Source organism: Solanum verrucosum, unplaced genomic scaffold, assembly GCF_900185275.1.
Source record: "Solanum verrucosum unplaced genomic scaffold, falcon-dt-bn FXZP01000280.1, whole genome shotgun sequence".
Taxonomy (NCBI): domain Eukaryota; kingdom Viridiplantae; phylum Streptophyta; class Magnoliopsida; order Solanales; family Solanaceae; genus Solanum; species Solanum verrucosum.
Genome location: NW_026019982.1, coordinates 3347421 through 3419509, shown reverse-complemented (window position 1 = coordinate 3419509; position 72089 = coordinate 3347421). Strand labels below are relative to the sequence as shown.

At 34.0% G+C, this 72089-nt stretch overlaps 2 protein-coding genes, 1 long non-coding RNA gene and 1 pseudogene across 4 annotated transcripts; all 4 read right to left on the bottom strand.

Moving 5' to 3' along the window:
• Positions 1-21536: 21536 nt before the first annotated feature.
• On the bottom strand, positions 21537-31969 carry LOC125817717 (glycine-rich cell wall structural protein 1-like). Its single transcript, XM_049497265.1, has 2 exons — positions 31570-31969; positions 21537-22153 (listed from the first exon to the last, which is right to left on the bottom strand). The coding sequence occupies exons 1-2, from the start codon at positions 31967-31969 to the stop codon at positions 21537-21539; spliced, it is 1017 nt and encodes a 338-aa protein (XP_049353222.1).
• Positions 31970-34331: 2362 nt separating this feature from the next.
• LOC125817344 (L-ascorbate oxidase homolog) lies at positions 34332-37266 on the bottom strand. The gene is made up of 8 exons (XM_049496871.1): positions 37001-37266; positions 36656-36765; positions 36140-36410; positions 35917-36019; positions 35477-35822; positions 34949-35314; positions 34780-34858; positions 34332-34683 (listed from the first exon to the last, which is right to left on the bottom strand). The coding sequence occupies exons 1-8, from the start codon at positions 37148-37150 to the stop codon at positions 34489-34491; spliced, it is 1620 nt and encodes a 539-aa protein (XP_049352828.1). The 5' UTR covers positions 37151-37266; the 3' UTR covers positions 34332-34488.
• A 956-nt stretch (positions 37267-38222) lies between these two features.
• LOC125817343 (L-ascorbate oxidase homolog) lies at positions 38223-41880 on the bottom strand (annotated as a pseudogene). The gene is made up of 8 exons (XR_007442289.1): positions 41570-41880; positions 41377-41486; positions 40135-40405; positions 39950-40052; positions 39508-39852; positions 39062-39427; positions 38739-38817; positions 38223-38663 (listed from the first exon to the last, which is right to left on the bottom strand). The product of XR_007442289.1 is annotated as an L-ascorbate oxidase homolog (transcript).
• A 10763-nt stretch (positions 41881-52643) lies between these two features.
• On the bottom strand, positions 52644-54203 carry LOC125817505 (uncharacterized). Its single transcript, XR_007442300.1, has 2 exons — positions 54062-54203; positions 52644-53114 (listed from the first exon to the last, which is right to left on the bottom strand). It is a non-coding gene; the product is annotated as an uncharacterized LOC125817505 (long non-coding RNA).
• Positions 54204-72089: the final 17886 nt, after the last annotated feature.

Sequence of the window (72089 nt, the reverse complement as noted above, 5' to 3'; positions counted from 1 at the left end):
TATAAAGTTCAAAAGTATACACATATTATTTAAAAATTATAAAAAGTGACAAACCATTTAAAACTAACTTGAAAAATATTTTGAATTTTATAAAGCCAATTATTTTAAATCATTTGAAAATTAAGAAACTCAGAAATTAATTATTATCGGGGAGGGTCAAAATTGGGTGTCAACAACTGTCCCTCATTTTACTTGAATTGATATAAGAAATTCGAGGAAAATGAATTTGACTAATCCAATTTTGACCGACCACATAATCATCTTTTTGAAAAAGGGGTTTTTGGTATGGTCTTTAGGAATTATGGCCGAACCCCAGAAGTGGGTTTCCTACATATCTCAGGCTATATGAGAATTCAGGCCACTTGTAGTTTGATACGCTCGATTTGACGCACGATTTTAAAAGAATTCAAAAGTCATTCCGATATCGAGTTATGAGGAGACCGGGATGCTCGGGAATAAGATTTAAGAGCGAGTGTTGGAATACAGTCGAGTTTCAACATCGATTCTGCCTACATATCCCTCAACTCAAGGAATCAGGCTGTTTGTAGTTCGACTCAATCGATTGAAAAGGAAATCCATTATGCTAAGATAACCTTCGGTTCTGGAAGAGTGACAAGTAAGTCGAGTATGAAAAAGAGGCTTGCAACCTCTTAGACATGAATGTGGTGCACTTCACATCCATAATTAAGAACTTACACGGACATAATTCCCAAAGCTCTTGGTGTATTGTCACTCGTATTGGAAAGTTGCTTCCGGTGAACCCAAAATTTTTCGGATGCAAAATAGGAACTGACAAATCTAAGAAAAACCCACATGCCTTCTGATAGGAGTGCGGTTTGATTGTGGTTAAAGTCGCTCCTCTGCTCGCGTCCTAAGAGTTTGACACTCCTCTTTGGACTATGTCCCAGTTCGCTGCTAAGAAAAGGTTCCACGTTGTGCTGCATCCTAATTGATGTCGTCCGCACCTGTGGTTTGTTTTGAGAATTCATCCTCTTGGATGCTCTCGACAAAGACTGAGATAAAATCATTAGCATAAAAATGTCATTCAAATGGAGGGATAGTATCTTTTACCGTGTCGACACTTAATTGTTCTCCTTGAGCATTTGACGTCGACTCCATCAGGTTTGACATAAAGCAAATAAAGCTTGTAGATTATATTTGCAATATAGTCTTCAGTGTAATCTTTTTTTGATGTCAAAGTAATAATATAGGCTGATATAATATGTTGATAGTTCTTTTGATGTCGTTTTCGCAAAGAAAAATGATGCGGTCGATATTGATCTTCTTGTGATGAGTAAATCTTTTTCTTGCGATGTATGAATCTCTTTTCGCGATGCATGAATCTTCTCTTGTAATGCATGAATCCTTATCCCGCAATGCATGAATCTTCTCTTGCAATGCATGAATTTTCCGCGATGTATGACTTCTTTTTCGCGATGCATGACTTTTCCGTGATGCATGACTTTTCTCTTGCAATGCATGACTTTTCCGCGATGCATGACTCTTTTTTCGCGATGCATGATTTTTCCGCGATGCATGACTTCTTTTTCGCGATGCATGATTTATTTCTCTTGCTATGCATGAGTCTTCTCTCTTGCAATGCATGACTTTTCCGCGAGCATGACTTTTTTTTCCGCGATGCATGATTTCTTTCTCTTGCTATGCATGGATTTCTTTTCTCGCAATGCATGAATCTTTTTCCCGCGATGCACGAATCTTTTTCCCGCGATGCATGAATCTTTTTCCCGCGATGCATGAATCTTTTCCCGCTATGCATGACTTCTTTCTCTTGCTATGCACGGTCTTCTTCTTGCTATGCATGATTCTTTCTCTTCTATCATGAGTCTTCTCTCTTGCTATGCATGAAGCTTTTCTCGCGATGCATGATTTCTTTTTAGGATGCCTCACTGATACCAAATGAAGATAATGTTTCACCGAGCAATCATATGTGATCTTCTGGGTATCTTTTGGGATGGCGGTATCGTCTGAATCGACAATATAATAAACATGACCCTCGGAGTAGTGGTATCATCTCATTTGACAACACGATATAAATGACTCTCCGGGTAGTGGTATCGTCTCATTCGATAATACGAATAAAAATGACCCTCGGAGTAGTGGTATCATCTCATTGACAATACGATATAAATGACTCTTCGGATAGTGATATCGTCTCAATTGACAATATAAATAAAAATGACTCTCGGAGTAGTGGTATCGTCTCATTTGACAATACGTATAAATGACTCTCCGGGTAGTGGTATCGTCTCATTCGGCAATACGATATAAAAACCTTCAGGGTAAGAATATTATCATATCTGATAATATAATGCAGATAAATATCCTCCAAGCATCTTTAGTTGCTGGAAAATAATAATATTTCTCTCTTCAAGGTTTTCATTTGTCCCATCTCCGAACTAATTGCATGTTATTATGAACCTTGCCTTGCTGAGAATTTGAATAAAGTAATGTTACTCATATTCCACTTCTTGGTATAAGAAGCATAAAATATTTCCTGCATCCACAGAAAAGTTGTCAATTTGGGGAGTTCTTCACCCTTTTGACTTCTCCATATTCATTGAATGGAAGAATATGCCGATCTTGAGGCACCCTGTAGACCTACATCCATAGAAAAATTTGTTAGTTTAAAAATGAACTGATCTGTGTTGATCTCTTCAGTTGTCTGCTCCTTATCTTGCTATCCTCGGTTGATTTCTCCGGTCTCCCACTTCTTGATAGATAAGACAAAATGTTTTTATGCAAAATAATTGAAACATGTAGGAAAGTTTTAAGAAAAAATAGATTTTCAAAAAGTAGCATTTGGAAAATGTCACTGCCAAGTGTCATGTCACGTCAAGCTTAATGAACGTCATTCGGAGTTGGTGTTTTGAGATCTGTCTGATCACATGTTGGGAAGTATTCAAAGTTGCTCTAAACTCTCGCTGAACCTTATTGAAATTTTTGAGGTCATCCTTAAAAATTTCTGTCCCAGTTAACTGTCTTGACTTATCTCGAACTGTCGGTGAGCAAATCACGAAATTTTTGAGATCTTCTCAAAAATTTTGTCCCAGTTGCAAATCTCAAAGTAACTTCAGTCTCAACTTTGTTGGAAAGATCTTATCCTTGAGAATTTTTAAGTCCCACTCAAAAAATTCTGTCCCAGTTTCTATTGTGTAGAGAAATAGAAATCCTTACAGGAAATATGACCGAGCCCTTGTGGCGCCTACGTATCCCGTTGAGGCAGGAATCAGGTCAAACGTAGTTCCCCCTCAAGTATTAACAAAATATGAATTTTACAAAGAAAGCGACCGAGGCCGACATAGGCCGCCTACGTATCTCATTCTTGAGAATTCAGGTCGAACGTAGTTCAAATACAAAAGGAAGCATTAAAAGGGGATAAAGGAGTGACCGAGGCCGACATAGGCCGCCTACGTATCTCATTCTTGAGAATTCAGGTCAGACGTAGTTCATTACATAGGGATAGATTTTAAACAAAACGATTACAAGCAAATAGAACGATTACAAGGAAATGACAGAAAATACAACTGAAACTTCACACATAATATCTTTTGACAGCATCTGAGTTGATCGGTTTCGGCCATTCGGTGCCATCCATCTCCGACAGGACCAAAGCACCTCCAGATAACACTTTGCGAACCATGTAGGGTCCTTGCCAATTTGGTGCAAATTTCCCTTTGTACTCATCCTGGTGAGGGAAAATACGTTTGAGAACTAACTGACCAACTTCAAACATCCTGGCTTTTACTTTCTTGTGGAAAGCACGAATCATTCTCTGCCGATACAGTTGACCATGACAAACGGCAACCATTCTTTTCTCGTCAATCAGTGTTAACTGATCAATCCGCTTGCGAACCCATTCAGCATCACCCAATTCAGCTTCTTGGATGATTCTCAACGAAGGTATTTCAACTTCTGCAGGTATAACTGCTTCTGTTCCATATACCAGCAGATATGGAGTAGCTCCAACTGATGTTCTGACAGTCGTTCGATAACCCAACAAAGCATATGGCAACATCTCGTGCCAACCTCTACGATTATCAACCATTTTCCTCAAAATCTTCTTTATGTTCTTGTTGGCAGCTTCTACGGCTCCATTCATTTGGGGACGATAGGCGGTTGAGTTCCGATGAGTAATCTTGAATTGTTCACATATCTCTCTCATCAGGTGACTGTTGAGGTTCGCTCCATTATCAGTAATGATGGATTCTGGAACTCCAAACCTACATATCAAATTGTTGCGAACAAAATCAGCTACAACTTTCTTGGTCACCGACTTGTACGAAGCTGCTTCCACCCACTTGGTGAAGTAGTCAATGGCAACCAAAATGAATCTGTGTCCGTTAGAGGCGGCTGGCTCTATTGGACCAATGACATCCATTCCCCAAGCTACAAAAGGCCAAGGTGAACTCATAGCATTAAGTTCGTGAGGCGGCACTCGAATCAAATCACCATGCACTTGACATTTATGACATTTCTGCACAAACTTGCAACAATCATGTTCCATAGTCATCCAAAAATAGCCGGCTCGAAGGATCTTCCTTGCCAAAGTGAGCCCATTCATGTGAGTACCACAAACTCCGGCATGTATCTGTTCAAGAAGTTTTGCAGCTTCACTAGCATCCACGCATCTGAGAAGACCTAAATCTGGAGTTCTCCTATAGAGGATTTCCCCACTTGCAAAGAAATTGAGGGCCATGCGGCGTATCGACTTCTTCTGGTTGAACGTTGCATTCTCAGGATAAGTCCCGTCCTCTAAATACTTCTTGATGTCAACATACCAAGGCAACCCATCTGGTTCTGCTTCAACATGTGAACAATGAACAGGCTGCTCTTTTACCTCTATATCCACTGGATCGATATAACTTGTATCTGGATGTTTAATCATTGAGGCGATGGTGGCAAGAGCATCGGCTAACTCGTTTTGTGTTCTGGGAGTGTGTCTGAACTCAATTTTACGGAATCTTTTGCACAACTTCTGTATATACTGCACGTATGGTGTGATCTTTGGATTCTTCACAGCCCATTCACCTTGAACTTGATGAATTAGCAAATCTGAATCTCCAATAACCAAAAGCTCATGAATGTTCATATCAATTGCCATCTTCAGACCGAGGATGCAAGCTTCATACTCAGCCATGTTGTTTGTGCAATTAAATCGGAGTTTAGCCGCCATAGGATAGTGCTGACCGGTTTCTGACACTAAGACCGCTCCGATTCCTTTCCCTTGATGATTCGCCGCTCCATCAAAGAACACTCTCCAACCCGGGTACGCTTCAGAAATATCCTCACCAACAAACGAAACTTCCTCATCGGGAAAATAAGTCTTGAGCGGTTCATATTCTTCATCAACTGGGTTCTCTGCAAGATGATCAGCCAAGGCTTGCGCCTTTATCGCCTTCTGAGTCACATACACAATGTCAAACTCACTCAAAAGCATTTGCCATTTAGCCAACTTCCCGGTCGGCATTGCTTTCTGGAAAATATACTTCAACGGGTCCATCCTAGAAATAAGGTATGTGGTATAAGAAGACAAGTAATGTCTTAATTTCTGAGCAATCCAGGTCAAAGCACAACATGTTCTCTCCAAAAGAGTGTAACGAGCCTCATATGGAGTGAACTTTTTGCTCAAGTAATAAATGGCTCGCTCTTTCTTTCCAGTTTCATCATGTTGACCAAGTACGCATCCCAATGCGTTATCTGAGACAGATAAATATAACAATAACGGACTCCCTTCTCGCGGAGGGACTAACACTGGTGGATTGGACAAATAGTTCTTGATGGTATTAAAAGCAGTTTGACATTCTCCAGTCCACTTGGTCGAAGCATCTTTTTTCAATAACTTAAAAATGGGCTCACACACCACGGTGGATTGAGCTATAAACCGACTGATGTAGTTCAACCTTCCTAAAAAGCTCATCACCTCTTTCTTAGTTTTTGGAGGAGGTAATTCTTGGATCGCCTTGATCTTAGAAGGGTCAAGCTCAATGCCCCTCCTGCTGACTATAAATCCCAACAATTTGCCAGCTGGCACTCCAAAAGCACATTTGGCGGGATTTAACTTCAGATTATATCGGCGTAGACGATCAAAGAATTTCTTCAAGTGAGTCAAGTGATCCGAACTCTCGCGGGACTTGATTATGACATCATCTACATACACCTCGATCTCCTTGTGAATCATATCGTGAAAAATGGTCGTCATAGCCCTCATGTAAGTAGCACCGGCATTTTTGAGACCAAAAGGCATCACCCGATAATGATATACACCCCAAGGCGTGATGAAAGCTGTTTTTTCTGCATCTTCTTCGTCCATCAGGATCTGGTGGTAACCCGCATAACAATCCACAAATGACTGCATCTCATGCTTAGCACAGTTATCAATGAGAATGTGAATATTTGGTAATGGAAAATTGTCTTTTGGGCTAGCTTTGTTGAGATCTCTATAATCGACACAAATTCTTATTTTTCCGTCTTTCTTGGCAACCGGAACAACATTAGCTAACCAAGTTGGATACTGTGTCACTTCCACTACTTGGGACTCGATCTGCTTTGTAATCTCCTCTTTGATCTTCAAACTCAACTCAGGCTTGAACTTCCGAGTCTTTTGTTTTACTGGACTGAAATCTGGATTGATCGGCAACTTGTGGGACACCATATTTGTGCTCAGCCCTGGCATGTCTTTATAAGACCAGGCAAATACATCAATGTACTCCCTAAGCAAGCGAACCAGGTCTCTTCTTTGAGTTTCCGTCAGTTGGACACTGATTCTTACTTCTTTAACACATTCCTCATCTCCGAGATTCACAGTTTCGGTTTCTTCCAAATTTGGCTTATGTGATTTTCGAATTGTCGAAACTCTTCAGCAACATGTTCGGGAACCTCATTTTCTTCTTCATATTCCTCACATTCATCATCACCTGCCTCATTTTGTTCACTCGGTTCATGACATGACATGACATTGGCAGGTTTTAGATTAATATTACTGAAATCATAAACAAACAAAGTTAGGAAAGTAAAATATAAACAGATAAGTAAACAAGCAAATTTGATAAAAGAGGCTTTTCATTTAAATTGAAAGACAAGCACAAACTTTAGCCATGGCCGAGGGCCAATTTGCCTTTTGAAACATCACAAGGGTATTTAAAAACTTCAAACAAATAAAATTGCATAAAGGGTGGGTCTCGGGCCTCTTCCGGACTACCACCGATTTTTAAAAAAAACAAAGACACATGTCTTTTCTACCCAGATGAGCGGGAAATCAGGAGTGGTGTGGAGGTCCAATCCTGCAATCGCTCCTCAGGCTCTGCATCACGGATGCCTGATGTCCCAGCCTCTTCCTCAATGACCGCATCAATCTCCTCAAAAAGGCCACAGATTCCTTCCCCGAGACCATCATCATTGACATATCCTCGCACCGGGAATGACTGGTACAGATGAGGAATTGGCCTGGCCAATGCTTGATCAACATTCTTGTTCTTCATCTCTGCTTCGTCATCTGTTGGGACATATCCCAAACCGAACTTTGCTCCTTTGGCGGGAATTTGGATAGGCTCGACGATTCCTTGGAAATGCTTCCCCAATCCAAAACCTGGTTCGAAACCATTCTGGAGCATAATAGTAGCAATCATCTTGTACACGGCAGGCATAGGAGGTTGTGGAGCCAAGTCATCACCGGTCGCATTTACCAGCTCCACCGTGTAGAAATCACAACCTCGAGAAACATCATCAACAATCGGTGCATACCCATTGGAATGACTCCCTTCACCGTAAATGACCAATTCTTTGTCCTTCCAAACAAACTTCATTAGTTGGTGAAGGGTAGAAGACACAGCCCCAGCCGTATGAATAAACGGTCTTCCCAGAAGCAAGTTGTAACTGGTGCTGATATCCAACACCTGGAACTCCACATTAAAATCCGCAGGACCCACCTGAATATCCAAGTTTACTGCACCCAATGTGTCTCTTTGCACTCCGTCAAAGGCCCTCACATTGACTTGGTTCTGGTGAAGCTTTCCAAGTCGAATTTCAGCTGCCTCAAAGTCGAAAGTGGGCAAATATTAAGACCAGATCCATCATCAACCAAGACGCGATTAATTATCTTGTCTCGACACATACAGGTGACGTGCAGAGCTTTGTTATGCATTCTCCCTTCAAAGGGTAGCTCTTCGTCGCAGAAACTGATTCGGTGTCCTCGGATGACCTGGTTTATCATGACCGCTAAATTGTCACTGTTAGTACCCACAGGCACATAAGTATCATCCAAAGCCTTCATCAACGCTTGCCTATGCAGTTGTGAGCTCATCAACAAAGCCCATACAGAAATCTGAGCTGGTGTCTTCTCCAAATGCTTCACAATTGAATAATCTTTCGGCTGCATCCTTCTCCAGAACTCCTCGGCTTCAGCTTCACTAATCGGCCTTTTAGTCTGGTCCTTCTTCTGCCCTCCTTGAGCTAACTCTTCCGGTGTGTAGCACCTGCCGGATCTGGTCATACCCTGGGTAACAGCCGTTTCGATCACAAACTTTGGTTGGGTAAGAGTTTCTCGCGGCACCAAGGCAACAGCCTTCTCGGGTGTCAGAATCACAAACTCTTTCTTCTCTCTGATGCTCAACGAAGCTACAGCCCTTTCCAGTTCATCAGGAGCAATCGAAACTATTGTCTTCGTCACGCACCAGTCGTCATCTGTCTCTATCATATTGATAGCGGCGCCTCCATGATTTGGCAAAGGATTACTATTGACATTGGGCGCGACTGTCTGAAGAGAGACCACATTCTGGTCAATCAGGTCTTGGATCTTATGCTTCAGGTTGATACAATCCTCGGTATCATGTCCAACACTGTTGGAGTGATACGCGCACCTCTGATCAGGTCTGTAAAACTTTGAGCTAGTGTCAACCGGCTTGGGACCCACTGGATGAATATATCCTGCCGCAGTTAATCGCTCGAACAGCTTTGTTCGGCTTTCAATAAGCGGAGTGAAAGTTCTAGCAGGCTTCTTCTCAAATCTAGGACGGGGGGGATCGTAATTGCCCTGTTGAGGAGGAGGCATTTGACGATAATTTGGAGTGTTTGGACGGGGGGCTTGATATCTGGGATATGAGTTGGTTTGGTAGTTTGGTTGTGGAGCTTGGTAGTTCGAGGGGGTATTTTGGTAAAGTGGAGCTGGGGTTTGGTACATTGGGGGAGGCATTTGGTAATTTGTCTGAATGTTGGCACAGTTGGGGGCGGTATTTCGGTAGTGATGAGATGGAGTTTGATAAACTGGAGGGGGAGTTTGGTAGGTAGTAGGGGGAGTTTGGTAGCTATGAGGGGGAGTATTTTGATAGCTGGGAGGAGGGGTATTTGGGTAACTGGGGGGATGGGTATTCTGGTAATCAGCCTGCACATAACAAGCCGGGTACAAACTCTGTGAAGGTCGAGAACGACCTTGGTATGATAAGGATTTCCTCGGGGTCTTCTTTCCCTCGTAAGAGATAGAGGACACATCCTCTCTTTTCTTCTTCAATAAGCCCGAAGATCCGGACGAGGCAGCAACACGGGCAATCTTCCCGGTTCTCAATCCATCTTCGATAGTCTCACCTACCTTGACTATCTCAGCAAATTTTGCTCAACGAGCAACATAATTCTGTCATAATATTCGGGCTCCTGCACCCGCACAAACACTTCAACAATTTCTTTTTCTGACATGGGAGGTCTAACTCTAGCCGCCTCCTTTCGCCATCTATATGCGAACTCTCTATAGCTTTCAGTCGGCTTCTGCTTCATCTTCTCCAAGGAGTAACGATCAGGAACGATCTCCACATTATAGGCGAATCGTTCGATGAAGTCCTTAGCCAGAGCGTTCCAGCTAGACCACTGTCTCGTTTCATGAGACGTAAACCATTCTAAAGCTTCTCCGCTCAGACTTCGGCTAAAAAGCCGCATTAACAAAGCTTCGTCTCTTCCAACTCCCACGAGTTGGTCACAGTAGGCCCTCAGGTGCGCTAAGGGGTTCCCTGTTCCTCCAAAGATGTCGAATTTTGGCACCTTGAACCCTTCCGGGAGGTCCAAATTCGGATGAATGCATAGGTCTTCGTAACTCAACCCGGCGACCTCAGGAATGCAGTTCAACTCCTTCATGGCTTTTCTGATTTCCTCCTTCATATCTATCTTGGCGGTCTCTTCCTTTGACCTCCACTCTCTCTCCCTCTCCTCATAGTGGTCGAGCTCTGAACCATGGACATCATGCTCGTTGGGGACGGGTATTTGGAAAACGGGTTTCTGCGGTAGCGGTGGAGCGATAGAGGGACTCTGGCCATTTAATGGGGCGTGATAGTTTTGGGGATAAGTCTGGGGGTTGGTGTACAGGTTTTGGTGAGGGAGGGAAGTGTGTGGGTTATTAACGTTTTGGCCATGGGGGGGCAGGCTAGTTTGGTGGTTTGCATTAGGGGGAAGGAGTGGTGCTTGGAGGTTGGTATTTTGAGGAGGGGGTGGTGTTTGATAAGAAGCTGAGGCGTAATGGGGGTTTTGAGTGGTAAGGTCGATGACGGAGGGATTATGAGCAGGGCTTGAAGATGGGTTTTGAGCCTGTTCCACGTTAGGAGGGGGAATTTGAGCTGGAGGTCTTCCGTCTGGTTGAGTGTTGACAGCAAAAATCGGAGGAGGCAAATCTTGTCTTTTCTGCATCTCGACCCTCATCTCAGCAATTTGTTGCATCAACTGCAGGATCAGTTCATTCTGATCAGCAAGGGCGGGCTGAGCCACCACGACATCAGTAAGGCCAGGTTCTTCGTTGTTGTCACTCATTGTTGTTTTTCCCTTTTGTGAATTTTGGCCGGGAAAGGAATCTGTAGGCCCTTTTGATCTGGTAAAATAGGGATGATCGGCCAGTGTATCAACACAGATCAGTTCTAACTACCTGTAGGGAAAAACAACTCAAAGGCAAATATGTCAGTATTAGTTCTGGATGAATAATGCAAGATATCACATAGAAAGCAGATAAACACATAAAAGTTGCTTTGTCTGAGGACACGTTAACCTACGAGTAATGGGGACTGATTTTTTGAACAAGCAGGAATTTGCTCGTTTTATTTTGGGTCTAGTGACTCAGAAAGGCTAAATTGCATTGAGCTAAGGTCTTCTTGTTGCATCTTCTGGCATTTGTTAATCTAAACTCAATGTTTCCTTGCAGAATGAAAGAGGGGGAAAAGAAAATTTGCTAAAGATAGGGGCCGGGCCTTGAAAGGCTGCCTACGTATCTCCGAAGGAGAATTCAGGCCCTACGTAGTTCGAATACAAAGGAAATTTTCATTTTCATTCATTCATTTCTGGTGATTACAAGGAAAGTGAAAAACAGATAAGAAAGCTCCTAAAAGATAGATGGTGCCTTCACCGAAGCTTCTTCCTCTGACTGCTGTATTAGCCACGGGGGCTAAACTCATATGTTTCGGGGGCGGTTTCCTCGTTCTCTTCTTTCCATCGTCCCTTGAAAGGAGGTCTATAGACAATTTCCTCTTCAAGTTCCTCTTCAACAGATTCAGGTCCAGTGCCTTCAGGACCACTGTTGGTGGCCTCTTGGTTGAAGAAAGGGCATTTTTCATGTAGTTTCTGAAGTCTCATAGTTATATCATTGTTGAAGTCGTCATGTTCTTTCCGCATAGCAACCGTCTCCTCGTTCATGACAGCATATCTTGCCATCTTAGCCGCTAACTCCGCGTCTAGTGTTGCACTTTTGGCTTGCGCAGCTGCGGTGGCTAATTCTACTTCTATTCTTCTTTCTCCCATCTCTCGAATCTCTTGTTTGAGTCGGCGCAGTTTCATCCTTAAACTCTCCTCAGTCGTTTTCACTTCGACATTCTTGCCCTTTTCCATCTTAGCAACAATTTCACCTTTCCTGAGATGATAGAGTAACGTTTTAGGATTTGGTAGTAGGATTTTATTTCTTGTTGAGAAACTCAAGACTCGTGGAATTTTGGTCGGACATTTTGGTAATGACTTGTATTTGCATTGGGGAAAATTTCAAAAAAAATTTCGGAAAGGAGTGGGCTAAAATGTCCTCATTCAAAGCAACAATACCACATAAACAGTTTAAAGCACACAAGCATATATCGCGTCCTAAACAGATATGTGACCCTTTTGTGCCCAGGGTAGGCCTAGCGAATTTGAAGGATGTATTGCGCCATTTAAAACAAATTGTTGCACCCCCCAAAAAGATTCATTAATAATTAGAGAATTCATTACAAAGTCAACGAAAAGGGTACATCTTTTAGGGAATGGATAAACTGCGCAATAAAATCAATCCCTCGCAGGGGAATAAGATAGCTAAAAGGCTGAATGTTCCGCTCCTCCTCTTGCTTTTTCCACTTCTTTGCGAATGAGGAACTTACTAGTCATCACATGGGGCTCGGCGAACACAGCTTTGGAAGCCATCGGTACGCCCTGGAGAGTGTTAAGTTGACCATCCAAATTCGAGTCCAAACGTACCAGGCAGGCTCTTGCGTTAGCTAACTCTTGTGTGACAAAGGCTAAGGCCCTTTGGCTTTCATATTCTCGATGTTGGAACTCTTGTTCCCTACGCAGGTATTCTTGCTCCCTACGTTGAAACTCTTGCTCTCTTCGATCCCATTCCTGCTGAAAGTGGTAGGCTTGGATTTGGAGCCTTACCTGGACATCTTCAATTTGTCGGCCCGTGCGTGGCGTCGGGTCAAGTGTGCCACGCAGATCATCATGTAACCATTTTTTGTACCCGTCAACATACCCAGCGTCATATCTGTCTTCAGTCATGCTTTCTTTTAGGTTAACCCGCCCGGCCCATTCATCGAGAATTTCCTTGGCATGAGGTATCTTGTCACACCCGTTGTAGTCAAAGACGTAGCGGCTAGCGTCTCCTTTGAAAGGTAGAATTTGTGTTCTGCCAAATTGCCGCATTACCCTGCTAGGGTTGTAAGGTCGCACACCTCTAATGCCAGGAAGAATTAGGAAAGGACACTTAGCCCCCTGAATGGCTATTTTCTCTGACATGAAATCTTGAAACATCCACTGTACATCTCTATCCTTTAAGTCGTGGAAGACTTTAGCCCATGCTTTCCTCGTGCTATGGATCTTGAATCTATTGATACTCAAGTGTAACTCGTAATGGTCGAAGTGACTTTCTTTTCGTGGTTCGGCTAATTTCTGTTTCTGGGTCTCGCATGTCTTCACTAGATGTTTAGACATCCACCATTGCAGCAGGATATTACACCCTTGAAAAAATGGAAACCCATTTTTGCATTGACCCAAAGATCGGTAGATATCAGCCACAATGATCGGGGACAGGTTGAAGTATTTCTTGACTTGTCCCTTTTTACCAACGCCTTCAAAGATAGCGTGAGTTACCATGACAATCCGAGTATCAATTTCATTCCCTCCGTCCTGGGGAAATACCATTGTCCCTAAGAGGCATACGACAAATGCTAGGGTTTGGGTTTGACTCCAACTACTGCGATTGAGAAACTCATTTGGAAAATTCTTGTAATAGTTTTCGTGTCCCCATCGTTCGTAGAACTTCATAAGCGGAATACTTGGGGTGTCTAGCCAGTCTGCATTTACCAGTAACAACATGTTCTTCAGTTCCTTACTGGTCGGCTTATCCGGTAGCAAAATGTGATGATCTGGATGATTTTTCCTTTTCTGGCACATTCCTACGTTGTCTAAGCAATCTCTGATTTCTTCAACAGTTGGTGTCATTTCGATATCTCCAAAGCGAAACACCATTCTCTCATCGTCCCAAAATCGAGTGACCACCTCAATGAACTCAGGCCATACTTTGAGATTCATTATCGACGGGAGGTGACCCAAGTGAATGGAAAGTTCTCTTTTCTGATACGCATTGAGATTGTACCACCACACACGGAGAAGGTTTGGCGTCTCAGTGACCATTTTGAAACTCAAGTGTTGCTTGGCCATCTACAAAAACATACAAAGAATTAGATACCCCCCAAACCCAAGACACAACAATTTGTCAAACAGCGCATACATCCTTCAAACACGTAAGTATGAACGTCCGTTCGGGCCGTGGGCCCTTTGGACTCAAGGTGGTCATTCTAATGGGCCCAACACGCCTTGGGTATTGGGTCATCTTAGGCCAATGCGCTAAATTTCGGGATTGAGTTTGGCTCTACGCTAGTCTTGACTAAGAGTGGGCTTTGTTTAAAGTGGATAGGTGACCCAAGCGGACAACTTGGGCTGAGACAGTTAACGACCGTTGACTATCCAGTAGCCAACTACATTCGTCAGGGTGCCTCGAGAACAATTTGGTTAACGAACGACTGCGGCCCGCATAATCGTCCTTTAAATGGAAATGTAAAATAACTGTCGTTTGACGAAATATGTCATGCCATGAATGCAACAGTTTAATATATACGATAAATAAAACAAGTAAACAGTTAAATCACATAGCCAAATAAATCAATCTTAAGGTTAGAACCATTCAAATCCCCAGCAGAGTCGTCATTCTGTTTTACTTAAGAAAAATATTATTTGACTGGTTTAAGAGTCGCCACTTAATTTTTAAGAAAAATCAAGAAAAACTATTGTTTTCAAAAGACTAAAACAGTAAATCTATTGAAAACTATAAAGGGGGTTCGAGGTTCCTATTAATATTCTAGGAAGGTTTTTAAAGCACCTAGAATATCCACTAATGCGGTTATCCGACAATTAATTTACTCGGCTAAAATGATTTTAACGTTAACTTAAATTGCAAAATTGAATTGTTTTGTAATTAGAACTATTTTAAAATGGAAAAGGGGAAATATTTAAATATTTATCTAAGTGAACTATTTTTGTAAAATTATTTATTTGTTTGTTTATTTTCTCAGTCAAGTAAAGACGAATAACTTAGTTAAGTGATTAATTCAAAATGGGTGTCTTTCGGGGATTTGAATATTTTCAACCTTAAGATTAACAACAAATATTAACAAGTAAATAAATATGATAAAGAATGAATAGGGAAAGAGACTTGGGCCCAAATCTGGTTTTCCTGTCCGCCTGGGCCAGTATTTGGACCCATTTTCGTTTTGGGCCTTTAGCCCAATTTTTTACCTGTCCTAAGTTCTAGCAAGATGATAGATAAGTGGGCTTAGGCCCAATAATAACAAAATACAATTTGCAAAATAATAGATGGGTCTTTTAAGCCTCCTTTTTCATTTTTTTTCCGTATACACCTAGTGTATAGAAATATGTATCAGCTTTAATCCCTGTTCGTCAATTTTTGAAGGACCTGTTCTTCGATTTAAATGGCCGGCTAACTCGAATAAAAAATTTGGGCCTCTGTGGCCCAAAAGGAAAATGCAAGGATAGAGCCCATGAGGACCCGGATAGATTTCACATGCAACAAACAAAGAAAGAGAAAGGGGGATTAATAAATGACTAAAAAAGAGAAACTAATTTAAATCACAACTATCAAGTAATTCGAACAAATGAAATTAGGGCAAGTTCCCACACCAATTACATGGCAAATAATGTTTACACTAAAAAAAGTAACATGGGTCATGCATTTGTTTATAATAATACAGTGATCTCAAATGAATCAATATTCAATGAAATATGGTAGTCAAAACTACTATCTTAAGAATGACATAAATGTCATATCGAAGGGACGTAATTACGAGCAAATTAGACAACCATAGACTTTAATACACTTGCCAGCATTTAGAAAACCACCTTTCTGGAGTCCAAACAAATGGAGAAAATTTAAACAATAATAATGAACTCTGCGCATTTAAAGACCGAATCTCTTATTATTATTATTTTGAACATGAAAAAAAAGAAAGTAATACGTCAACACCGGAAAGCTACTAGCTAGAACATGGAACAAAGATTCAGCTTCATAGTGAGGTACTTTATACCAAAACAGTGTATTCCATGACATGAATGAAGTCGTAATGATCAAATTCGAAATAACTAAGAGGACCATCTATAACCAAAAATAAAATAAAATAGTAAACATGATACAAAAATTCGCACATTGAGCAACATTAAGAGACCGAAAGGACGAATATGTCATACCCAACAGTGACCCAACAGTCATTAAGAGAAAAAATAGCAATAGAATCATACAATATTGAAAGAAGCTTAAGCATTCTACACGATGAAATAAAAAAAAACTGGCACTTAATACTAACAAAGTAAAAAAAATACATAATTATGAGCATAAGTGGGGCCGTGATTTTTACACTCACAACTTCCTAAGAAAAGATGGAGGGAATAAACATGCTTCAACATTCACCAAGACACCAAACTATCATCGAAACAAGAATACAAATGACCGAATAGAGGATGTTATTTCGAGATGGATTAAGCATGAAGGTTAAGAAGCAAACGTTTTCAGAGCTGATCTAAGAGAGCAATATGACAAGAGGCAACACAAGATGATGAACTAAATAGGCTGAAACGTTTTAACATTTAAAGAAACAACCGAAGAGAGGGGACAAAATACTAAATATGCATATCCGCGTTTTCAGCGAGCAAACAACAAGTAAAATTCCAACTCGACTAAAAGCATACAAACAAACAAACAAACGAAAAAAAAAAAAAAAAACATGGTTTGAAGTTAAACAGACAAGGTTAAGAAATGAGATTATTACCTCTTTTAAGGCAGCGAACGAGACAAGACGAGCAGGGAAGCAACAAGTTTACACCACCAAAGGATGACCTTGAATACAAGCTACGAACAGAGAACCTAGGCAGAAATTCAAGCGGTTCTCTCGAGTTCAAAGGAACTTGTGGAAGAGCGTTGGATGACACCGCAAAGAAAACGAAACAAAGATCCTAAGTGAGTCAATTTCTCTATTTTAGAGTGTGTTCAAACTACCCCTGTTTTTTTTTTATTGCTCTCTGTACCTTTTCCTAAAAAATTTCCAACTCTTTCTCTAATTTTCCTCTAACTCAAAATTTCCAACTCCAGAAAAAACCCCCCTCTACAAATGAACATAAGAGATGTTATATAGGGAGGAATTAGGGTAGATTTTGGGGGGAAGGAGATGGAAATTCGGATGGGATTGAGGCCCATTTCGAATTCAAATCGAAATTTTCTTTCACCAAATTGGGACAACACCTTTTCCTGAGATTTTTGCCCCCATTCCGAAAGAGGAAAGGGGAAAAACGCATGCTCTGTCTTGCTGTACGCCTTTGCTGGTAAAGTAAAAGAGGAAGACGATGAAAGAAGACAAAAATTCGTACTATACGCGTACCCCTACTGCCGTGTGCTCGCCGTGAAGTTGGCGCTTGAACTGATGTTGTCGTTCGATGTGTATTGTTGATGTCGTATTTGCTGAAAAGCTCACGCTGCTGGAACGATGTTAACACTATTGCTTCTATTAATATCACTGATGGCAGTGATGGGTTTAAAGGTTGGGAAAGTGAAGTGGGCCGGGTTGGGGAATCATTTGGTGGGTTGTGTTGGATTATTAATGGATGAATATAGTATTGTTTGGAATTGGTGGGCTGGAAAATAGGTGGATTTGGGCTGGGAATTACGGGAGAGGAATTGGAAAAGGAAAGGTTGGCTGAATGGAGGGATTTGGGCTGAAAAAATGGCCCAATATTTGGTACTTAGAAGAATTGGGAGGCTAGGATAGCAAGTGGCTAATTTTGTCATTGCCAAATTCGAAATTTAGCTAAGTTTAGCTAATGAATTAAAATTAATCAATCAACGGGCTTCTTAAATTCAACGAAATAAAATAATTAACTTGACTATAAACTAATTAATTTAACAATAAGCTATTATACAACTAAAAATGATTAACCAAATATTTAATTAAAATAAAATATTTTTGAGATGATTTTTGAATATTCATAGAATATACTAATTAGACACATAATTAACTTAATTATAAACTAATTAACTCGAAATATAAGTTACTAATTAATTTAAACCAAATAGCCAAATATTTAAATAAAACTAAATCGTTTTGAGATAATTTTTGAATATTTATAAAATATACTAATTTGACACATAATTATATAAAACATCATGTTCATTATTTTAAAATTTATAAGAAATGACAAAATTACTTAAAATGACTTGAAAATTATTTTGAATTTCATGAAGCTAATTATTTCAAATCGTTTAGATTTTAGGGAGCTCGATGATTAATTTATATTGGGGAGGGTCAAAATTGGGTGTCAACATATGAAACAACCTCCTGGATTTGAGCAAACGGATTCTGATGGACGACCATTGGTATGTAAACTTCACAAAGCACTTTATGGTCTTAAGCAAGCCCCTCGTGCATGGTTTGAAAAGCTCCGTGATTTTCTTATTGATAAATTGGGCTTCAAAGAATCTGTGGCTGACCCAGCTCTGTTCTACTTGAACTCTTCTTCCTATGTCACATATCTAGTGGTCTATGTTGATGACATCATAATCACAGGCAACAATGACTGCTTTATTGAAGAACTCATTGATCATCTTCATTTGAAGTTCTCACTTAAGGATCTAGGATTACTTTCTTTTTTTCTAGGAATCGAAATCCACAGAATTGGCAACCAACTTCTTCTAAATCAAAAGAAATATATCACTGAGATCCTACTCAAGGCAAACATGTTTGGGTCACACTCCACTTCTACACCAATGGTTAGACATCCACCACTGTCTCTTACTGATGGGGTTGCTCATGAGCACACGAAAGAATATCGAAGCATTGTTGGAGCTCTTCAGTATGTCGGTTTCACCCTACCAGATATTGCATTTAGTTTCAATAAGGTCAGTCAGTTCTTACAAAATCCTCTTGACAAACACTGAAAAGCTATTAAACGAATCTTACGCTACCTCAGAGGTACGTTGGACTACGGTTTACTCTATTCTCCAGCAGGACATCAAATATTAACAGGATTTTCAGATGCAGATTGGGGTAGCTCAATAGATAATCGCCGATCGACTACAGACTACTGTGTGTTTTTAGGAGGAAATCTGGTAGCGTGGAGCTCTAAGAAACAACATGTAGTATCAAGATCCACAACAGAGGCTAAATATCGCAATTTGACAGATGTCATTCAAGAAGTTCTCTAGATCAAAGGCTTAATCTCAGAACTTGGTGTCCAATCTCAGTTCAAACCAGTAATATGGTGTGATAACACGAGCACAATCGCATTAGCATCAAATCCAATCCTCAGATCGAAAACTAAGCACTTGGAGCTAGATCTTCATTTTACCAAAGAAAAAGTTGTTGCTGGTCAGGTCAATGTGAATTTTGTGCCTGCTTCCCAACAAATTGCTGATGGATTCACTAGGCCCATAACAAGAGATAAGTTCATCTTGTTTCGAAATCAATTAGGAGTGCTTCCGCAGAAACTATCTCCTCGTATTCACAACATCGAGGATGAAACAGAACATAAATCTTCAACATTAGACGAGCAGGGAGAATATTAGAGATAGTAGGTTAGTAGTTGTTTCTATTTCATAAAACGACATCGTTTTGTTTGTTCTTATCCATTATACTATACAGTTGTCATTGTATTTGCATTCTCCTCTCATGTTAAGACACGTGGCTACTCTAAGTGCTATATATAGCACCCACTGTAATACTCATAAATGAATAAGAAAGGATATTCTTCTGCTGCCATATTTATTTTTGTGTCCACTTTAATTAGACTAAAATTCCTAAAATAATTAATAGTCACTATACATTATTTGATATTTCATATTGTAGTCCTATAAATCGGCTTGTGAAAGTGAATGTCAACAAGAACTTAGAAGATTATACAAAGAATTCATAAATTTATTCTTTTAGTTTTTAACAATAAAGGTTATAGCAATGATTTTGTAAATACATCTTCCTTTTATATTAAAAATATTTAAGGACATAAATTAAACTATATTTTTCACTAGCTATTTCCCTTTTGGCTATTCCCAAGTTATTCTTAAAAGTAAAGATAGTCATTATTCAAAAGAGTACGGAAAAATGTAAAACCTTAGGGGAAGGACAAATATGGAAAAAATTTCAAACATTTATGTTGAACGTTGAACAATTTAATTAATTTAAACAATGAAAAAATGTCTAAAAATTCATTTTATATAAAATAGAAGGAATAATATTGATAAAATTATGTGTATTAATCTTTTATAACCGCGTGAAGCGCGAACAAGTTTACTAGTTACTGAAAAAAAGAAGGAAAGACATGTTTTTTTTTTCTCCTCATGATGAAGAGAATTTTGTAGATAGCGTGAGTTAATTAAACTGATCCCATGCATGTTCTATAGTAGTGTAAGCAAGTCTTATTTCATTTAGCAATAAGCTCTATATAATATACGTAACAATATATTATAAATGACTAGAAATTAACTAAAAATTACTGTAATCTTAAGGTAACAATAAAGAGAAAAGACATTGCCTAAATTTTTTAGGAAATAAATAGTTTAGAATTTGTTTGTCCTAGGAATAGATTTTATAATCCTAGTTTAATTTGATTTGTTAGCTAGTATTATTATAAATAAGAATGTGTTATTACATATATTTTCATATAGTGCACGAGTTCTTGCTTTATTAAATAAAATATGGGAGAAGAGTCGGCGAAGTTATTTGAATTGAGGTTAAAATGAATGAGGCAAGAAAAGCAAATCAATGTGCAATAGTAGTAGAGAAGAAAGAAACCGAAGCTGTAGCTACAGAGAGTAGAGGAATGTCCAAGTATGGAAAGGCACCAAAATCATCATGATGGTGAAGGAGCTCAAGGACATGGATGAGAAGCGCCAATCAGTTATACAGGCGGAGTTAGCAAAGGAAGAGAAAAACATTAACGAGCATTTCAATAATCTTTTGACACAATGTTTCTAAATTTATAAATTTTAAATGTGTACGTACCAAATAGTTTATTCCCAACTTCATCGATCAATCTATCAAATTCTACGAAAATCACTAAATGGTTAAGCGTGATCTATCAATTATAAGGAATCTTAGTAATTTACTTGATTAACTACTTGAAATTTCACCTTGCTGGCGAGAATTCAATTTTTCCCACTTCGTAATTCCTTCCCCATTTTCCAAAAACATTTATCCATCCACTAACTCAATTTTTATAATTAAATATTCTACCACAATCTCTAAACTGCTAGCTAACTTAATTAACCATTAAATATTGTGGAGAAATCTCTAAACTGCTAGTTAAAACAAAATTGAGCATACTTAAATGTAGCTCAGAGTAATTGAAAGTTTGAGGGGAAAACACTACATTTAAAGAATGAAAGGGAAAAGAAACACTTGTCACTGCATCGACAACACGAAGGTGTTGATTATTGTTCATTTAAACCATTTAGAAAGAAACATCCAAGGAATTAAGAAACAAAATGAGTAGTTTAACAAGATTCATATATATAGTTTTAGTTTCTTTTCATAATTGGAGAATGATACATTGGAAATTAAGGAAACTACAATTCATATAAAACCCAAATCATACAAATTAGTAGCTGTAGTTTAACAACTTTAACATTTAATGATCTAAAGCAACACTATGTATCTTGGCACTGCCGAAGTGTAGCTATTAGCTAGGCTACGAGAGATTTATCATCGGCCATTACCACCACCACCACCGCTACCTGACCCACTCCCTACTCCAACACCTTGGCCAGCTCCAGCACCAACACCAACTCCGATACCAATTCCAATTCCAACTCCGATTCCTCCACCATGTCCACCTCCTCCTCCTAGTCCTCCCCCGGCTCCACCACCTACACCTCCACCCGCACCAAAACCACCACCATGACCTGATCCTCCTCCTACTCCACCTCCATCACCGCCTCCAAATCCTCCTCCTCCTCCTACTCCTCCACCAGCTCCACCTCCAACTCCACCACCTGCACCAAATCCACCACCGTTGCCTGACCCTCCTCCAAGACCGCCACCTCCTCCTCCACCACCACCGCCTCCTCCTCCTCCACCTCCAGCACCTTCTCCAACGCCACCACCTACACCACCTCCCGCTCCAAATCCTCCACCATGTCCAGAACCACCTCCGATACCTCCTCCACCACCACTACCTCCACCTCCACCAGCTCCACCACCAAGCCCTCCTCCTGCACCACCTCCTACACCTCCTCCTGCTCCAAATCCACCACCATGACCTGACCCTCCACCTACACCTCCTCCTCCACCACCACCAAATCCACCACCTCCACCAACACCTCCTCCAGCACCACCACCAACGCCACCACCAGCTCCACCACCAACACCACCACCTGCTCCTCCCCCAAGACCTCCTCCGCCACCTCCTGCTCCTCCCCCAAGACCTCCTCCACCACCTGCTCCTCCCCCAAGACCTCCTCCACCACCTGCTCCTCCCCCAAGACCTCCTCCGCCACCTACTCCACCTCCTGCTCCTCCACCTAGTCCACCTCCACCTCCTGCTCCTCCTCCGAGACCTCCTCCACCTAGTCCACCTCCACCACCTGCTCCACCCCCGAGACCTCCTCCTCCACCTAGTCCACCTCCCGCTCCTCCCCCAAGACCTCCTCCTCCTCCTCCACCTAGTCCACCACCACCGCCTGCTCCTCCACCAAGACCTCCCCCACCACCTACTCCTCCCCCAAGACCTCCTCCACCACCAGCTCCGCCTCCAAAACCTCCTCCTGCACCTCCACCACGTCCACCACGCCCTCCCCATCCACCACGGCCTCCGCGTCCACCCCATCCTCCACGTCCACCACAACCTCTCCTACCAAATCGTCCACAACCATTATCATTACCCCACCTTGACTCTTCAAGCTTATCATCACCAAAAGTGATGGCACTCAATTCCAAGAAAATACTCAAGACAAGAAGTAACCCTACTACCCACTTTTGAGAAGAAGAACCCATGATTATGCTCACAAAGGTTCTAGAATATACTAGGTTACTTGTGCTCTTCCTCACTCAGATTTTATGAAGATATATATAGGCTTACTCGATCAGCCAAGTTGACAACTTTTTGATAGTATTATTAATCCCTCTTCGCTTGTCAGTTGAAGCCATTAATGTCTATAATGTGTAAAGCTGCATGCATGCTTATTTGACGCGTTTGAACCGTTGGGGAACTGGCGGGGACATTAAATGAACCAATGGAATTAGTCAAAAGTGGATTATATTGCTACTCCTCTCTCCTCATATATTTGGCATCGACTTTTTAATTTTAATCAAAAATTTATCCATAAAATCTTTATAATATATATATATATATATATATATATATAGTAAATTTACATATTTAAAAGTATGTTAGAATTACTTACTACTCCCTCTCTGTTTCAAAAAGAATGATTTGATTTAAAATGGAATTTAAGAAAATAAAAAAATATATAATCTTATAGTTCTAAATTAAAATGATGTCAAATGTACCAAAATGCCCTTTAATTTTATAGTCTTAAACATGTCACGTGAAAAGTTAAAGTGTTACCAAAAAAAGAAAATAATCATTTTTTTAAAACAAACTAAAAAGGAAACTAAATCATATTTTTTTAAACAGATGGAGTATAATATAAATCACAATATTTGATAATTCAAAATAATTACTATAAGACATATAAAAGATTGCACAAAGGAATACTCCCGGCATTTGGCAGTGAATTTTTTTTTATTCTTTTTTTAGATGAACTTTGGAACATGTCGATCATAAAATTTTCAAATTCAACTTTTAGTTAACTTTCTGAATTTTCAAGAATTTGAAAAACACCAACAAGTGTTTTCAATCCAAACTATTAACAAAAATTTAAAGAAAAAAAAACTCTAAATTTTAAATATCATTTTTTTTAAAAAAATAAAAATATCTTTTTCAATACTCACGATTTTTATGACCAATTATATCCGTAGAATTATAGACGACAATCTCTAAAGTATTTATTTCTTTAGATCGAAACTTTGTCAACTCTAGCTGATCCCACAGTACTACCGACACCAACCAATTATATTAATGTTGCCATTGCGTAATGGCATGGCAAATGGGCCATCCTCTTTACTACACTATACTTTATGTCTATTCTTTGCATAGAATGTTTGGATTATCAATCTTTTATGTATTTGTAAAAAATGTAAATATATTTAGACTAGATTAACTTCGAATGTTACTAATTAATTTTTCTTCAACAGGGCCTAGGAAGTTTCACGTATTTAAAATTACTCATTCCATCAAATTTGGTGTGTTCAATAGCCGCATTAAAAATAGGGATGGGCATAAATATTAGAAATTAAAAAATCAGATCAAATCAAACTAATTCGATTCTTTCATTTTGGTTTTTCTGTTTATTGTTTCAGTGTTAGTATTATTTTTTTAAAATTCGATTCTTCAGTTCGATGTTCGATTAAGAGTCTTAAAACTTCGGTGCATCATAGAGCTGAATTTTTATGGAGTAATTTTTTTCTAAGAAAAACTAAAAATTATATATATATATTTATGGACATTTTCTTAACTAAAAATAAAAGTCAACTAGCAATTAAATCATTCATGAACAAATCAAAGTAGTAACAAATTTACAATTTAAATAATTAACTTCAATTATTAATTTTCAAGAGAACTCAAATGTATTTTAATTTTATCAATGCCGACGTATCATGTCATGTAAAGGAACCTATAGTACGTTGTTGGAGGCACAATGTTCTCAGGGGCGTATCAGAAGGGGTACCCTGGGTTCACGTGAACCCATGCTCCCCTTTTTAGGTCATATATAGTAGTGTTATATTTTTTTAAAAATATTTAAATATAGATATGTGAACCCACATTCAAAGTATCATATAATAATACAATGATGATTAGGTGCACCTCCCTCTCTAAGTGATGATATAGATTTAAATCTTAATTATATCTATCCTGTCTTTTTGAGTAACACCTAGTGGTTATCGGTTACACTTTTGGCGTTTCAACTAATTTTTCTTTGTTTTTTTTCCTTTAATCTTTCAAAATGTTCAAGTGTGTTATATTGAAAATTCCTTAAAAAATTAGCACGGTAAAATTTTTATATAATTAAATCAAATGTGTATATTAAAATTTAAAATTAGTATTATAAATTTTGGACCTATAATTTTTAAAATTTAATGGTTCATATTAATAACCTAAAAGACAAACCGATCAAATTTATATTTAAGATGCATTTTTCATAATCGTGCACCCATCTTACTGAAAATCCTGGATACGCCTGTTCTTGACAAAGACAAATATGATCTTTTAAGCACAGTAAATGTTCTATGGTGAGACACATCATCACTTGACATTTAATTTTTTTAAGTGTCTTATACTTTAATTTTATCCTCATTTTATTTTTCATTCGCACCGAAAAAATGCTTTCAAAACATCAAATCAAATCGAATGAAGTACAAAAAATAAAACATAATCGAATTAGTTCGATTCAGTATTTGGTGCATACTTTTTCAAAATTGAACTAAAATTCGATAAAATCGAACCAAACGCCCACTCCTAATTAAAAGGTATATAAGTATTGATGCCAATTTTATTCTATTTTAATTTATATGTCTTATTTTTCTTATTTATCCACTAAACAATAATTTTATTTTTTATTAGTATACATGTGTTTCAATTTTTTTGGTTATTCAGAATATGTGAGTCATACTAACTAATGTTGGGTGTGAATTCGAACATAGAATTTGTAATCTTTTGAAATAAAAATTTATATATTTATAAACTATATAAAAACATACAATACACCACGATAGTTAAAAATTCAAAATGTTTAGAAGACATTTGAAAAAACTATGGTTAAAGAAAAAACTCTTGATTGTCCAAATAATTACTAAGACAAGCAAATTGAAACAGTGTAACTCTTTGGTTCAAATATCCTACAAGTCATTTTAAGATCACAAGATTTAAAAATAATCTAGTACATTATTACACTATAGATTAAAATCACAAAATCCAATAAACTCAATTATCAACTTAAACTTTATGTTCCATTAAAACTAAAACATATAAATTGAAACGATCAGTACATCGTTTAAATGTGAGTAAGTAAATAAAGTTGACCTGTTGAAAGAGTTGCATATTAATTGTTTTAGATAAAAGTAGGTCTCAACTCCTAAAGATACTTTTTTGATAATAAGATAGAGGAGAATTTATTGACTAGGGTACATAAAATATCCTTTCCAAGTAGTGTATTTAAGATGATCTATATTAGAAAGTAGTGACTATGGTCCATAACAAGCATTTTTGTGCTTTAATTACAAGAAGTGACGCCTCTTTAATTAATAACATCCATATGGCATCACATATATCCCAATCAATACATAGATTTCTATTTCTGTCGTACAAAAATCTTTAATTTATTATTTCTACGTTGTTAAAGAGTCAGCTAAGTCTTGTTTACGATAGTTTAAATAAACACGTTGATAATAAGAAAATGGAGCCCTTGGATTCAAATTGTTACCTTAGAGACTCTAAAGTACTTAATGATAAGACGAAAACAAGATCGATCGTAGAATCAAAATGAGTCGTTTAACAAGATTCATATATATAGTTTCTTTTCATAATTGCAGGATGATATATTGGAAATTAAGGAAAATACAATGCATATGAAAGTCAAATCTGAACTAATGCATATGAAAGTCAAATCATACAAGTTCATTTGTTTAATTGTAGTTGTAGCTTAACAACTTTAAAGTCTAAAACAACATTATGTATCTTGACACTGCCTAAGTGTAGTTATTAGGCTACGAGATATTTAAATCATCGGCCATTGCCACCGCTACCGGACCCACTCCCGACTCCAATACCTTTGCCAGCTCCAGTACCAACACCAACTCCGATACCAATTCCGATTCCAACTCCGATTCCTCCACCGTGTCCACCTCCTATTCCTTTTCCTCCTCCTAATCCTCCCCCTGCCCCACCACCTACGCCTCCACCTGCACCAAAACCACCACCGTGACCTGATCCTCCTCCTACTCCACCTCCACCACCACCTCCAAATCCGCCTCCTCCTCCTACTCCTCCACCAGCTCCGCCTCCAACTCCACCACCAGCACCAAATCCACCACCATGGCCTGAACCTCCTCCAAGACCACCACCACCTCCTCCACCACCACCGCCTCCTCCTCCACCTCCGCCTCCAGCACCTCCTCCAACGCCACCACCTACACCACCTCCGGCTCCAAAACCTCCACCATGTCCAGAACCACCTCCGATACCTCCACCACCACCACTACCTCCACCTCCACCAGCTCCACCACCAAGCCCTCCTCCTGCACCACCTCCTACACCTCCTCCTACTCCAAATCCACCACCATGACCTGACCCTCCACCTACACCTCCTCCTCCTCCACCACCAAAGCCACCCCCTCCACCAACATCTCCTCCAGTTCCTGCACCACCACCAACGCCGCCACCAGCTCCACCACCTGCTCCTCCCCCTAGTCCTCCTCCACCTCCACCACCTGTTCCTCCACCAAGACCTCCCCCACCACCTACTCCACCTCCTCCTCCTCCTCCAAGACCTCCTCCTCCACCAGCTCCACCTCCAAAACCTCCTCCTGCACCTCCACCACGTCCACCGCGCCCTCCCCATCCACCACGTCCTCCGCGTCCACCCCATCCTCCACGTCCACCACAACCTCTCCTACCAAATCTTCCGCAACCATTATCATTACCCCACCTTGACTCTTCAAGCTTATCATCACCAAAAGTGATGGCACTCAATTCCAAGAAAATGCTCAAGACAAGAAGTAACCCTACTACCCACTTTTGAGAAGAAGAACCCATGATTATGATCACAAAGGTTCTAGAATATATTAGGTTACTTGTGCTCTTTCTCACTCAGATTTTATGAAGATATATATAGGCTTACTCGATCAGCCAAGTTGACAACTTTTGCATATTATTATCAGTCCCAACTCACAAGTCTATTGAAGCCATTAATGTCTACAATGTGAATAGCTGCATGCATGCTTATTTGACGCGTTTGAACAGTTGGGGAACTGGCGGGAACATTAAATGAACCAATGGAATTAGTCAAAAATGGATTATATTGCTACTCCTCTCTCCTCATATATTTGGCATCGTACTTTTAAATTTTAATCAAAAATTTATCCATAAAATATTTATAATATATATATAGTAAATTTACATATTTAAAAGTATGTTAGAAGTACTTACTACTCCTTCTGTTTCAAAAAGAATATTATGGTTTAATTTGAAATAGAGTTTAAGAAAACAAAAAGAAAAAAATTAATCTTGTGGTTCTAAATTAAAGTTATGTCAAATGCACCAAAATATCATTCAGTCTTGTAGTCTTAAACATGTCACGTGGAAAGTTAAAGTTAAAATGATGCAAAAAAAAAAATCATTCTTTTTTAAACAGACTAAAAAAAAATTAAGTATAATATAAATCACAATATTTGATAATTCAAAATAATTACTATTAAGACATATAAAAGATTGCACAAAGGAATACTCTCGGCATTTGGCCGTGAATTTTTTTACCTTTTTTTTTTAGATAAACTTTGGAAAACATGTCCGATCATAAAATTTTCAAATTCAACTTTAAATTAAATATCTGAATTTTTAAGAATTTCAAAAAACACCAAAAATTGTTCACTCCAAATTACTAAAAAAAATTCAAAAGAAAAAACTCCAAATTTTAAATATCATTGTTTTAGAAAATAAAAATAACTTTTTTTTCAATACTCACGATTTTTATGGCAACTATATCCGTAGAATTATAGACGACAATCTCTAAAGTATTTATTTCTTTAGATCGAAACTTGGTCAACTCTAGCTGATCCCACAGTACTACCGACACCAACCAATTATATTAATGTTGCCATTGCGTAATGGCATGGCAAATGGGCATCCTCTTTACTACACTATACTTTATGTCTATTCTTTGCATAGAATGTTTGGATTATCAATCTTTTATGTATTTGTAAAAAATGTAAATATATTTAGACTAGATTAACTTCGAATGTTACTAATTAATTTTTCTTCAACAGGGCCTAGGAAGTTTCACGTATTTAAAATTACTCATTCCATCAAATTTGGTGTGTTCAATAGCCGCATTAAAAATAGGAATGAGCATAAATATCAGAAATTAAAAAATCAGATCAAATCAAACTAATTCGATTCTTTCATTTTGGTTTTTCTGTTTATTGTTTCAGTGTTAGTATTATTTTTTAAAATTCGATTCTTCAGTTCGATGTTCGATTAAGAGTCTTAAAACTTCGGTGCATCATAGAGCTGAACTTTTATTAATTTTTTTCTAAGAAAAAATAAAAATTATATATATTTATGGACATTTCCTTAACTAAAAAATAAAAGTCAACTAGAAATTAAATCATTCATGAACAAATTAAAGCAGCAACAAATTTATAATTTATATAATTAACTTCAATTATTAATTTTCAAGAGAATTCAAATGTATTTTAATTTTGTCGATGCCGACGGAACCTATAGTACGTAGTTGGAGGCACAATATTTTTGACAAAGACAAATATGATCTTTTAAGCACAGTAAATGTTCTATGGTGAGACACATCATCACTTAACATTTAAATTTTCAAGTGTCTTATACTTTAATTTATCCTGATCATTTTATTTTTAATTCGCAACTGAGAAAATATTTTCAAAACATCGAATCAAACTGAATCGGAGTAGAAAGAACTAAACAGAATCGAATTAATTTAGTTCGGTATTTGATGCACACTTTTTCAAAATTTGACAAAATCGAACCGAAGAACCGAACACCCATCCCCCAATTAAAAGTTATATAAGTATCGATGCCAATTATTCTATTTTAATTTATGTGTCTTTCTTTTCTTATTTATCCGTTAAACAATATTTTCATTTTTTATATTTAGTACTTCCGGTGTTTCAATTTATTTGGTTTGATTCGGAATATATGAGTTATATTAACTAATATTCTATGTGAATTCAAAAACAATATCTTTAATTTTTTGAAATGAAATTTATAAACTATAATAAAAACATATTAGCCCGAATAGTTAAAAATTCAAAATGTTTAGAAGACATTTGAAAAAGCTAGGTCAAAGAAAAAAATACTTTGACTGTCCAAATAATTACTAAGACAGACGCATCGAAATGGTGGAGTAACTCTGTACAAGTATTCTACATGTTATTTTAATACCACAAAATTCAAAATAATTTAGCAATTATTACACTTTAGATTAAAGTCATAAAATCCCAAAATCTCATTTATTTTTTAAAATTTTATGTCCAATGAAAACTGAAATACATAAATTGAAACGATTAGTAAAAGTTGACCTGTTGAAAGAGTTGCATATTAATTGTTTTAGAAAAAAGTAGGTCCTAACATACTTTTTTGACAATAAGATAAAGGAGAATTTATTGACAAGGGTCAAGGGTACATAAAATATCCTTTCGAAGTAGTGGATTTAAGATGATATATATATTATAGAAAAAGTAGTGACTATGGTCCATAACAAGCATTTTTGTGCTTTAATTACGAGAAGTGGCGCCTCTTTAATTTATAACATCCATATGGCATCACATATATCCCAATCAATCCATAGATTTTTATTTCTGTCGAACAAAAATCTTTAGTTTATTATTTCTATGTTGGAAAAGAATCAGCTAAGTCTTGTTTACGATAGTTTAAATAAGCACATTGATAATAAGGAAATGAAGCCCTTGGGTTCAAATTGCTACCTCAAACACTAAACTTAATGATAAGACGAAAAAAAAAATCTTAGAATCAAAGTGAGTAGTTTAACAAGATTCATATATATATAGTTTCTTTTCATAATGTGAGGATGATACATTGGAAATTAAGGAAAATACAATGCATATGAAAGCCAAATCATACAAGTTCATTTGTTTAATTATAGTTGTAGCTTAACAACTTTAAAGTCTAAAGCAACATTATGTATCTTGGAACTGCGGAAGTGTAGCTATTAGGCTACGAGATATTTAAATCATCGGCCATTACCACCGCTACCGGATCCACTCCCTACTCCAACACCTTTTCCAGCTCCAGCACCAACACCAACTCCGATACCAATTCCAATTCCAACTCCGATTCCTCCACCATGTCCACCTCCTATTCCTTTTCCTCCTCCTAATCCTCCCCCTGCCCCACCACCTACGCCTCCACCTGCACCAAAACCACCACCGTGACCTGATCCTCCTCCTACTCCACCTCCACCACCACCTCCAAATCCGCCTCCTCCTCCTACTCCTCCACCAGCTCCGCCTCCAACTCCACCACCAGCACCAAATCCACCACCATGGCCTGAACCTCCTCCAAGACCACCACCACCTCCTCCACCACCACCGCCTCCTCCTCCACCTCCGCCTCCAGCACCTCCTCCAACGCCACCACCTACACCACCTCCGGCTCCAAAACCTCCACCATGTCCAGAACCACCTCCGATACCTCCACCACCACCACTACCTCCACCTCCACCAGCTCCACCACCAAGCCCTCCTCCTGCACCACCTCCTACACCTCCTCCTGCTCCAAATCCACCACCATGACCTGACCCTCCACCTACACCTCCTCCTCCTCCACCACCAAAGCCACCACCTCCACCAACCCCTCCTCCAGTTCCTGCACCACCACCAACACCGCCACCAGCTCCTCCACCGGCACCACCACCTGCTCCTCCCCCTAGTCCTCCTCCACCTCCACCTCCTAGTCCACCTCCACCACCTGCTCCTCCCCCAAGACCTCCTCCGCCACCTACTCCACCTCCCGCACCTCCACCTCCTGCTCCTCCCCCGAGACCTCCTCCTCCACCTAGTCCACCACCACCACCTACTCCTCCACCAAGACCTCCTCCTCCGCCAGCACCTCTACCACCACCTGGACCGCGTCCACCCCATCCTCCACGTCCACCACATCCTCTTCTACCAAATCGTCCACAACCATTATCATTACCCCACCTCGACTCTTTAAGCTTATCATCACCAAAAGTGATGGCACTCAATTCCAAGAAAATGCTCAAGACAAGAAGTAACCCTACAACCCACTTTTGAGAAGAAGAACCCATGATTATGATCACAAAGTTTCTCAGATATATCAGGTTACTTGTGCTTTTCCTCACTCAGAATTTATGAGCTTATATAGGCTTACTCGATCAGCCAAGTTGACAACTTTTGCATATTATTATCAGTCCCAACTCACAAGTCTATTGAAGCCATTAATGTCTACAATGTGAATAGCTGCATGCATGCTTATTTGACGCGTTTGAACCGTTGGGGAACTGGCGGGAATATTAAATGAACCAATAGAATTAGTCAAAATGTAATCATTGTTACTCCTTCCAATCCTAATTTATTTGGCACCCTACTTTTAAATTTTTATCGTAAATTTTTACACGAAATCTTTAAAACTATATATTTAAAAAATTATATTAAAAGTATTATAAGTCATAATATTTGATAATTCAAAATATTTATAAGGCATATAAAAGAATTGCGGTAAAATAAACTCATTATATACCACATAAATTAGAAAAGAGTGAGTGTATAAAAGGCCATTTTGTTATATATATTTTTTTTTATTTCCCGATGTTGAATTCCTGAAAACACGTTTGATCATAAAATTTTGGAATTCAATTTTAAGTTAAATTTCAATGATCTTTTAGATTCATAGTCAAACACACTTCAATTTTCAAAATATTTTTTTCACTTTAAAAATAAAAATTATTTTTTTCAAATACTCACAATTTTCTTGCTCAGACGGTTCCATAAATTATTGACGACTATCTCTAAAGTCTATATTTCTTAATTAGATCGAAACTTCGTCAACGGTAGCTACTACCGACTCCAACCATTATTAATGTTGACATTGTGTATAATGGCATGGCAAATGGGCCATCGTCTTTACTACTATGTCTATTCTTTGCATAGAATATTTGGATTATCAATCTTTTATGTATGTGCTACTTGATTCGAAATATGATAATCAAACTAATTAATGTTTGGTGTGAATTTAGATATAGAATTTTTAACTTTTTTGAATTTTTTTTACATATTTATAAACTACATAAAATGTACAATAAGTCACACTACTTAACAATTCAAAATATCTAGAACATATTTAAAAATATTATGATCAAAGAAAAAATCATTTGCGTGATAGTGACTAAGACAAACACATAATTGAAATGGTGGAGCAACTCTTTAGTTTAGACTTTAGACTTCTTATATTATGGATAACAAAATTCAAAGACAATTTAATACTTGAGTACACTTCAGGTTAAGATATTAACATTCAAAAATCTCATTTGTTTACTTAAACTCTGTATCGAATAAATTAGAACACATACGTTGAAACAATTAGAATACTGTTTAAAGGGAGTAGGTAGGCGTTTGGAGATGCAATATGAAATTGTTATATAAATTATGAGATGAATTTAGTGTTTGGATATGCGATCTCGCGTTGATTTCATAGCATAAGATAAAATCTCAAATTCTCCAAAAATTATGATTTGGGAATTTCAAATCATGATTTGAGATTTTTCAAAAATACAAAAATGGACCCACAAGTTTATATTTTGTAAAAAGAACTCTACATATATATCTACTAATCATTTATTGCATATGTAAATAAAAATTATAATTCATATCATTACTTTTTAAATAGTTTATATCTCATATAATGATTATTCTCACTAACATAGAATTTATTATTACTTCAAATCAATTTCTACTTTACCATTTATATTCACCAAAATTATTATTTTTTATCAAATATATTTACCAACCAAATTGACCAACAAATGGCTCAAAGTAACAATGTTGGTTCATCTTCTCAGTCATATGAAACGAGAAATGCAAGTTCAACGTGAAAAGATTGTTTGTATTATGTGGAAGGATTATAATGAAGACTAGTACACCACAACTAATTATGTTTAATTTGATTTTCTTATCGAATTAAAGTTTAATTAATAAATATTGTATTTTTTAAGAATATCTTTGTGATAGTGTATTATGTGATTTTATAAGCTTATGCTTATTTGGTAAGATTGTATAATTAATTGGGACAATATTAATAGTTTCACAACTTATGAAATTTTTATGTTTATGAGACAACATACAACATAAAAAGTTCAAATCGTATGTCAACGTCATCTCATTATTTCATAGTTTGATTTCAAATCATGATTTCATATCACATGGTCAAACGGACCCAAGTAAATGTACAAATAAAGTTGACCTGTTGAAAAAGTTGCATATTAATTGTTTTAGATAAAAGTAGGTCCTAACATATATACTTCTTGGCATATATTAATTGTTCTTATAAATTACTTGTCAATGTGTGATGCTAGTCTTTTACGTTGGTCCAAACATTTGAAAACCAAGGAAATTACATTGATTACAATTTACAACAAAAACAACAGCTAAATAGACTTAAAAGGGAAAAAATCACTTGAACCAAAGATAACTTAATAAAATAAAGAATTGAATTATTTCAATGAGCACAATATTGGTAACAACTACTTGAAGCCTAGTCACCTTCATGTAACAAATCTGCAGGTTGTTCCAATTACTGGTGCAAAGTTCCTCAGCTTGATGCTCTTCCACACAGAAGAGCATTGCTGGGAATTGGATTTTCATCTCTCCACGAATTTACAGGTGAATAAACTCGCAGATAAAATTGTTGTCCTAAATATTGACGAGCCCAATTCTGAGACCTTATGTTCCACATTCCCACATTGTCTAATGGCATGTATAGTGCAGTCCAGGACTTCGGGTATACCTATCAAAATGAATCAAATTGCAAGCCAACAAAGTGCTTAATTTCATAAATTCGTCCGAAAGATGTTATTTGAACTTTGAAGTTAATATTAGTTACCTGAACTGTTGAACGAGAAATTGTGTCCCTTAAATTGTATGTTAATCTGCTTGCAGGAGTCCACTCTCCTTGACCCATTCTGTTATAAAGAATTTGACATTAATTATTAACTTACAAGAGCTCTATTTGAGATTTTCACGGCTAGTGTCTTGCAACTTTAGAAACTCACCCCACAACGAAGAAATGGTGTCCATCAATGTGGTAAGACTGCACACCGTCTTCTAAATTCTCAAATATAACCTCAGTATAAGCTCGAAAATCAGCAGCCATAACAGATGTCTGAAGGTAAGCACCGGATCCAGTAGGGCTATCTGGAATGCTTCCAAGGGTAAAGACCCCGGGAATATTGAAGTGATCAGCAAGTTTAAGTGGTGTATCTGCTGGAACAAACGACACGCTGTTGATAGCATATCTTTGCTTCCCATTGATGATTGGAGCTGAATTCGCAAGTCTAATTGTGCGTGTGGTGTTAATCAGTCCGTAGTGGTAGGAACCCTGAGGGTTAGGTCTCGGTCCACTAGCTGATAGATTACGCCTGTTATCATTCAAATAGTTAAACGTCTCGTTCTATGACACAAAACAGCAGTTATTTCCTAACGAGTTAGGAACTTTGTTCCCTAGCAATTCAAAAGGAAAGTTTTTGGTACTCGTAGCAAGAATCATTGTTATTGTAGTTTTCACAAAAAGAGAAATGCACCTCAGAGATCGGGCCTGATTGAAAGACCAATCAATTTCAATTGTTGGTCCACCAGGAGGAGGGCCGGTAACACTTCCTGCTGAGTTACTATAACGAAGAGTAGACGTAGCTGTGAGCACCTGAGATGTGAAACGCGTCGAGACAGCAATATAGTAATCTTGTGCAGGTTGATCTGCTGTTAACAACACAGAGTAGGACTGTCCCAAATGGATATCAAGAGAATCATATGTATTTTGCACAGTGTGAGTCCCTTCTACTTCAACTACCATCATCTTATGCCCCTGGATTCTGAAATTAACGGAAGTCGTGAGACCAACGTTTGATATCCTGAATCTGTAAGTCTTGCCTGGAACCCCCAAAAAAGTACATATATCAGACTAACAGAACAAATAGAACACACCAAAAAATTTGTCAGGACTATGCAATGATTAAAGGGTGACCTTGATCAACAGTGAACGTATAACCATTTGATCCACGTCCATTAATAAGAAGCCCGTCAGGGAAGGGAAGATCATGTCCACCATCCAAAATTGCTTTGAGGTCCTATAAAATGCAAATAAGCACATTGATGATCAGAAAATGAAGCAGTAAATGTAAATGTTCCCTCAGAGACTAAACTAAATTATAAGAAGCAAACGATATCTTGGAAGGGGAAAAACTCACACTGTGGTTTTGTTTGAACCAATCTCCAGTCAGTATGGAAAACTCTCCAGCAGGAGGAGGAAAAGGAACAGGAATCACGGAGCGACTGGCGATATTTATGCTACCGAATCCTCCTGCTGCTTTGTGGAAAGCAAGGGAAGGAAAGTAGTAGAAACTACCAATCTGATCTTTGACTTGGAGAACATAAGTGAAGTTTTTGCCTGGTGGAATGGGACAATTAGTACCATAGACTCCGTCCTGCCATGAATTTCTCCTCTGCTCGACACCATTCCTGAATTGGCATCATTAATTCAACAGAATATATTCGTAGCACAGGCCAATATGATGGGAAACTATCAGGATCATCGTAAGCATGTATATTTGTATATATTAATTAACTTGTTGCATACATAAAAGTGCACCCTTAACACCAGAATAATTACTACCACAAAACAAGAAAAGATCATATTAAGCAAGGGGAAACCAATCAATTAGTGAAATCAAAGAAATATAAGAACAGAAAGCAAGAGAAATTACCAGGAAATGAGAAAGGAATCATCCAAATTGTTGAAAACATTGATAATCAAGTTGTCATTGGTCACACACTGAATAGGTGGTCCTGGAAATTGCCCATTTATCAATATCCCCTGCCATTTTTAAACACCAAATATTCCTCAGAGAAGATCCTATATTCCTCTGTTGGGGTAACAGAGTGAAACAGAGAAAGACAGTCAATCAACTTTACATAGCTAACTAAAATCATTGTTATACGACTAGATGTTCATGTCGGCATCCTCCAAAAATAGTGCATTTTGTAAGAAGTCGACATAGGTGCAAACAATATTTTTGAAAAATCCGAACAACAGAAAGGAAAAAGGGTACCTGTTGTTTGACACCAAGAGGGTAAATATCCCCATATGTAACATTCCAAGTGTAGAACCTATAAGGGTCTTCCCCATGAATAAAATTTACATGAAGAAACATCATCACCATAGCAATTAAAGGCAACCAAGACCTCCACCCTTTCTCCATATTTCGTTTTTTTTTTTTTTTTTTTTGTGTCTGAATGATTTGTGAAGAGACTAGAGAGTAGTACTTTTGTATGAGTAGAGTTAACTTAAGAAGGAAGTATGAAGACAGACCAGGCCGCTCCCCACTTTACTTTTGCCTAACTATTTCTTTCGACACGCTTTTCAAAGCTTTAATTTGCAGTCTTTTTTGCTAGTGTTGTCGGTGAAACTATGATTGATGGTTCATTATTAATTGCCTTGAAATTTGAATAGCGTATTGTGAAATACAAGGTGTCACCCTTTCCTACGAACACATCTCTTGCTATGCTTAATGCTTACCTCATTTCACTAAACCTGCCGACTTTACTATAACTATTCAAATTTTAAATGTATAAATTTATAGTCTATAATGTACTAATAAAAAAATATGAAGGATAAAATAAAATTTTAAATAAATTAAATTTTATTTCTATATTGAAAAAGAAGTCATTGTATTTTAAAAATTGGATAAAATAAAATAAGATCAAAGCTAATTGAATGGAGGAGGTAAACGAAGAGATGAAACTAGAAAGGAAACAATTGATAGTAGTATATCATTTTCAAAAGTGATGAATTAAATTTCTTTTATCATTAATTAAAACAAAAAAGTTTTAATTTTTCTAGGAAAAAAGGATAAATATACCACTAAACTATCCTAAATAGTATGCAAATGCCCTCCGTCATACTTTGGGGACATTGGTGTTCCCTACCGTCCAAAAACTAGAGCATATATATCTTTTATACTAACGGACATACACGTGTCATAATCTTATCCACCGATCCGACATTTATTAAATATCAAATCGATGAAGATTGCATATTTAGTCATTAGAGTGAAGGGCATACATGCTCTAATTTTTGGACGACAGGGGGACCAATATCCCAAAAGTATGACAGAAGATATCTACATACCATTTACCATAGTTCGGGTATATTTGTCCTTTTTTCCTATTTTTCTATTGTATCATTGTCTTGTAGTGTCATAGTAAACAAAGATTGAAAATTGAGCATATATCAGAGCCTTAAACAAGAATTAGCTGGTAATCAAGAATGGATTCTTCATGAATTGAGTTTTACAAAATGAATAGAGATTACTTTTCTTCTCATGCTGCAACCAATAATCTCACAAGTAATCCTAAAATGAAATGATAAACAAAAAAGACAAGTGCTGATCAGAGTAAGAGCAGTTTTCTGCTACTTCCCCTTTAAAATTGTTTGCCATAACTCTTCGAAGATCGATCAGTCACCCTTTCGTGACTGGTTAAGCTGATAGAATTCGTTCCTTAGAGTGGGCGAGTCTTGCGTCCAGATGCACGGCCACAGAGAAGAGCACCTATTGGAATTGGATACTCATCTCTCCATGAATTGACAGGTGAATAAACGCGAAGGTAGAATTGCTGGCCTAAATACTGCCGAGCCCAATTCTCTGATCTAATGTTCCACATTCCCACATTGTCTAATGGCATGTATAAAGCTGTCCATGATCTTGGATATACCTGTTGATCACCAAATGAATGAAATGTTGAAAACAGATATAAAAGGAAGATAATCAACGTTGTAGTCGGAAATACCTGAATTGTACAACGCGAAATTCCATCTCTTAAGTTGTAGTTTAATCTGCTTGCAGCTGACCATTGTCCGCCATCCATCCTGTTCATCCAATCAGCATTAATAAATGCATAGAATTATATATCTTAAATTTCATGTTAGTAATCTCACTTATTGGTAACAGTTACATGTAGTTATCTTTTATGCGACCTGATGTCATTGTATGAAAGTTGAACTCAGAGAGATAACCGTCAAAGACAGCTCCTTTGATTTTTGTTTCTTTTCCTTTCTACATTCCCGGCTCTGATGAAATTGGATGAATTGAGTTGAAGTGAACAAAACTTACCCAACAACAAAGAAGATATGGCCATCAATGTGCCATGACTGGACAGTGTCTTCTGGATTCTCGAACACAATTTCAATGTAGGCTCTGAAATCAGCAGCCATGACAGAGGTCTGGAGGTAACCACCGCCTCCAGTGGGGTAATCTTGAATGCTGCCTAGGTTGAATACCCCTGGAATCTTGAAATAGTCTGCTAGTTTGAGTGGCGTGTCTGCTGGAATGAACGACACACTGTTGACTGCATACCTCTTTTTACCATTAATCATCGGAGCAGAATTTGCCAGTCTAATTGTCCGTGTGGTGTTAACCAACCCATAGTGATAAGAACCTTGTGGATTAGGCCTTGGACCACTTGCTGTCAAATTTTGCCTGCATGCAGAAACGACTTATAATAACAAGAATGCAGGCAGTACCTGACCTTCATTTCAGCAAAAAGATTCACAATGTACCTAACAGATCGAGCCTGATTGAGAGACCAATCAATCTCAATTGTTGGTCCACCTGGGGAGGACCAGAAACACCTCCCGCTGAGTTGCTGTAGTGAAGAATTGATGTTGCTGTTAGCACTGGTGAAGTGAAACGCGTTGAGGTGACAATGTAATAGTCCTGTCCTGGTTGGTCCATTGTGACCAATACAGAATAGGACTGACCCAAATGGATATCAAGTGACTCATAGGTGTTCTGCAGTGTGTGAGTCCCTTCCGCTTCAACTAAGACCATCTTGTGCCCCTGGATTCTAAAATTTATAGCGGTAGTGAGGCCAACATTGGAAATCCTGAATCTGTAGGTCCTACCTGGAAACAAAAGAGTTTATCGTCAGTATCACATATAAGCAAGAAATGCATTGTCTACTTTGCAAGTGTAAGTTGCTGCATTAACTAGATTGATCACCTTGATCAACTGTGAAAGTTAAACCATTTGATCCACGACCGTTCACTAGAAGGCCATCAGGGAAGGGAAGATCATTTCCTCCATCTAAAATTGCCTTGAGATCCTGTGATGTGTGCAATAAGATTCACAGTCGGTTAACCAATCCACAAAATTTCTCAAGAATATGTTTTTATACACTAACTCACAGTGTGATTTTGCTTGAACCAGTCACCAACCAATATAGTGTAATCCCCAGTAGGTGGAGGAAAAGGAATAGGAATCAGCGGACGACTACGTATTATAATGCCACCATAGCCTCCAGCAGCTTTGTGCATAGCCAATGAAGGGAAATAAAAGAAACTTCCAATCTGGTCCTTAACTTGTAGAACATATGTGAAGTTTTGGCCTGGTGGGATCGGACAGTTAGTCCCATATACTCCATCTTGCCATGAGTTCCTCCTCTGTTGAATTCCATTCCTGTCACATAGTCGATTATCATGTTTTTATTAGCTATATGATGGAACTTCAGGCAGATGACAAACTTAAAATATATAAACACACATAAATACCAATTGAAAAACAATCAAATTGTTCCAAATCGCGTAGTCATTACTTCACATTAGAGAATCTCAAACGATGAATATGTTATTCAAGACTTCGACAAGTTCTAGATCTGGTTGTTATTCCTTAAAGTGAAAGTCATTTCTTCATAATTAAATTATACCTTATGCAGAGAATTGAAAATTGGTCAAGACTACATTATAATAGTATGATATAATGGTAAGAACATATTATTTAATATAACAGCTACATTAAGACAGCAACTCAGACACTGATATAGCAAATAATTGTCCTAGTTTACACTCAAAACTTTCCTCCACCAACAACTAAACACTTCAATTTGAGTATGCACGTCTAGACACCTCAACTCATCTCCACTGTCTCTGTGTCAATTAAGCACTCCCAACTTACAAAATAATCATCTAAACACCTCCAAAATTTATGTATTATGTCAGCATCAAATGTCTACAAGACACAAAATGGACAAGTTAAAGTATTTAATTATCAATTGAGACCAAGTTAAATGTTTAGATGTACACTCTCAAAATCGGAGTACTTACAGTAAGGTTATAAAATCTACATATAAGTAGCTTACATAAAAATAAAAAGGTAAACATTTAAACTTATATAAAATTGAACAAGTTGAAACATGCGTCCTGCGTGACATAATACACATGAGGCACCACGTAAGATACATATTGCTATGTAGAACAACACATATGTTTACTTGTTCAAGTTAATACAAATTTAAGTATGCACAATCAAAGTTGTAGTCTGTAGAGCATATATATATACACGAGCTGAAACTAAGTTAAATGACACATTTATCTACTATGCCAAAGTAAAATGCTCATTCAAATATTCATAGGGAGAGAAATAGTACTCACCATGACAACAAAAAAGGTTCATCCAAACTGTTGAAAACATTGATAATCAAGTTATCATTAGTAACACTATCAATTTGAGGTCCTGGAAATTGCCCATTTATCAATATACCCTGAAATATACACAAACTTCCTCACATTAAAAAAATAAAAAAAAATACACATTCTTCAAATCCAAAGCATTTCTTGATAGTACCTGTTGCTTAACACCAAGAGGATAAATATCACCATATGTAATATTCCAATTATACCACCTATATGGACTTTCCCCATTGGAAAAACCTAATAAGAATAAGATTTGCACTACCAATAAAGACCACCACAAGCTCCTCATCTTCAAATTTCTTTGCTCTTTTGCTCTAACTGTAACACTAAAATTAGAAAATGTAGATGAAATAACAGATCTAACCAATTAAATTACTTTTATTTTTCTATTAGTGGAAACTCTTATTTCTTTCACTTTATATTTTCTTCACTTTAGACTAATCTAAATGAAGAGATCAGAAGATGTTGAAATTGCCTTACGAGTGAGCTGTCTCTGCTCTGCTTTTATGTACAGACAAGATAGTGACACTTTTTTTTTGGCTCTAAACTGGGACTTGCTTAGGCTGAAATTAAAGTAAAAGAATTATAGTTTTTTTCTCCATCAAGGAATATGCTTATTTTATTTTAAAAAATTGGGGGGAGAGGAATGAGATTACGGGGAGTTGAAGCATCATCAATAAATTGAAAGTTTAATTAATCAAACTCACTTGAGATTTTTCATTTTGTTTACTCCTATGTGTCTAGGTTTATATGACATAGTTCGAATTTTGAGGTCAATTTTTTTTTTTTTAGTGTATTCTTTTTTTTTCAATAGAAATAAGTACAAGTAAGGGGGTTTAGTTTTATCTTGTCAATCCTATGAGGAAATGAATATCTACTAATTAAGAAGCATGAAAAAAAATAAGAGCTAGAGAAAATTAGATATTGTATGATCATCGCAGAAATTGTAATGTACTCTATAATGATATTCATATATGAAATCTTTCAGTTTTTTGAAAAAATAATTTAAACACTTAGAAATTACATAAAAAGTCCTATTAATCACGAAATTAACAATTTAAAAGATATGATAAATTACAATTAAATTATTTTTTTTGTTGTTATTGACGAAATTTAAACTATGTCACATAAATATGAAGTGGAAGTAAATGTTAAAGATCTAGATTAAAGCGACTACTTTGTAGTAACATCATTATATTCAATTAATTACATTCAAATTTTGTTTGTTGCTTTATTCAAGTAAACAAAATCCAAACTTACAAAGTAATTAGTTTCTTTTCTTATACTGGAAAATAGAGTTTTCAACTAACAACACTCTTAACAGTACCGAAGAATTAAATATAAACTTTATGACTCCTTGTACCATTAGGTCTTCTTTTTTTATTTTTCTAAAAAAGAAAGGCTTTATACCCTAGAGTCTAGATAGGGCAAGTGGACTAGTGAGAGAATTATAATGGGTGGAAAATTAGATAATCGACTAACTGAGTTATTTTAAAATGGTCATTTTTATTATTAAAGTTGAAATTATTTTTGTAACATGCTCCTTTAACTATATAGTTAGGAATTAGGATACTTATTTTATATATATAAATTAATCTAATTATTCATGCAGTATAATTTTTTCAAAAAAAATAAAATAATTGAAGTTCTTCATTCATTTCCTCTGCGTCACTATTTGTACTGATTCTCTTTCTGTTGTACCGATAGCGTAATCTTATAAAAGTCTAAACTCGGCAGAAAAATATATAAGAGAATCCAAAGTTATTGAAAAATGGTACTCTATCTCTTTTAATTAGTTTGTCTTATTACTATTTATTTTTATCTATTTATAAAAATTTTAAAAAAATAGTTTGGCGTGTTTAAGGTTTCGTGCTTTTAGCTCCACTCCATTTTCCTCAAATTCTTTCGAGGAAATTTGATGATTAAGTAATTGACCAAAACTATGTAATGTATTTATTATCTTAAGTTCTAAACCATGGTTAGGACTTTGGTCAATTAAATCTTAGTCACCAATCCAAGCAAAAACTTGGAAAAAAGGAAGAGAAGAGAAATGGAAAAGAATCAGATCAGTATATTTAAAAATCACAAAATTAAAAAATATTTTTATACATTCTATATATTTTTAGTTTGGGACAATGAGATACAAAAGTTTTTATTATGTTTAAATTTTGTGCCAATTGTAACTTCCCAAACTGAAACACATGATCTACAAAAATAAAGAGAGGTTGGTTGTTTGTGGGAGGATTTGACACAAGCATGACCAACAAAGGTTGTGTGATGAAGTAATAAGTATTTAGTATTTTTTTTATTTTTAATTAAAGATTTTGGATTCAAGTTTTTTTGGTACAAAATTGCCTTTGTTAAGAAATGTTTTATCCTTAATGTTAAATTTTTTGATATAAATTTAAATTTAATCGAGCTCAATATGAAACACGTGCAATATATGATAGTCCATGTTCCCTCTGCATGGAGCAAAAACATTCAACGTGACACCACCACTCATACTTAAATATCTCTAATTTCATTTTACTTTATTTAAAACAACTACTTGCTACTAAGTACTATATGTATATTTTTATATTCTGTCGGTGCTACTATTAAAATCCTTTAAACTGACTTCATCAAGATTATTCTATACAACTCAGTTCAAAATATTACTTTTTCTTCTGTTAAACATTTGGTATATTATACTCCCCATTTCAATTTATTTATCTTACTTTTTTTTAGTTTGTTAAAAAAAGTACTCCTACTATCTCAATTTATGAGACACTTTTCATTTTTCGAGAGTCAGACAGTTAAAGTTTAACCAACAATTTACGCATGGAATCTTCAAATTTTTTAAAATGAAATTTATATACTTGTAAACTACGTAAAAAGTACCATAAGTCACAATAATTGATAATTCAAAATGTTTACAAAATCTATGAAAAACTTACGGTCAAAAATAGATTTGTTTGAATCTCATACGTAATCCAAAATGTGTCACATAAAATGAAATGAAAAGAATAATTTTAATCATTTTTGCCAAATTTTTTATTTTAATTTTCCATATAACATGTTTAAAAATTAAAATCATATGATTAAATACATTAATACATTATATATATATTTTTTAGTTTACTATAAAAAAAAAAAAAAAAAAAAAAAATATATATATATATATATATATATATCGATCGAAAACACTAGCTTTAAAATATCTGTGGTATATAAAAATTGTCAAGTTGACTAGGTCAGTTGAAGTTGGTCTGATGGAGCAATTTTTTTTAAATATCTGTCCTGGTTCACTTAAACAAAACAAAAATAGCTTTAAAAAAAATGAAAAAAATAGTTAAGTCATAATGTCAGATAGTGTAATAATACAATTGGGGAGAGTGTATAAATTAAATTTTTGATTCTTGGTTGGGGGATCTGGTCAATAAACATTTATTTCTTTGTCGGACAAGTTAAATATCTAGGTACTAGTATTCCACAAAAGTAAAATTACGAATCTTACTTCAAGTGGGGACAAACGTCTTCTTAATTATAATTTGAAAAAAAAAATACGTAAAATAAAATATAGTCAAACGTACATTGAATTATCTTAAAATTTTATCTACACATATTATCTTATTCTGATTAAATATTTAAATATAGGGAGAATTACGCGGTTAAGCAAATTTATACTACTTAATTACTCATTATAGCTATAGTTTGTTATAATTATCACTCACGACTAATATTATACATTAATTACGCGAGCTGACTTCGAGTTTGTATAATTAACCACGTTTATATATGTATAATTCGCCAGAATATACAAATACATATGCATACTATACAATTATCTAACTTATATACATATACAATTCACATCTCTCCCACTCTCTACCCAATCTCGCTCGCCTCTCTCCTCCCTCTCCCAATCTCGTTTGCCATATATACAAATGCATATGTATAATATACAATTATCTAACCTATATACATATACAATTCACCTCTCTCACTCGCCTCTCTCCTCCCTCTCCCAATCTCGCTTGCCATATATACAAATACATATGTATAATATACAATTATCTAACCTGTATACATATACAATTCACCTTTCTCCTACTCTTTGCCCCCTCTCTCTCACCTCTCTCCTCTCTCTCCCAGTCTCGCTCGCCTCTCTCCTCCCTATAACATATAACTACAAATTGTAATTATCAAACTACAGCTATGGAGAGTAATTGGGCTATTTTTGAGTGGCTATATGTGAAAGTTCCCCTTAAATATATGATCAAGTGCATGTTTATATTAAATATCTTCGATTAAAATATTTAAAAAGTTTTTATGTGTGTCAAAAGTTAATTCTATAAATTAATTAAACACATAAATTATATTATCTTCTATAATTATATATGTATTAGCTTAATAAGTCATAAAACCTGGGGTGTTTCCAATTGATACTAATGCATATATTTAAAAGCGTGACATATTTATATGACTATGACTATGTAATGGACCTTTGAAAATATTCGCAAAATTTTGAGATAAAAATATTATTTTATAGAAATATTTTATCATATGGTCATATATTTAATTCGAGATATCATAATTTGAATATCAAAATAAAATTACTGACTTATTTAAGAAATTGATGATATCAGAATAAAATTTATTGATAAATTAAAAAAATTATCAATGTATTAAGGAAAAAGAAAAGGGAGAGATAGAACTATACATACATCTTTCTAAAAAGAAAAGAAACACCCTATAGATTAAATTAGCAATAACTAATACATTTTAAATTTTTTTAGCAAGAAAAAGACTTTGTTTTATTTATTTGACATTTAATAGTTATTTTCTTTTTCTTAAAAAATGTATTTTTGTTCTCCTTATTTTTCTCTATACACACGGTTGATTATTGTTGTTTTTTTTCTTGAAAAAAAAATTATTGTTTTATTTTTTTCTATTTTATCTTTTTTTTTATTTTGTCAACCGTTTTAAAATAGAGTTCTTCTCTTTTTTTTGTCTCATTTTTCTCTTTCTAGAATTCTTTTCATACCTATATTTGATTCTCTCCCTAATTTTAAATTCTTCTCCTTAATTCAATATGTTTTGTCATGGATACTTCTAAAAATCATCTTTTATATATAATCTTGTTCTTGTCCAATTAATTGTTGAATTTCATGATTTGTGGAATTGAAGTTTTTTCAATTTTATTTTTGCGAAAAATTTAGGTTATTCAACCTTTTTTGTTTTCTTTCTAAAATCCTTTTCATATATATTTGCTTCTCTTCTAAATTTTCTCTTATTCTCCTCAATTCACTCTGTCTATGCAAATCAGATATAACTGTATGTTTATCGATGATCCTTCCAAAAATTTCTTTTAATATATAATTATGTAGCATTTCTTGCCCCGTTAATTTTGAAATTTCGTGATTTGTGGAACTAAAGTTTTTTAAAAAATGGCGAAAATTCCAATTATAGTATTTCAAAATTTTTGTTCTCAATTTCATGGGTAAGAAAGATTCTCGTAAGATCCTTGTAAATAATCAGAATGATGATTTTGATGAATACAACCCAATGTATACCAATGAATTTCAATCTCAATTTAAATTAAAGTATACAATTTTATTATGTGAATACACAGATGAATACGAATCAATGTATACATAGTGCAATTACCGTATACATAAACAAAATCACATGTACAATTAATGAATAAAATTTAATTTATATATGTATCATATTAATCTCATTCTTGTATTCATTATAGTAATACGTATAATTGATGGTACTATTCTTATGTATACAATATAACGTTTATATATATGCTACAATTACTGTATACATCAATAAAATTTGCACGTCTATTTTTATGAATATTTTTTTGTGTATACATATTTTTTTTATGTATACATTATGTAATTGCAACTTTAATTATTGTATACTTTATGCATATGTATTATTACAGTTTCTAATAAAATATCATTTAATATTATTTGATTAATTATTGCCAATTATGTGATAATTAATACACGTTAGAGCATTAATAATACATTTTCTTACCTTAAAAGTAGTCACAATCTTTTAATAAGTTATTTAAAGAATTTTAAAAAATTCATTCCTTAAAAGTTGGTGTAACTTTTTTTAATAGGTTAATTAATATAAATAAATATATATATTTCACTTTTTAAAAGCAGGCAATCGGGGTTTTAAAAAAACTAATTATTGTTGATTGGTAAAAAAAAGAAAAATTCATTAAATTACAATCAAATATGTCTTTATGTTTCTGTAAATTGTGTTAATTTTTTTTTTTAAATAGACAGTTAAATAAAGTTGAGTATGAGAATTTAAAGAAATTGAAAAGCTAACTTCCTTAATTATAGGAGTTAAAAACAAGGAAGAAAAAATAATATCATATCTCCTTAATTAATTCGAGTTGGTTGCACATGATTAAAAGAAAAAGCTATAAAAAATTGGTTTTATTTCTTTTAGTCTAATACGTGCTAATTTTTTTTAGACTATTAATTGTTAATTAATATTGGGCTATATGTTGCCAATTGTATAAAGGGAAAATTAGCAATTAAGTCATAATACCTAACATAATTAGTCAAAATAACAACACTTTAAAATATTTATTTAAAATGGCAGAATGACAATATTTTTATAAAATAATATGTATTCAGATTTTAGTATTTTAAATTAATTTTATTTATGGAAAGAGTCCTATATTGGACCAAATTATATACCAATAACCGTTTAAAGTGAAAAAAAAAATTAAACCAATACCATTAACCTTTTTTCATCACCATTTGTGTTTCTTCCCCAACTTTCACGTTTCTTTCCCACCTTTCACATTTCAAGTTTATCTTTCTTCAAGGTGCTAAATTGTTGTTCATCAAGAATTTTTCTTTATTGTTAAACGAAATCTCTTTATTAATTCAAGCAGATTTCTCGGTTGGCAAGGTAGTTTCCATTATCCATTTTGATTAGTTATTTAGATTTCTTTTGATTTGTTTTCAATATCACCGTTTATGGTTCATATTTTGCATTGTACATATTACGGATTTTCCATCATTTTTTTCATTTTTTATGCAAGTTTTTTTACATATTCATCTAATATTTATGTATTTAAATTAGTTATTTAGATTTCTTTTGATTTGTTTTCAATATCACCGTTTATGATTTATATTTCGCATTGTACAATTATGAATTTTCCGTTAATTTTTTCGATTTTTATGCAAGTTTGTTTACATATTCATGTAAAATTTATGTATTTTAGATTTTTAGTAGATTAAACAATTTTTTTTTTGATTTTTTTTATTTCGTTTTAATATTTCAGATTTATTAGAATCTACAAATTCATTCATATGTTTATTTTGTTTGATTTTTAATACATTTATATTTGCTTTTAGGGTTTTAGATTTGGGGAAAGTATCTGTCATCTACAATGTCTGAATCAACAGTTTATTTGTGTATTCATTCAATCTATATATCAACAAGTTTTATATTTTTTGTTTTTACATTGTATTTCAATCTCAATTAGTATACCAACATGTTGTATTTCCTTCTTAATTTGTATTCATCCTAACTGTATGCTAACAATTTTGTATTTTATTGGATATTCATTTTGTATTTCAATCTCAATTTATATGTGAACAAGTTTGTATTTCTCTTTTGTTTTGTATTCAACCTAATTGTTTACCAACAAGTTTTGTAATTTATGTGCCTACTCTACCTTTCAAAGTCACTTCGTATTTCAAATGAAGAGAGTATTTAGTTTCTTTTGTATTCACAACTTTATATTCAATCTCACTTTGTATTTATGACTTTGTATTTTCATCTCACTTTTGTATTCATATATTGTTGTATTCAACATATAGTTCATGATCCATTAGTTTGTATTTACCTTTCAAAGTCACTTTGTATTTCAAATGAAGAGAGTATTTCTTTTGTATTCACAACTTTATATTCAATCGCACTTTGTATTTATAACTTTGTATTTTCATCTCACTTTTGTATTCATATATTGTTGTATTCAACATATAGTTCATGATCGATTAGTTACATTAACTTAATGGGATACAAATTATTGTATGCATTCAAACAGAAAAAGCAGCTACTAAACTAAAAAAAAAAACAATTTCATTCGTTATACATCATAATTTGGATATTCACAACTTTATATTCAATCTCACTTTGTATTTATGACTTTGTATTTTCATCTCACTTTTGTATTCATATATTGTTGTATCCAACATATAGTTCATGATCCATTAGTTTGTATTTACCTTTCAAAGTCACTTTGTATTTCAAATGAAGAGAGTATTTCTTTTGTATTCACAACTTTATATTCAATCGCACTTTGTATTTATAACTTTGTATTTTCATCTAACTTTTGTATTCATATATTGTTGTATTCAACATATAGTTCATGATCGATTAGTTACATTAACTTAATGGGATACAAATTATTGTATGCATTCAAACAGAAAAAGCAGCTACTAAACAAAAAAAAAAACAATTTCATTCGTTATACATCATAATTTGGATACAAAACATCCGAAAAAAGCTATAAATCCCAATGCATACAAAGATTTCACTAATTCAATCAAGAAAAAAAAATAACACTCTTGTACTCGACATATACAAATATCTCATCCAAACAAATAAAAAAATCGAAAAAAATACCTGATTGTTTTTCAATTGTTCACTAGATGTGACAAATTTATAGTTGTCAATTTTGAAAATTTTTGTTTCAAAAATACGTCGTATTCAACTTGAAGAAGCTTTGAAAGTTATCAGATGAATGATTCGGAAGACAAACTAAATTATTTTAATTTTTTTTTATGTTCTTAAAAAGAAAGAAAAAAAAACGCTCAACGAAAAGATGCCTATTTATGCTCTTTTCAAAACGTAACTGATTTGTATTTAAAATCTTTTTTACCTTTTTTGAATTCTTTTGTTCCATGATTTTCTCTGTTCTGTTATTAATTATTTGTATTCTTTCAAATTAATCAAAATAAAATAAATGCATAACTAATCCTTTAACAAACTAAAATAATGACATTTTTAATAAATAATGAAACTGTTGCTAAAGAGTCTCACTAAAAGCTAATATATTGCTATTTTGAAAATTTCCCCTTGTATATAATAGTTGTATGTCTATGTCAATTCCTCGTAATAAATGAAAGGAAGTAGATCCAAGGCCCACATTAATTGGGCTTGGGCCCAACCAAAAGCCCTCGGTTAGGTGAGGCTTTGGGGATAATTCAGCAAGGAAAAATTATTTGGATGAGTGTCTTTTAATAAATAATTACTGATTTTAGCGATATTTTTTTATTTATTACCATTTATAGCAATATTATGTTAAATCTGCAATATGTATTAAAAGTTAATTAAGTATGCAATATATATGTATTATAACTGTTTTAAAAATATTAATGCTTGTTTGGTAAGAAGTTGACACATTGTATTATAAGTGTATTAAAATGTGTGATAAATGTATTATTCATCAATAAAACTTGTATTATATGTGAATAATAAATTGTTCTTTGTAATATGAATTAAAAGTGTATTATAAATGTATTAAAAGTGATCAAGTGAAAAAAATATATTATTGCTATAAATGGTAAATATTTTTTATTTATAGTATATCTATGTAAGTTTCCCATTGAGCAAAGTGGCCACTTTCTTCCTTTGATTTATGATAAAATTGATTAACACGTAAAATTCCCTTGAACTTGATGGCAAAATTTACTTTAACACTTTAACTTTACGGGTAATTATTTATCCCCCTAATCTCTTTTCAAGTGAATTAAATACACCCTAATATTATTCAGGGAGGATTTTATGTATTTATATCTGAATTGGTCGAATTTGCTTTGGCTTCTTATTACTTTTCTCTTTGCTGCTTTGAGTCTTCCTTTCTTTTTCTGATCGATCAATCATTAAAGTTTCAAAATTTACTTAATTTAATAAGTTGATGTATTGCAAATGTGAATCGTTATTACCAAATTATATTACTCAAAAAATCAAGAGAATTTCATATAAAAAATTTAAAACTGCTTAATACAGACTTTGAGTTGGTCGGGATTGAGTTGTCAATATATACTTTATGTATAGTTAGTATATACTTCATGTATAATTAAGCTAAATTCAGCTTTTGAATATATCATAATGTATAATCAATGTATAGGTAACCTATATTCAACTTTTTGAAATTAACATAATATATTTTCTATAACTTTTGGCTATTTTTAACTTAAATAAACTATGACTATATTTGTTGTAAACTAATTACGTTATTTTATATATTTGAAACTATATATATACAGTGGTTTTAATGCCGCTACAGAAATGTTATTTTTTAGATGTCAAAAAATCATAGTAGAGAAAGAAGAAAAAAATAGGAAAAATTACATACACAAAACTTCTTTACATATTATCAATATTTCCCTACTCTTTTACTAAAATACAAAAATCTCTTATTTTTCCCCAATTCAACTTAACCGGATACTTTATTAGTTTAAGTATCCACCCGTTATTAATTAAAGTATCCGCGCTGCTATATTATGCATCCGCCTGTTAATTAAGTATCTGTGCTGCTAACAACTTAATAATTTAAGTATCCGCCCGTTATTAATTAAAGTATATATCCGCGCTGCTATATTATGCGTCCGCCCGTTAATTAAGTATCCGTGCTGCTAACAACTTAATAATTTAAGTATCCGCCTGTTATTAATTAAAGTATCCACGCTGCTATATTAAGTATCCACACTGCTATATTATGTATCCGAAAAACACTAAAAAAAGGGATTTTTGGTAATTAATGAAAAAGTAGGGAAATGAAGTAATTTCTTTCTTATACTATGTCATTTGCCTAATTTTTACAAAATAGTATATATATTTATATATGGTTAAAAATTAAATATTCAAATAAAACCGACAATATATGATTTGATTTTAATTTTACCCAAAAATCAATCCAGACCAAATCGTAACCACCAGTATAACAATGTTTTGCCAGTTTTGGAATTGGAAAGAGCATATGAAACTAGAAAAGCATTAAAGAAGATTAACTTTGTTATGTATTCTAGCTAAAATTATTTTGTAAGACAATCAATATAATCCCAAATGGCAAAAATACATAAGCATATTTGAACCTAGTTTACTTCTAAATTAATTTATGATTCACCTTAATGGAAGTGCATAAAAAAACTAAAAAAATAAAATAAAATAAAAAAACTTAAAGCATAAAAGAGTTATTACAAGGTACCGTGAATTTTCATTAATTGTTAACTAAAAAAGAACGTGAATATCCTTTTATTCAACGAGGAAATTAAAGAGGAAATAATTAAGTATTTGAGACAATAACAATGAAGTTTGCAGGGGGAACTCATCAAGTCTATAAGCCAGAGGGACTAAAGGCGTTCATCCGAATTTTCATTCATCGGAAAATCGCAATACATATTCATGTTTATATGTATATATAGTAGAGGATAAGCCTAGTTAACTCCTTGATAAAAATTCTATCTCCATCACTTGTTGTATGATTCATTTGAATAAGTTTTTTGTTTTAATTATGGTGATAATTGCACATGTAGCATCCACATTAACTTACGTACACCTCGAATATTTCATATATGTGACCGGTACCTAATTGCTTGCGTTATTGTAGAAAATGTAGTGTGCGTAATTTTCTTCATGGCTAAAGACTGATCAACTTCCTGCATAAAGAAAAATAATATTTCATGATTTAGTATTTTTCTTGATAAATAATATTTTGATACTTTTATTTTTGTTCCTTCCACTTATTGAAATTGGGATGAGGGTAACCATATTTCAATTGAGTCGATTTTTCAGTTGATCACTCAATTAATATGCATTATCTCAGAAATTCATTTTCTTTATTAAAGAAAATTGACAAAAAAATATTACTTTTTGAAATAATAATTATTATGTTGATAAGAAGAATCAATCCTATTTTAATACTCTATATGAAAATTCATTGTGCATATGGCCACCAACTAAAAGATGGACTCTAATAAAAAATATGTTTTAATTCAGATTAATAAGATGTGAAATAGTAAAAAAAAAAATAAAAATACAGGATGGATTAGTTATAAAAAAATTTACTATAGAAAATGTTCTTACTATCATCTAGTAGGTAGTAAATGCCAAAAATGGCAACAACCATCAATCAATTTGATGTCAATTAAATTAAATTTGAATTATTTTGTGTGTCTTAATTTGAGTTACACTAATAAATACTCAATATATTCACCTTTTTATTGTTTTCCTTTTATTTTGTGTGCCTTAATTTGATTAAACACAAAATGTACCCATATAAATGATTACTTTCTAATTTTATGATTTTTCACAAAAATATATGCATTGCAATACCAATAATATCCTTTGAAGACAATTTTAAACATGGCATATCATTACTATAACCGATTAAATGGAAATATTGAAATTAACAAATTAATTAATATAAAAGAGTGGCATTATATTTGGAATAACTTATAAAAGGAATTTATACAACACATAAATTGAAATAGAGAAAGTAAAAGATTAGTTATTTGCAGAATTGAAAATTAGAGATCAGAAAAGATTAGGCCTAGCTGAAAAAATAAACAAGTGAATAATAAAAAAAGTAAATAAATTAAAATACCTGAGCCAACTCGTAGAAGAAGAAATATTAATGAAACAATTACATCTTTTGTTTTTTGAATTTCATATTTTCATTTCACCAATCACATCTTCTTTATAGAAATTCTCAAGTTGCAAATGGAATCGAAGGGCTATTATTTCAATGGATTCCTTTTATAGGTTCATTGAACCTGGTCATCCTCTTTTCCACTTAAATAATCATGTATATTATATAATTTTTATAATAATATTGATTTTATTATAACAATAAAAAAATATCTGAATAAATAATATTATTATAAAATGATATTATTTGAGTTGACACTTTACGACGTATTATCAACGCTAGAATGGCAAAGCACTCAACTTTTGTACTTTTCTTACATTGAAAAAATGAACGGTGAGTCATATAGGGCTAAAGTGCATGACCTAATTGTTATTTTCAGAAAGATTCTTTACCTAATTAATATTTTATTTAGCTTCATTACAACATATATTTAGTTTTCTAATATAAAAAATTATTAGACATGGATTGATCACTTACCTAAATCTCGTAGTATAAGACTCTAAATTATATTATATTCCTACTCTTTTCTATTTTACAGAAATTCCTTCAAATCAAACATTCAGATACATAAATTTTCTCCGGATACATTATATATGATACATTATAAATTTGTCTGTTGCGCTTAATATGAAATATTAATGTAAAATTGACTTTCTTTCCCACAAATCACGCATAACTGATTTTCTTTCCCACAAATCATGCAGAACTGATTTTCTTTTCCCACAAATCACGCAGACGGATTGATATCATTCCATTCCAATTTGTAACAGCGCCACAAAATTCAAAAATCAAATTTTCATCTTCTTTATCAATTCGAAATCTTAAATCTCAAATCCTCCATTGTAGATGATTGGACAAACGATTCACGATTTCAAATTATCAATTCGAAATCGTCGAGTAATTTGAATTCAATGTATCAAGCAAAACTGATTAGAAATTGTCGAGTACAATTTTGTTTCTCAATTTGCTTTCAACAGACCCTAATTCTTTGTGGTGATTATGTTCAGGTTGACATGATTTGCCTTGATGAGGCAGCAAAGATATTGTTAGGAGATGGGAGGCCTCCTGCCATGACAAGAAGTAAAAAGTCTACACCTTTTTTTCTTGCTTAAGAGTAATCTGAACTACTAATGCACAAACTGTTAGTTCTTATAATTCAACTGGGTTGCCAATCTATTCTCCTTCAAGTAATGTTGTTCCTTCTTATCTATGCAGCTAAAGTTAGGTGGTTGTATGATATCGCAAATGTATTGTCTTCGACGAGATATATTGAGAAGGTAATTATCCTCAAGTGATTATTCATCAGGAAGGCAATATCATTCCATTCCAATCTGTAACAACTTTACAAAATTCAAAAAAAAATAATTCATCTTCTCTATCAATTCGAAATTTTGAATCTCAAATCCTCCATTGTAGATGATTGGACAAACGATTCACGATTTCAAATCATCAATTCAAAATCGTCGAGTAATTTGAATTCAATGTATCACGCAAAACTGATTGGACAACCTTGGTTGCTCCTAACATTGCTAACAAGATCTCTCTGTCAACTAGTAAGTTTCTACTCCCCCTTTTCATCTTTCGTTATTAAATTTTAAATTGATTTCTGAAAAGTTATTTCATTTCTTGTTCAGAGAAAATTGAAGAATCTGAGAAGAAAACATTGATGAAATCAAGAAACAAAAATGGGAAACAATCACCATTGATTGATATAATGAATGATTCCCCCATTGTTGGTCTTGCTATAGGTAATTTAGAGACCCCATATTCAGAAATATCCAAAAAAGGATTACTTGTCAAGCTAAATACTTGGTTACTCCTGGATCTTGCGAGATTTATTGAGGGGACAAATTAAGACTTTGCTGCAAAAGGTTGAAGAAGACATTTTATTTTTCGTTTTGATGTGAACATGTAAGTCATGATACATTAGTGATAAACGACGCTTGTGTATAGTAATTTTGTATCTATAGATTATGATGTGTTCATTATTTTGTATCTGAATGTGATTTGTATAAAAATGTATCAACATAATATATTGTATATGATACATGTAATAAATGGATTAACAATTGAGATGAATCAAATACGTTTTGAATATCGAGTGTGTGTATCACAAATTTGTATAAATTTATCAGACTATCATTGTGTATATTGTACATATAAATAGTGTAACAATCAATATATGTAAATTACTTGTTTTGATCAAGAAAAATTGTGGATGATACATTTATATATATATATTGGTTATTGTAATGTACCTGGTACATGTTATAATATGGTTACAAAATTGTGTCGTTATGTGTTAGTTTGCTGCAGGAAGAAGATACATTGTTTGCCATAAGCGAAAAATATGTAATTGTGGTAGATTTCAACTAGACGAAATACATTGTGGAAGTTTGGACAAGAAGAATACATTACTCATGATACATTACTATTACTAAAATATTAGTAAATTACTAAGTACTGTAATCCTATCTGATACATTAGAGAAGTAAAGATTGCCCGTAAAATGTTTGATTTTAAATCGATACATTACTGTTTGGTAGTTATTTAGTATCAGATACATGTAGTTTTAGTTTGCCAAATAATGGATATGTATTATATATCTATTGTTGGATTTGATACACAATGCTCCAGTTATAGAACATTACGATTTATAAATCAAGATTATTATTGGGTAATATGTACATATACATCACATTCTAAGTTGGATAAGACTGAATAAATATTTAAGAGTGTAGATACATAACCCAACTGATTTATTGTTGTCTATATAATCTTTCAAATTTGAATAAGATTGATGATACATTAAAGAACTTGATACACGTAAATGATACATTATGTAGTATTTATGTATCAACAACATTTATATTGAACATGATAAAGCTAAACGAATATTCAACAACATTAGGGTTATATATCAACACCTTAAATATGAATATGATACATTGGATAAAACAAAGGCTATTGTGACAGTGATGTATCAGATCAGTGATGACACTAACAAAGGGTAATTTAAGAATCAAAATAAACGAGATACATTCAAAATCTGTATCTTTTACAGTGATAGTCGTGTATTGGTAGATCCAACTTTTTCCGCTTTTTTTGGGCAATTTTTCAATAGTAGATTTAAAGCTCGAGCATGTGTCCTTCCTCGACTTCTCTGCTCACTAATGTATCACGAATATAATTTGATATTATGTACAGATACATATTCTTCTAAATTTGGATAACCATAGAAGATACATAGCAACACTTGATATATAATAAAATGATACACTTGTAGAGACTACTTCTTTCCATTTCATAATTTAGTTTCACCAGCAAAAGAGGATCCCCTGAAAACGACTTTTTTGCAAGGAGCAATGTGGATACATCATCTCTTTCACATTTACCTTATGCATTTTGTGAAGGTGGAAAGGGAGGAGATTTGGTAGTTCTTTGGGAAAAATTGTGGAGCGAAGACTTACTTGGGTTCTTTGAAAAAAAATTGTGGAGCGATTTTACTGAAAGGAGAGAGAACAAATCTGAAAATTAAAAAATAAAGGAAGTAAAGATTGAGGGAGTGAAAATAGGAAGAGATTGAGTGAGTGAAAATAGGAAGAGATTGAGGGAGTGAAACAAGGAGTAAAAATAGAAAGAGAAACTTGTACAACTTTATGTATCCGGAACAATGGGGTTTGAAAGGAAAAAGAGGGATTTTAGAAATATTTTTAAATAGTAGGGAATAATAGAAATTATGGAAAATAAAGGTGTGTATATAGTTAATTTATCCATCCATAATTGTATGATATAGAGGATAAAATTAGAGTGCATTTTTCTCCATAATTAGTGCCATAACAAGTTACTTACTATACTTTTAGTTATATTTTGTGTAACAAAATTTAGAGCCTCCTTGTTTGTAATTAGCTTATTTTTTATCTTCACTAATATTTTGCTACATTTCGTTTATTCGTTGTGTAAATATATATATATATATAAAAAATCTCCATCACTATTTAACATATTTGTTGTATCAAAGAAAATATTCATCTTAATTGATTTTGAGTGATAAGCAAGATCACATTGTTTATAAATTGTACCATTAAAAACAAAAGAAACTTTAAAATTTTAAAATAAAAGAACACAAGTTGCTAATGGTACAATTTCATATATAAATAATAAAAGAATTGTTATAATTTTACTACCATTACACAACTTGTTACCATTATTGGGAGATAATTTACGAGAATGAGAACCAGAATAAGAAATGAGTATATGAATATTTACGATTAAATATATCCTAATCATTATAAAATTGATCCCAAAATTTCCTTATTTACTAAAATATCCAAAAATAGCCTTTGTTTATAAGATAAGAAAGTCAAATTTGCTTGCACTACTAAAATGGTCCATATTTGTTCCTGAAATTTGCCCTTGCATTACTTGAAATGATTTATTTTTAATACTCAATTGTGTCATTGTAATTTGCTAGAATCATTAATTCATATTCATGAAAAGATATTCTCTGCAATAATAATTTTTGGTGTTACTAGCCAATTTCTTTTACAACAAAACGAAGAGGAGAAAAGAGATGAAATTGTTTAAGTCAAGCAATCGGGCAAAAAAAAAAAAAGGATATATAATTGGAAAGTTTATAAACTGATAAGAGTGTATTCATATTATTCGAAATTTTGGTTTGGTCAATTAAATCTTAACCATTAATTTTAACAAGGCCAAGTACACCAACAAAACTGAGTGGGTAAAACAGCGCTGTCTCTGCAGCTCGCTTTGACATCCATACCATGCCTCTGTTGACATGCTACCCAGCAGTTGCCCTCCGCCACCTCTCCTCGGCAATGCATTGTCACCCATGGCAGCCCTTCGCTACATTCTTTGGCCTCAATCACATAAACTGCATCAACAATTTGTATCATCATAGTTTGTTATTGTAGAGAGAATGAATTAATTTGACTCATCGGTGAAAGTTTTTTTTAGGGCTTTATAATTTCAATCATAGGTCATTCAACTTTGTGTTCATTTAAATTTGTCAAAAGTGAACATTTGATTTCCAACAAGTACTTCAGCAAAATAGAGGACGAAAACTACTAAAAAAGATAACTATTCTAATCGATCAATTGTAGTTTACATCGATGAAAAAGTAAATACCTGAGAGAAGAAAAACGATGAAAAGAATGCCAAAAAGGGATTTTGTGACGCAAAGCTTTGCCATTGATCTAATATTTGAGATTGTGAAAATGTGTTTACTTAATGGTTCTTTGTCTTCATTTATATAGGGAGGAAAAATAGTTTTTTTCTTCTTTGGTTATATGGAAAGTAAATGTTCCATATTAGTTCCATGTGATTGATAGTGAATGTTATTTAATTTGCAGATATCTAGTTTGATTATAAAATTTAATTACATTTTGAAAATCTGATATTCAATTATTTTTAAAATTTTTAAAATTAATTTTTTTTCCCTAGTAAAGTGCATACCAAAATACAATTTTAAATTTCAAAAATCCCAACTTTAATCACTCAAAATTACAAATTTCAACTTCAAAATTTATGACCAAATTTCCCATAATTGTCCGTAGGGGTGTTCACGATTTGGATAAAAATCTATTCAAACCGAACCAAATCGATTAAATAAACTAACTTTATTTGAGTTTGGTTTGGTTTGATTTTAGATTTTTTTAAAATGATAGTATTTGGTTTGGTTATGATTTTGTTCGAAAAAAAACTGAAAAAATAACCGAACCGACAAATTATATACATATATTTTATTATTATACATACATAATATATATTTCTTATAAGCAATTTTAAAGATCTTATATATTTTTCATCAAAAAAAGTGAGAACATTTATCTTATTGGTTTCATGTATACGAGTGTCTATGCCAATTCTTTGTAGGACTGAAAATGCCACTGCCTCTTCCTTCAGGCCAAAATAGTAAATTTGGAAGCTTGATACATAATAAATTCAGTGATTGAAAGTTATGTAATGTTATTCATTCTAATTATTTTTCATTTTGAATGCATTGTTGTCACTTTTTTCATGTTTTGAATGAATTATTTCTATTATTTTTGCATATGGTTAATAACCGAACCAAACCATACCTGTAACATCTCGCAATTTGAAATAACTAGGAAGAAGCTTATAATTGGAAATAGTCATTTTTGGAAAGAATTTAAAATTTGGAAATTTGTCAAGTAAGGAAAAGTTGAGTTTTGGTCAACTTCAAACAGCCATAATTCCTAGCTCAGGATGAATTAGGTGTACTTCCAGATATGGTTGCAAACCTCTTGGAAGGATCTTTCCAACACTGCCGAGTTTGCGGAAATCCGAGTTTGTATGAGTGAGTTATGCCCTTTGGAAGTTGGGCTGTTAGAATAAGGAAAGTCCAATCCGGATTTTCAAAAGGATAGTTTGGTCTTTTCCTTATCCTTTTATTTCAATTCGTTTTTTTTTTTTGTAATTAATTAGGGGCCTAAACTGAATTAGATAAGTTTACGCTTTTGGAAGAAGGGTTAGGGTTTTGAGAGAAGAGAAAAGAAGAGGAGAAAGAAGAAGAATCGCCAAGATCGTCGAAGTTTAACTTGTGACATTCGTCGGGGGTGATCCCTACAAGGTATGTGAGATCTTTTCGTGTTGGGTTAGTTCACCCACACACCAACTTGTTTCAATCCAATTGTTTTGAGTTGTTTACATGTTGAAGAAGTAAGGTTCTTAAAGAACAAATTGTAGAATTCTTGTTGATTGAGTTGTTGATGCTTGGGAGTGAGTTGATTCATGTTTCCGAGTTGTTTTTTGAGTTAGATTGGTTGTATATTGAGGGTACAATTGATCCTAAGTGTTTGGGGAAGGAACTATGGAAGTTAGGGAGGTTTAGAGAGGAAGAACGGAAGAGAAAAGTCGGAAGTCGCTGGGCAAAAGGGCTGGGGCGCCGCGCCTGCCAGAGCGCCACAAAAACTTCTTTGAAGTTTGGCCTCTGGCGTGTCATGCCAGCCAGACTTCTCCGAAGTTTGAGGGCTGGCGCCCCGTGCCTCTCAGAGCGCCAGGGACGCCAGTTCTCCCCATCCATTCCCTACCTTTTCGTACTTGTTCTTAAGCGATGTACCTCCTATGTTTTCTAGTTGATTCCAACACTCTAAGGTACATCTAAACATCATGAAATCATCCATAAACATGAGATCATGAACATTGAATCCATAATCCAATTCAAGGAAAGTTAAGATCAAAGTCAAAGAAGTTAAGAGTCAAGTCTAGAAGTTAAGAAGCAAGTCAAAACAAAGTTTCTTATAGTGTTCAAGAGTTTTTATTAAACGTTTAAACTTCGTTTTAAGGCTCAAGTTTCAAGTAAAGTAAAGAGTAAAGAGTAAAGAGTTGAGTTCATTTCTCAAAAGTTATTATGGAACTAAGTATTCCCAAAGAAGTTTATAAATGTTTTCACATTTGAGCAAGAAAGGAACAATGATTTTTCAAAGAGCCTTCGGGCTAGTTTTCAGAAAAGAAAAATAGCTTTCTAAATGAGCCTTTGAGCTAAGTTTTTGAGCACTAATCTCAAATCACAGAAGAAGTATGTTTTTAAACATAAAGAACTAAGTATATTTTTGGGAGTAGTATTGAGCACCGATATGGGGACGCGAGTTCATATTAACTCAAGTCTCCATAAACCATGTAGTCATCATGGGTAGAAAAGGGTCATACTTTTTAGATGAATCATTTTCGCATAGACTAGTGGATCCACTTAGTGAGTTAGCTTCGTATATCATAGCAAGGTATAGGATGGGCCTCAGCAGCGTGAGGTAAAGCGTTGTATCATCACTATAGTTCTTAAGTGATGGTTGTCGGTTAGAGAAACTCCCACAACAGTAGTAGCATGATTCCTCAAGGGGTTCTGCTTAGTGTGAATGGGGGTATGGAACTTCATTCATGCATTGCACAAGTAGACTTTGAGAGGGAGCATGGTTTGTCTTTTTATGATATTATGATTATGAATTGACAACATGTTTTCAATAGTTTTCTTTATATTGCGGTTGTTTTAAACTGCTTTATAATGAAATAAGTTTATTTAAGTATTCAGGAGTTGAGAAGAGCCAAGGTAAGTGTTTCTTTCATAATCTCTTTCGAGCCTATGTTGTTTTAGCATTCCAACTCGCATACTCGTACATTCAATGTACTGATGCCAGTTGGCCTGCATCGTATTATGATGCAGACACAGGTAACTAGGATCGGCATCCGGCGCATTCGTTGATCCAGTGAGCAGTTCAGAGTCTGTTGGTGAGCCTCTTTGCAATCCAAAGGACTCATTTACATTGCTTTCAGTTTTAGTATTAGTTCATTAGGATGTCGTGGGCCTGTCCCAACATCCATCTCAGTTGTTTAGAGGCTTCATAGATAGTCAGACAGTCAGTTAGTTAATTTAGTTGTCTTTACTTTTCATTTCATATGTTAAAGACTTGAGTTTGCCTTAATGGCCAGTTGAATGTTCCTTTATAACATTCTAGTTACTTCTTAAATGCGTAGATGATGAGTTAAGTCTTCCGCTGAGTTAGTAAGCCAGGCCAAGGGTTCGCTTGAGGCCAGCAATGGTCTTCGAGTGCCGGCCACGTCCAGGATGTAGGCTCGGGGCGTGACAATACCGAAACCGATAATAATCAAATCGATAAATGTTTATTATATTTGATTTAGTTTGATTTTGATAATTTTAAAACCAATTAAATTAATTTGATTTTAATTTTGGATAAATTACCTATATACACACCTTTTTTTCCCCATAATTCCTATTATTCCCCACTAGTTCTAAAATTTTCCAAAATCTCTTATTTTACTCCCAAACCCCCAAACGCTGGATACATAAATCCTAACTCCCAAAATCAACATTTACCCCTTCCTTATTTCACTCCACAAATCTCTCTTTATTTTTAGTCACAGAATCTTGGTAGTTATTTTCATTGAAATTTAAAATCAGTCTCTTTTTTGTAGGTTAAGGATATTTTTAGACAAAAAGTTTTAAAAGGATATTTATGAGTCTTTTATTTATTTTTAAAAATACACAAAAAATTATAATTAAATAAAATAAGTGAACTTCAAATTTTCAACACTAAAACGTAAATTTGAAAAAAGAGAGTAGTAGTAGTAGTTATTATTTTGTTAATAATTAATATAATATTTATAAGTTTTCCATAATTTGAGCTGGTTATGAACTCTAACAATTAATCATTCATCGAAATTGATTAGGATTCTTGTGTTATTATTTAGTCTTCCCATTATTTAAAATACTAAATAAGTAAAAATAAATCAGCAATTAATTATGGAATAGCACTGTTCACGTCATTGCCACTTTGCCATGATTCAGCACACCTATATATGGGTTAGATAAATATGAATTCATATAAATTTAATACATTTTCTATTTTTTAATCGATTGTGTTTGTTCATGTATTTAATTGGTAATTTAATTTTTATTTATTGTGATACATTTATAGATACACTTTATTTCAGCTCACATACATTCTTCTTTCACAACCTTATTGTATCAGATACATTATTATCAACTACAAAATGATACATTATGTAAGTTATACATATCTTTCAAGACAAACAATATTATACTTATCAATTTAAACGAGATGCATAAATAGTAATGTATAATGCACTATTTTTTTTTAGATATGATACGCAAATTTGAATTTATTCTAAATGTATCAATTACATAGCAACTATCACACAGTAATGTATCGATCTCAAATCTAACATCTTATGGACAACAATTACTTATTTAATGTATCTAATATAAATACAATACTTATCAAATGAAACGAGATACATAAATAGTAATGTATCATGCACTATTTTTTTTTATATATGATACGTAAATTTGAATTTATACTAAATGTATCAATTACATAACAACTACCACACAGTAATGTATCAATCTCAAATATAACATCTTATGGCAACAATTATTTATTTAATGTATCTAGTATACATACAATACTTATCAATTTAAACAAGATACATAAATAGTAAAATGCTAAGTAGCAAAGATATTCATGATGTATCTTCTCAAATTTTTCGACAATTTTGAAACAAAATTGAAAGGATCTTCAATAAACTAGGAGAAAAAATTTGAATCTCAAATTTTCAACAATTTTTCGATCTACGCCGAACTGGGAGAAGAAAGAATCTTGAATATCAATTTTTTTGATAATCTTGAATCAAAATTGAAAGGATCTTCGATGAACTTGAAGATTCAAAAGGATATCATTTGTCCAATAACAATTCCATCAATTTTGTATCCTTCATAACTCACCTCGCTTACCCAAAATTTTGACAGAGAGTTTTTGAATCACATCTGAAAGGTTTCTTCGTTGAACGGGGGAGCAATTTAAAATTTTGAATTTCTTCATTATATTAGGATTTGTCTCTGTATGATTGAGAGTAATTAAGAAGAAACATAAGCGTAATTTATGGAATTTAATTAATTTTCAGATTTTATTCCCTTTTTAGCGCAACAGAAAGATTTTTTTTGTATTAGAACTAATGTATCCAGATGATGAATTAATGTATCCGGATGGTGACTTATGTATCCGGAAGATACAAATTTTAAGGGATTATTGTAATTAGAAAAAAAGTAGGGATATGATGTAATTTACTCTTTACACTATAAGATTTATGTAAGTTATATTTTAATCTTAACTAATAATTGCTCCAATCTGACCCATGAACACCCCTAATTTCTCGTAAATGAATTTACCCATAATTGCCCATAAAAGGCCAAATGAGAATTAAAGAGCCACATGAATTACCCATAAATTACCCATAATTGCCTATTTATGGGCTTACACTCAATATTTTTGGGTTTGAAATGTTTGTGAATTTTTTTAAGAATACCATAGTGTAAGGATTAAGGAATAAATTATATCATATTCCTACTATTTTTGTAATTACAATAATCCCTTACATTTTGTACGTTCCAGATACAATAAGTATCAGCCTGTTACGCTAATAAGGGGAATAAAAATTGAAAATCTAATTAAATTTCATAATTTATGCTTACATTTCTTCTTACTGTCAATCAGACAGAGCCTAATCCTAACAGAACGAAAAAAAAGTCAAATTTCAAATTGTTTCTCCCAGTTCATTAGAAATCTTTCATATTTGATTCAAAAAAAAATGTCAAAATTTTGTGAAGAAACATGAGGCCATTGGATTTGGTATGTATCCACTTTGGATTGATTCATCATATAAAAGTAATAAGGAGATACAAAACTTTGATGCATCAACTAGTGCAATTTTGTGTGTTGAAGGTGGAAAAAGGGACGTGCATGCTCTTAACATAGTTGAATCGAAAATTGTTGCTTCCTGTTACATACTAGAATTAGAGATAAAAAATTATATAGTTGATACAAATAATTCAGTTGTGATGGTGAAGCAATTGTACAAGGATAAAAACAACTATAGTGGTTGTAATGGCAAGATATAAAATAGAGCATAACTTTAATTTTCGAGTTAAAAGATTTGATAACAAAATGTATGTTACTAGTATTATTGTGATGTAATCAACTTATTTTGATTTTTGAATTTGTTTATTGATATATTAGTCATGATACATTGCTAGGTAGAACATGATACATAACTAGTTTGCCGTATGTGTGTTGAATTTTTAGATTTGTGCATCAATCTGTTGTTACTATAGAATATCAATTACATGTGAATTCCTTCTTATTTTTTGTAATGTACCATTATAAAGGCATGGGTAATTATAACACATAGGTATAAAATGTATAAGGTAGTTGGTGTATAACTGACACATGTAATTTGTTGTGGACAAGAATATGTATCAAACACTAAGAATGATACATGAAATAATAGCTTCTATTTAATGTATTTGATAAGGGGTAAATCTGCCGATGGATATAGACATATGCCAATAGACATATATATGCTGGAAAACATGTGATCGTATTGTATCAAAGGGTTCTTAATTACATGTTTAATTCATTTTTATAATGTATCTGCTTCTTTTTTGTCGTGACTGTGAAATGTTTGTAGTTGTCTTTGCTGAGTTCCTTAGCGATGAAATCAACATCCCATCTTATGATTTCCAAGCTGACTATTTTCGCACAAGATACACAACACTGTTATGAAAGTACGGTAGTGACAAGGCCAATGCGGGATATGTTAGCGATAAAGATGATCCACCAAAGCCTAAGAGTCACTTCACTTCACCATCCCAAGATGACTTGATTCAAGTAAAATAGTGATTATGGATCAATCCATAGACAACTTTTGATGTTTTATCATTTTTAAGATACATTAATTGATGTTCGATAGTGTTTATTTATTGTTTTAAGATACTTCTACTCAAGTTTTAGAGTTTTTCTCTGAAAACTTGTCGATTTTGACTTTAATTTTTAATATATTTAGTTGTTAATTTCAGTATATATTATTTTATACATTTGTCTCTTATAATAATGATTTTTGTGATACACAACACAACACTTAATGCTATATACTTTATCTGATACAAAAATCTCATAACAAAAAGTATCAGATTCATTCATGTAACTTGCACAATTCTATTTTTTCATTTGTTGTAAGTAGTTCCTAAAGTATATTTAAAGATGTATCAACTTTATAACTTAATTTTTTGATGTTGTGATACATTAATAGATACACTTTGTTATAGTTTAGTCATAACATTTCACAATTACTTTGTATTAGATACATTATTATTAAACACAAAAATCATACATTATATAAACACAGTATCTAAAACAAAATATCGTGTACCAAATTCCCAAGCTTTTATAGAACTTTACAATATGAACAAATTATTACAATCTAAAATATAGGCAAAATTAAAAATTGTAACATTTCAATTTATTGTATCAGAAATTAATAAGCTAACTAGTACTTTGTAATGTATATATTTGTAACAGTAAAAAATCTATAGCTTGAAATGTTACAATTTGAAAATTATTAATCTGAAATATTCCAATATTCCAAATAAAGTCTTCGTCAATCATCATACAGAAATAAAGTACAAGTTCTTCGATTGTGACATCTTGTCCACAACGTTCACGACCAGTTGAAATTGTAAAATCTTTGAGCCTGTTTCGTGAAATAAGAGTTTTTGTATCAGGATGAAGTACAATTTCTTTGACTGGAAGTTCGGTTGGTAGCTGACTGTCAGATAACAAATCTACATGATACATACTGAACTGGCTGAAATCAGATTGGAGTGAAAAAATTGGAATCTGTTTAATGACATATTTCATAGACTGCAATTTCAAAATAATGTTTACATATCAACTAAAAAAATCTATATGATACATGTTTGTCACGACCCGAGCCTACACCCTCGACGTGGCCGACACTCGAGAACCATTGCTGGTCCCCAAGCGAACCCTCATCCTAGCTGACTACAAGCGGAAAACCGATTCAAGCATACAAAGGCTTAAAAATTGAATAAAATTCATGAAACTTAAATAGAAAGCTTTAACTCAAAAGAAACTCTGAATAAAATAAATTATTCAACTCGTCATAAAATAGGCAACTTAAGTCTTAAAAACATTTAATAAAATAAATGAATAATACAGACTTCTCAACTATACTGACTATCTATGAAGCCTCTAACTGATAAAGATGGAAATCGGGACAAGACCCACGACATCCTGACTGAACTGAAAAGTAAATGAAATCCTCCAGAAGAAAGGAGGCTCACCATAACTAACTCGAACTCTCGGATGTATTAACGAAGCTCCTGTTGATGATCCTGAATACCTGTGTCTGCATCATGAGAAAATGCAGGCCAAATGGCTCAGTACGTGGAATGTACGAGCATGTAAGAGGAATTCTAAAGCATAACATAAGCTCGAAACTTGATAAGAAGGAAACATACTTACCTCTTTTCAATCTTACTCAACTCAAGGAATACTCAAGGATACTCAAAACTACTCAACTTACTCAACTCAGAAGTATTTAAGGATAAGATACTCAACTCAAAGATATGATATTCGACTCTGGGTACTCAACTCTGGATACTCAACTCAATATAAAGTAACAATACACATGCAATATATGGAAAACTTTATAAAACAGTAAAAACAACTTAGTTCGTTAAAGAAAATGCATTAACAAACTCAACTTTACTTATATAGTGAAGTAATATAGTTTTTGTGGGAGTTTCTCTAACCGACAACCATCACTTAAAAGCTATAGTGATGATACAACACTTTACCTCATGCTGCCAAGGACCATCCTATACCTTGCCATCAGTATAGGACCTAACTTAACTTAGTGATCCACTAGTCTATGCGAAAATGATTCATCTAAAAAGTATGACCCTTTTCTACCCATGATGGCTACATGGTTTTCATGAAGACTTGAGCTAATAGGAAACTCGCATCCCCACATCGGTGCTCAATAATACTCCCAAAATATAATACTAGCTCTTTATGTTTAAAACATACTTCTTTCTTTGGTTTGAGATAATTACTCAAAACTTAGCTTAAAAGTTCTCTTGGAATCAATGTTCCTTTTCTTGCTAAAAGCTCTTTTGGAAATCTCAGTTTCCTTTCATCTTAAATGTGAAAACATTTACTCTTGGAAATACTTAGTTCCCATATATCATTTTAAAGAAAATGAACTTTACTCTTACTCTTTACTCAACTTCAAAGCTTAAGTCTTAAAACAAAGTTTAAACATTTGTAAAAGACTTCTAAAAATATAGTTCATGCCAATTTATGGACGTGAACGACTCAATGCAAGGTTTTCAATAACCATAAATAGAACTCAATGCTTGGAACTCAAGAATTTCAACAATACTACTCACTTCAAGAATGCTCAACTCAGAGGGTTCATGCGGAATTTATGAGCATGAACTACACAACTCAAGGACTCGAAAATACTTCTCATTTCAAGACTGCTCGACTTGTAGGGTTCATGCAGAATTATGGACATGAATAACCCACCTCAAGGACTACCTGGGTAGCATGTAATAGTCCCATGATTAGGAATGTAATCTCAAATGGGTTAGAAACTCAATACTTAAGACTTAGGACATGGGGACATACTCCTCTCATAGATACTCAACTTATGGAGTTCATGCGAAATTTATGGGTATGAACGACTTGACTCGTAGGTCTACATAACATTATGGAACTCATGATACAACTCTTTTCATTCTCATACTTACTTTCTCAAAATTTAGTTCAAATCAATAGTTGATCTCAAAGGGTTCACAATCGAACTCAAAGGCTTTCTTGAACTCTACTCTTAACTCTCTCTTGAATGTGAATTATGAATTATGAATTCAAGAGTTATAGTTCATGCAATGAAAGATCTCATGATGACAAAGTAGACTCATGAATACATTCTCCTCACTCTCAAGCTCACTTACTTGAATCTTAAACAAGGTACTAGAAGTTGTAGAAGACTCCCATTACAAAAAAAAAAAACAGTGTTTATCGACGGACACAATCCGTCACTATCCAATGAAAATCCATCACTAATCATGATTAGTGACGGATTAGCAACGGATTATTGAATGTTGCTATAACGCTCGTTAGTAAGCTCTTAGTGACGAAAAAATGAGTTCTGTCACAAGTGTAGCAACGTCATAGTGACGAAACATTTCCGTCGCCACATGTTAGCGATGAACTTAGTCGTCCTTATATTTATATAATTTTGTTGCTAATTTCATAATTCTAAGACGAAAAAATGAGTTCCGTCACAAGTTTAGCGACGTGATAGTGACGAAAGATTTTTGTTGCCACTTGTTAGCGACAGACTGATTTGTCATTATATTTATATAGTTTTGTTGCTAATTTCATAATTCATTTCGTCATTTTGGATAAATTTGTGACGAAATTTCCGTCGCAACATATTCTGTTACAACATATAAGGCCTTTAATAATCCGTCGCTAATCCGTTGCCAACATTGTTTTCATAGCAACGACCAAATAGTCGCTAAATTTGTTGCTAAAAATTATTTGATTTGGTTATTTTAAATATGCACTGCTGAAATAAATTAAATTAAAATTACTAAATACTCCAAAAATAATAAACATTCATATAATTTAATACTCATAGACGATTCATAATATATAAATAGAAAACTCCAAAACCACATATTTTTGGTTAAAATTATCCAAAGAAAACTATCAAGTACTCTTAAATGAACCACATTCATCAAAATGTTAGTACAGAATTTGTAGTTTCCAAAGAGTATGACATTATCAAAAACTAAAGTTGTGGGAGACTAAGGGATACGATCGTCACTTGAAATGGAGGGATCCACATTAGTAGCAGGAGGCACTATGGGTGTCACAATCGACGTATTCTCGAATGGAGTAATAGATGCTTGCACCTGCTCAACAATAATAGGAACAAGATGACTAGTTAGTGTAGGCATCATTTGCTTTACAAACTCGTCCATATTTGTTATCGATGTTGATTGAGAAAATGGAGGTGGTAATGATGATGAGCCACAAAGATTCTGCTCATAGTAATTTTTTGCTTTAGATCCAAGACCGTATATTCTTTTTTTCTTTTCTCCCCCCGCAGCTTGGTAATATGCTTCACGTTGATCAATATCAATTTTAGACACTGTGTTTTCCCGTAATATTTCTTCATATTTTTCCTATAATAAGTAGAGAAAAAAACGAGAAAACATTAAAGATAGGGAACAAAATAAATTTTGAAGGAAAATGCAGAAAGATACATAAGCTTTTAAGCTTAAATGACATTTCTTTTGTTTTCCCAGGAAAGAACTGTGATGTTGCAGAAAGATGGTCTATATGGTTTCCATATGCATATAATACTCTAGTGCCTTGTATTAGTAGATAATTGTTGCAAGGAAAATGTAATGAAAGAACGATAGTGCAACTTATATTAGCTGGTCTATGAATTGTTGTTTATAAGTTGTAGTAATTAACTTAGACCTATAATTTTGAACTCGTTTGAATTGCAGAATAAAGATCATACTTGACCTCACACAGAACTTCAAAACAAACTAATTTCTATTACCCAAACAACATCAGAAACACTCAAAAATTACCCAACCAACATCAGAATTACATGAAAACAACTGCACTAGATTCACACTAAAATGACATTAGAATCGCACCAAAACAACACTAAAATTGCACCAGAAAAGCCTCAAACAACACATGAATTACACTGAAACTGCAGCAACAGATTCTCACTAAAACAGGACTAGAGTTGCACCAAAAACAACTGTACTAGAGTCACAGTAAAACAACACTAGAATCACACCAAAACAACACTAAAATTGCACCGAAAAAGCCTCAAAACAATAATTGAATTATCCAAAGCTATAGCAGTAGATTCTCTCTAAAACAAAACTATAATTGCACCAAAAACAACTGCACTAGAGTCACACAAAAATGACACTAGAATCGCATCAAAACAACACTAAAATTGCATCAAAAAGTCTCAAAACATCACCAGAATTATACTAAACAGCAGCAACAGATACACTTTAAAACAGGACTAAAATTAGACCAGAAACTACAGTAGGAAAGAACCGAAACACCTCCAAATTTTAGACTTACATGGACACTTCAAGAATGCTTACCAACAAATGATTTTCCATCATGACCAAGTGTATGAATGTGCAAATGTAACTCAATTAGTGTTGGATCTCGACCTTTTTCAATAGCCTATACAAAAGAAATCACGTTATATATATCATACAATAGAAGATGTTAGTTATAAAGTTTGTAAAATATATATACTCACAAGTTTCCTGCGATGTTCTCCAATTGAAATAGAGCCGCCCGTGTGAGTCCCAACAACAGTTTCATGGCCGCCACGATGATTTTTCGAATTAATTTCTGACTTTTTAATACACTTTTCACTTCCCCAAAGTTGCATCCATCTTTCCCACACATTTTCTAGTACATAACCTGGCCTAACTCCTTTCTTTTTTATTTTAGAAATGAAATTCCTGTATTTCACTATTGCC

Excerpts from the sequence above, each read along its gene's own strand:
- LOC125817344 (XM_049496871.1), bottom strand. The coding sequence starts at position 37,150 with ATGGAGAAAGGGTGGAGGTCTTGGTTGCCTTTAATTGCTATGGTGATG. Across the intron at positions 36,411-36,655 it reads GATTCCTTTCTCATTTCCTG|GAATGGTGTCGAGCAGAGGA; the intron begins GTAATTTCTCTT and ends ATGCCAATTCAG. Across the intron at positions 34,684-34,779 it reads TTTCTCGTTCAACAGTTCAG|GTATACCCGAAGTCCTGGAC; the intron begins GTAACTAATATT and ends TCATTTTGATAG.
- LOC125817717 (XM_049497265.1), bottom strand. The coding sequence starts at position 31,969 with ATGGGTTCTTCTTCTCAAAAGTGGGTTGTAGGGTTACTTCTTGTCTTG. Across the intron at positions 22,154-31,569 it reads AGGGGGAGGAGCAGGTGGTG|GTGTTGGTGGAGGTGGTGGA; the intron begins GTGCCGGTGGAG and ends GTGCTGGAGGAG.